The sequence below is a fragment of the Sinocyclocheilus grahami genome, unplaced genomic scaffold, assembly GCF_001515645.1.
Source record: "Sinocyclocheilus grahami isolate Dianchi unplaced genomic scaffold, SAMN03320097.WGS_v1.1 scaffold18.1, whole genome shotgun sequence".
Classification (NCBI taxonomy): Eukaryota; Metazoa; Chordata; class Actinopteri; order Cypriniformes; family Cyprinidae; genus Sinocyclocheilus; species Sinocyclocheilus grahami.
The window spans coordinates 2871333-2943421 of record NW_015505197.1 but is presented as its reverse complement, the minus strand read 5'-3'; the positions used below and the strand labels follow the sequence as shown (position 1 = coordinate 2943421).

At 37.4% G+C, this 72089-nt stretch overlaps 3 protein-coding genes and 2 pseudogenes across 3 annotated transcripts in view; 1 reads left to right on the top strand and 4 right to left on the bottom strand.

The window, feature by feature from the left end:
• Positions 1-16109: 16109 nt before the first annotated feature.
• LOC107553845 (uncharacterized) lies at positions 16110-21894 on the bottom strand (annotated as a pseudogene).
• A 3283-nt stretch (positions 21895-25177) lies between these two features.
• Positions 25178-41476, bottom strand: LOC107553835 (exportin-1-like). The gene is made up of 23 exons (XM_016236155.1): positions 39321-41476; positions 37556-37687; positions 36640-36741; positions 33789-33861; positions 32875-32936; positions 32769-32786; positions 32102-32221; positions 31749-31877; positions 31497-31655; positions 31202-31399; positions 30986-31124; positions 30714-30895; positions 29949-30105; positions 29528-29691; positions 29275-29409; positions 28993-29176; positions 28429-28535; positions 27572-27766; positions 27274-27442; positions 27047-27181; positions 26425-26584; positions 25783-25879; positions 25178-25390 (listed from the first exon to the last, which is right to left on the bottom strand). The coding sequence occupies exons 2-23, from the start codon at positions 37679-37681 to the stop codon at positions 25244-25246; spliced, it is 2958 nt and encodes a 985-aa protein (XP_016091641.1). The 5' UTR covers positions 37682-37687; positions 39321-41476; the 3' UTR covers positions 25178-25243.
• A 3993-nt stretch (positions 41477-45469) lies between these two features.
• Positions 45470-49837, bottom strand: LOC107553831 (uncharacterized protein KIAA1841-like; annotated as a pseudogene).
• A 2332-nt stretch (positions 49838-52169) lies between these two features.
• Positions 52170-56401, bottom strand: LOC107553562 (peroxisomal membrane protein PEX13-like). The gene is made up of 4 exons (XM_016235836.1): positions 56032-56401; positions 54925-55628; positions 53226-53348; positions 52170-52659 (listed from the first exon to the last, which is right to left on the bottom strand). Exons 1-4 carry the CDS (start codon positions 56157-56159, stop codon positions 52301-52303), a joined length of 1314 nt encoding a protein of 437 aa, XP_016091322.1. The 5' UTR covers positions 56160-56401; the 3' UTR covers positions 52170-52300.
• A 2309-nt stretch (positions 56402-58710) lies between these two features.
• The window catches only part of LOC107553553 (PDZ domain-containing protein 8-like), a 39019-nt gene continuing 25640 nt past the window's right edge, over positions 58711-72089 (top strand). Inside the window, exon 1 of the mRNA XM_016235826.1 lies at positions 58711-59860. Within this exon, the coding sequence (XP_016091312.1) occupies positions 58974-59860 (887 nt within the window). The 5' untranslated portion in view covers positions 58711-58973. The remainder of the gene's footprint in view (positions 59861-72089) is intronic.

The following is a 72089-nucleotide window of genomic DNA, read 5'->3' as shown; positions in this document are numbered from 1 at the left end:
TTATTGATTATGTTCTATTTTGTTTTTTTCTGAATGAACAGTTGAGGCTTTGTCTGTGACTTCACACACAACTGTGGATGTAACCCTCCTTACAGAGGTTTCAGGAGAAGCGTGTTCATATAAATCCACCAATCACAACTCTGAGGAAGTATAACCAGCTCTTACATAATTTCTTCCGATAATTCTTGTGGCATTCCTGCTCCACCATAACTTTTCTTTCAGCACGCTGAGTTTTGAATTCAATACCATCCTGTATGGACAGCAAACAAGACCAACCTTCTTTCACATTTATTTTTCTAGTAAATACCATCTGATACCACACTGAAAATGCATTTATACAACTATATGTTTTTTTTATACTTTTATTCAGTAATGATGTATGGATAAAAAGTGTCAGTAAAGACATGTATAATGCTACAAAATATTTATATTTCAAATAAATGCTTTTCTTGTGAACTTTCTATTCATCAAAGATCCACAAAAATATTAAGTAGCGAAACTGCTTTAACATTGATAATAATAAGAAATGTTTCTTGGGCACCAAATCAGCATTAGAATGATTTCTGAAGGATTATGCGACACTGAATACTGGAGTAATGGCTTCTGAAAATTCAGCTTTACCATCTCGGGAATAATTTACATTTCAAAGTATATTAAATTAAATAGAAAACAGTTGTTTTAAATTATAATAATACTTCACAATATTACTGTATTTTTAATCAAAAACATAAAAAAATACATAAACACAAAAAATCATCATGTTCTCAAGTTTGATTTGAGATGAGAGCAAGAACGTCTGACCATCTGTACAATAAGAGTCACATGATCAATGTCACACTACCCAGAAATAGTGCAGAATTTAAAATATCTCTCATTCTAAATTCTAAAACTTTTAGCTTTAAAGCAGATTTTAAATCTCAGATTTTCAGTGGGGTCTCAGATTTTTGGATGCTGCTCTATACGAACATGTGAAATGATGACTGAAGACCAACCCCTCTTTTACCCCTAACATACAGTGGGGAAAAAAAGTATTTAGTCAGCCACCAATTGTGCAAGTTCTCCTAGGAAAGCAATCCTGTCTGCTGCGTCATTTCAGGCTGGTTTGCATGCCAGCCACGGTAGCAGCAACTCTGGATCCATATTTATGCAAAGACTGAACAAATGATAGCATTTGGTATGCGCATGGGTCAGACAGGGATCACAGACTCAGAAACATCCACACCAGTGATCTAGAAAAAAGACCTAGTTTACATTTTGCTCAAATCACTCACACACAGATCACCCATTGCTATGTGAGAAAATGGTTATTAAAAACACAGATAATACTGCGCTGCTTTGCAGATAAATAGTTAAAAAGGCAGATGGTAACAGGTGATAAAAGATTGATATCAAGAACCCTCTGTTAGTGTGGTTAGTTAGAGAAGGTTAGAGAGGATTTTCAAACTTTGCAATTTGTAACAGACCCTCAAAATGCCCACAGCTCTAATCTCATTGAGTCTATTCTCAGAGCCTGTTTCCTGATACACAAATTAAGGCTGTTTCTGGACTAAACAAGTTGTTTTTTTTTCCATTGAAGATGTATCATGTAGAGGGCAATTGAAGGGGTAGTTCACTCAAAGATAAAAATTCTTCCATCATTTACTTTCCTCAGTGGAGCATAAGAGAATATATTTTGAAAAATGTCTTGGGATAAGACATGTTTGTCTTATGGATAATACATCATAAATACCTATAATATAATATAAGTCTGTGGGATCCAGTGTGTTGTTTGGAATTGTCATTGTAAGGACAGAAACAGTTGAAACATTCTTTAAAATAACTTATTTTGTGTTCCACTGAAGAAACAAAGTTGGAAAGTCTGGATTCTTAAATTATAGTTCAGCCCCTCAAATTATTATCTTTTATAGTCAGTTTGGGAATATGAGGCAGATATTCAAGTATGTAAGGTCATGTGAAAGGATATGCTCAAATATTTAGTGTGTGTGTGTGTGTGTGTGTGTGTGTGCAAACATCCTGTTGTTTGGAAACTAAAATGTTGTGGCAACATTATAGATTAAATAAAGTGTTAATGCAGTGTAGGTCAAATAAGGAAAATGTCAAGCCTCTACTGCTCTCTTAGTCATACCACTGAACTTGACATTAGACCATTAGACAATATCAAATATATCCTATGATGCATTAAGCAAAGAAATGGTTTCACACATGATAGTGTGATTAATAAACAGACTATGTTTGTAAATTTTCACAAGAAAAGTTATCTTCATCCACGCACTCTGAGATTAATGACCCTCAACAAAATTCAAGTAAAAAGAAAAAAAGAAGAAAAAAAGCCAACTGATAGGAAAATTAAAAGCACCTTTCCCCTGAAAAATAAATTGATCAGATTGACAAATTATAGGAAATTATATTAAATCATAATGTATTAACAATACAAATAATGCTAATGTATTTCTGTAAAATGCTCTTTTTAACGTGTCTAGGTGCATGATGGTGAGAAAGAGGAGGAGAGAAGCTGTTGGTTTTAGAGAAATATACAATAAAAATAGAGGTTTCTAAACCAATGGAGTCATCAAAACACAGCTTGATTGACAGTGACACTTTCCAATTGAAAAATAAAGGCAAAAAAAAACCACTCCAGAATAAGCTATTATCACCAAATACAAAATATACAGATAACAAAAATCTCTTAACCTTTCCTTAAAAGCATGAACAGTAAACATTATCCACTGATTTCGGCCGAGAGTGTCTAGTAAAGTTTGACATTATATCTAAAAGGAGCTCCGGCGGGACAAAGAATAAATGACAATTAATAGCTATAATTCTGAAAACGTTTCAGTGGTGTGTTGTACACTGTTGTAAATGCATTCGGTCTTGTATATTTAAATAATTCCTGAACAGTCCATCATACGCCTCAATACCATAGGAAGTCAAAACCGACTGCTCAGCTGTGAGTTTTTGTCTGATTTCGGTGAAACTCAGGGGTAGTTTGAAGGAAATTCCCCTGATGTGTCTTCACAGCTTGCGTGCATATTTGAATTTCAAAGTCAACACAAAAAAGACAATGCTTGACGTCTCGAAATGTTATTTTGGTACTTATTCTGTATTTTGCTTTATGATCCACTTGTGCATTATTATGTGCAGTGTGCAAGGTTAAGATGACTGACATTAAGATGTTAATCCATCAAGACTGAGAAGTCTGAGAAGAACAAAATGTGATTTGTTCTGTGGTCTTGAGGCCAGCTCTGCTCAAAGGCTATTAAGTACTGAGCAGCTCAGTGCTGTTTATTTTGCTTGCTTCCATGCTCTCAGTACGAAATGTTTTTGGTTCTATGGAACCCATAACCATAGAGATGGTAAGGAAGAGAGCATTATCATCGCCAGGGGAGAGAGAACCATGGAAACAGAACAAGGGACACTGAGTGTATGTTCTGAACACAAGGCCCCTCCTTTAGTATTTTCAAAGAAAACCTTGTTGTCTCCTTCTCATTACTGTTTTGAAATGATGGCGCATTGCTCCAAGACCTTCTGTCATCTCAGAAGTGTGAAAGGGTTTGTTGTTGTTGTTCTTGTCACATGTTGTTGAGCGCTTGAAGCATGTAAATCTACCCATGCATACAAAACCAAGCCTTTAAACACACAGATCCATGGAGCAAAAGAGAGACTACTGTTTTCCATTTGAGACCATTAGGTCTGCGTCCCCCTGAGGGTTGTCTTTTTAATAGACATTAAGCTGAATATTAGGCTTAATTTTCTGCAGTCTTCATGAAATATAAAAGTCATCATCTAGGCTGTCTGTAGTCATACAGCATGCCACATGCGTGCAAAATGAGGAATGTGGTACCGCTTTAGGTGGCAAAAATTGTTTATGTTGTGGGCTGTTCATTTCATTATGTTCATTTTAAATAAGAACAACATTTATTTGAAATAGAAATCTTTTCAAACATTATGAATGTCTCTACTGTTTAATAAATTTCAGCAATACAATAAAAGTATTAATTGCTTTTTTAAAAATGTAACTTTTTTTAAACAGAGCAGGGTATACAGTAAGTCAGATTACAGACACTTTGACAACAGAATCCTTCTACACACTCTGCCACACCTTTAACTCATTAATCAATAATGCAGTGCTCCAAGTGCATTTGTCTCACAGTTGCCATGGCAACATAGCAACCTCAGCACTGTGGCACCAAAGGGGGAGATGAAAAGATCAGTTAGAAGAAGAAAAAAATCTGATTAAGAGATGGAAACTACTGAATCAAAGAGCCAATTATATTCTAATTTGGCATCAAGACATCATCATATGGTGAAATATCTCCCATCTCTGTAATTCAGTTTGAGCATCTTGCCATGAAGCAGATGCCTCTTATGCAAAGCCAGTTACAATTCACTATCTGTAGAACCACCTGACATTGCTGAAAAGCACAATGGTGAAGTCTGAAGTGATCTGAAGTTCACCCTGACTTGTAACTGAACTGGCTACCAACAGAATCTATGCCGTTCTTTCCTATTTTTCAATTCTTTATTGTTAATTTAGGATATGACCTCGCTCTGACTCAGGATCAGTACCTCATTGTCTTTTGTAACATCAAACCACCAGATCTGCCGGATCTCCATACTGCTGACTATAGAGTAAAAAAAGAGCTTGTCTTTCAGCCCAGTCATTGAATTCAAGTGGGTGTTCTCAGTTCTCTCTGACACAGAGGACCAGCTGTCCTGAAGGGGAATGGTCACCTGTACCTAAAGGATATGCCTTCGCAAAACCAACCTAAAACATCAGAATTTTATCTTCATGTTGGGTACACATTTATATCTGGAATTGCATCTTTATATCATATGGTATCTCCCAACCATTTTAACGTACCTTTATTTCTGTTCATTATTACATGGACCAAGAGAAATGACTAGGTCTGGTTTGGCCCTTCATTCCTAGTGAAGCCAAATCTTAAAGCTACAGCAGACGAGACTTCACGTGTGTTTTCTCTAGCATTACATCAAATATCTCAACATTAAAGTGCATTTATATACATGTTTCTTTTTCATTTGGACTAATTCATTAATGAATCATTTTCATATATAAACTAGTCCGACTGAAATCTTAGCAGTCCGATTTTTGCGAACTGTTGACTACTTGATGCAATTGTAGCTCATCTTTGTAGCATGTACACAACGAAAGACAGATACATGCGAGGAATGCAATAAAAGCTAGGTATCGTACCAATCTGTATCAAATATTCGTTTTGTGTAATGCATATTTGCCATACGGAAACAAATACAACTCCGCATTTAAATGCAAAATACCCACTTGTGCAATCATACGTCATTGATTATTAAGAATATTTCTTAAAGAATTTCTCCAAAACATTATTTGAGATCCGTTACGCACATTAATATCATAGCACTACTCCTTCTTTGCCAATAATTGCCTAATTTATCTAGATTTCACGGATTTAGTAGAACCATCTGAGACCAAGTTGACATATTAAACAGTCCTAAGAATGGCATTAAGTCTCATGAGGTATGAAATTAGGTCATCCAAAAAAATGAGGCTATTCAAATATTTCATAATGAGCAGCAGTACAAGATTCAGATCATGTTTCATGAAGGAGAGTGATCTGATGACTGTCTTATAAATAAACAGAACATCCCACAATCCTAACATCCCAAGTCTACACTATACACAAAGGGATTTCTGCACCAAATTCCCTAAAAAACATAGGACAACAAAAGGATTTCTGATAAGTAAGCTGGTTTTATAGGTGAACAATGAACTTTACACAGCACCTCCCTTCTGTCTTCTGTCTTCCATGTCATCTCCTGCGTGACATGATCTCCATACTGGAAAACGAGAGTGAGCACATAAATATAACTTCCAGCAGACATGTAAACACAAGCCTGGGAAGATTCTAAATTTTCCATAGAGGAGGAGGAAGAAGGAGAAAAGTAGTTTACTCAATGTTTACTTTGTCCAGACTCCTCTCTCCAGCTATTAAAAGCAAAAGTCTTCAGGCCTTGATCTCACTCTCAGCCAGCTGAAAGCTCTTCACAGGCTCTTGACCAGGCTTGACTTGTGTGTGTGTGTGGATTTGTTCTCAAATGCTTGCTACACAAGATACCCAGCAATGCAAGACACTATTTATGGAACTGACAGTGCATACTACACACACACCTGATGGTCAGAGTGCAAACTCACTTCAGTCTCCTCTCAGTAGAATCACAGAGGAATGGAAATTACATAAAAATATAAGTTTAATAGAAGTTTGGTTTGTATTCGTTTCTCAGTATGTACCTCAGAAAATGAAGCAGTGTGGAAATTATCAAGTAGAGAGAGAGAGAGAGAGGAGAAAACAGAAGGTCCTTCTGAGATCTAGAGCACTGATTAAATCTGGAAAATAAAGGAAGTCTGTGTTCTTAGAGTAAACAGACAAAATTACCCAAGAACACAATTATGTGTTTTTTTCATAGCCAACAGCACAAGTAGAACCATGAGAAGAGATTTTTATGAAAATATAATACATTGGAACACTTCTGCGCAGCAAACGAGGCCCAACAGACCACATTTAGATGGCAATCTGAAGGAAGACTTGACTGAGTGTGTGAGAGACGAACAAGATATGACTGAGAACAGAAAGATAAAAATACAACACAAAGAAAGTGTGTGAGACAGAACGATTTGAGATATACCTGGGCTCAAACCCTCTTTCTGTTTCTGTTCTTTGCAGATTCCTTGTACTTCTGGCCTTGATGTGGTTTTGAACAAAACAGGAAGGAGAATTCTGTTGAAGCTCAAGTGTGCAGCATGCGCAGTGTGTGCACTTCTGCGGCTACCGGGGAAAATAAAAGTACTCTCACTGCAAAAAATCAATCAATCAATCAATCAATAACAATGCATTTTAAAGAAAAGTCGCAGACATTTTAGTCCTGTTTTCCAGTACAAATATCAAATCCTCTAAATTAGATATTGTGCAAAATTGTTTATGATAATCGTATGAAAAACAAAAAAAAAATGAAAATAAAATAAAATAAATCTAGTTATCTAAATTATAACTAAATAAGCTTATAGAAATAACAATTAAAATAATCCTGAAAACATGTTATATTATCTTATTTTTTATATTTCAAGTATGTGTTTTAAGGATTTTTAGATATTTTTACTGGCATACAAGACACAAATACTGATGTGTTTTTTTCAGTGCTTTCTGACCCCAAAGATTTATAGCAGAGAGCAAGGATCTTGACTCTCCACTGATGCTCACACTTCCAAGTTAAACATATGCATTCATACATGTTTGGCTGCAGTGGGTGTAAGACTTGTTTACACAAACTGTCCTTTTACAGAACACAGGGCTCTTTCATATCCAGATCAGAACAAGAAAATCACACAGTCTGGTCCAGGGGCACACGTGACGTAACAGTGACGTTCAGTGATTGAAATTAACTTTTTCACTCACCAGCCAATTTGGCTACTAAATTTTTAAGTTACCGGCCATTCATAACTTCTCCTAGCCAAAAAAAACAAACAAACCAGATATAAACCAACAGCTTGAGGCTGTCTACATTGAACGTGACAAAGCAACCACTGCAAATCATTTTGTGTCAGAACTAGGGGTGTGCAATATTGGCAAAAAATTATATCTCAATATTTTCTGGAATTTTATAGATAAAGATAATTAGACCATATTTTGCTGAGTGTGTTATTGTGCTGATATCTTAAGGACTACCGTGGACAGCTGACTCCTAAAGTTTTTGATCTATTTCATATTTTGTGTGGTCAGTTCACAGCAGTGATAGAAATTAATCTTTTCCAATAAGTTTAAATTGATTTTTACCTTTTATGTGCATTTTACCTTTTATAAAGCAATTTGTTCTAAGAGTGTGCATCATCTTTTGAGACAAATTCTTACATTTAATCAGTCAATTATAATGATAATACATTTAGGCTGATACTAAACAAATGAAATCAGTATCAACAAAATTAATCTTTGCAGAAGTTCCATACGAAGTGTAAGTGAGTCATTGCGATTGAACCGAATCATTTAAACGGTTGATTCATTCAGGAACGAAACACCGTCATGCAAAACTGTGGCTTTGTTTGGAGTTATTTTTGTTGGCGAAATAGAGCAAAAGCAGGCATGGTGTCTAAAACGTAAGTCTCTTGATATTAACTTATTGTTTATTGAACTGTTGTACAAAATCAATTCACAAATCACATTTGTAACCATGCTGGTTTTTTATTTAAAACGGCACTCTTCCTGTGATATTGATTAACTATATGAAATGATATAACTATATACATTTTCTGCCCCCTTATCTTGAATTATGTGATCATTCTTAATGCATATTAATAAACTGAATCATGCACTGAAAGAACGCACTCTAAATGCCTATGTGCACTAAGTTAATGTAGTTGCTTATGCGGATGCGTGCACTCTATAGGTGTGTTTTGTTTGGTGTTTGCAATATTCTCGATAATGTAATGAGTTCAGTATTTGGCTTGCACGAACTTCCCCAAGAAATTAATGAGTGAACATAATTTACAAAAAGTAACCCGGCAAATTGGCTAGTGATTTGACAGTGTTACCCACCACAGCTGATTTTTTCAAACCCTGGTGACGTTCCACCCAGGTGATGTTCCACCCAGGTGATGTTGAAGGAGGAGAAGCAGCCACCTCATTATGGTACCGGACTTCAGGATGACTGTGTGTTTGTGAAGTGCTCTTCTGGGTCTACACAAGCCTATCAACACATTCCGTAACTTTCCGTTATTCATAGCTGACCTTGAGTAAGGCATCTAGCAAATCATTGACTAATGTACTCTGGATTGCATGACCTTCAGAGGAAAACTCTCACACATTTGTATGAGAGCACTGGTGTGAGGAACTTGTGATTAAAGTTCACAATGACGCAAGTGTGATTTGACACATGTGGGGAAGTGCAGAAAGAGGAAGGAAGGTGGATGAAACAACTGAAACTGAAGCCATACAATGCTCATTATCACATGGTTTACTTCGTGAAAAGTGCACATGTATTTAAGAGTAATGCTGCAACAAATAGACTGATCAACCATCAGCAATGATCAAATGAATCGAATCGAATTGAATGAGAAGTGAGGCAAACTTCTGCTTATGTCTAATGTAATAACTGACAGATAAAGAAGTATTTTCACAAGGTGCATTTCAACTCTAAACCTAACAGCAATTAAAATCTTCCTTTGGTTCAGTGTTCTTTGTCTCACTTCCACATAGCAAATCACAACATGAGTGTGACTACTTAAGAACAACATCGCCCCCTTGTAGACAATATGAAATATGTGTTCAGCTGCATAAAAGATATTTAGTCTTTTTCTGCATTTAATGCACACAACCTGGCAATCTAGTTTAGAGGGTGTTACAGAGAAAAGACACCTGACTTAGAAATCCTTGTTGTAAATGGCAGGGTGTCAGAATTAGCAGGGGCGGACTTAACCAATAAGCGAGGTAAGCTTAGGGCCCCAGGGAATCAGGGGGCCCAACTGATATTGGCGAAACATATTTGGCAAACGCTCCAGTGTGTATTTGTGTTCTGGAGAGCATCAAATGTTCACTCACCGCTCAAAACGCCGAGTTTTTGTCAAGTGCTGAGTTCTGCAAGCTCGCGAATCCTCTCATTATAAAAACGTGCAGATACGATGTAAAGAAGAGATTCATTGTGCAGTGCAGACAGCTTCATTCCAGATGATCTGTAGTGAATAACAGCTTTTAGTGATTATAGAGGGAGCACACTTTGTGCACTTTCTAGGCTGTATAATCCTGTCCGATTGTCTCAGAACGGAAATATTAACATCAGAGAAGAAAGTATCGTGTTTCGTGTCATGATTTTATTTGTCTTGATGTTTCAGAATGACTTGCTTGTGTGCTCTCATACAAATGCACGAATGCGATGACTGGAGATTTTCAATTAATACAGTATATAACATTTTCGATTTGTTTCTTGGCAAACCCTACCATATGCATTCAGAACACTTGGAATACGGAATGAGTTGCATGGGATAATAGTATGACATAAGAATCCTTTTACTTTTTTTTTTACAAAGATTGAAGAAAGTTCAAATGTAGGAATTAGGTTGTTGTGTGCATGTGTTTGTTATTATTTGTGGTAGCAGATGGGTTGGCAGATTGAAGTGTCAGCTGTATGTTAGCTGTAAGAGCGTGAACACGGGTTGCTGCAATAAACTGATTAACCCTGAACACATACACACAGATTTTGACAGCACAAACAAACACATGCATTCACTAGGCAGACAGTTTTATATGAAGCCACAGAGTAAAACTAGCAATTGTAAGTTAAGGTTTAAAAAAACAAATAGTCACATTGTGAGATATCAAGCCACAATTATGATGCATAAAGTCACAATATTAAGATGCAAAGCCTCAATTATGAAAAAAGGTGCAATTATGAGATATGAAATGGCAATTATGAAAAATAAAGTTGCATTTGTTAGAAAGAACGTCTCAATCATGAGAAATAAACTTGCAATTGCGAGATGTGAAGTCACATTTTAAGACAGTCATAATTGTGAAATTCTTTTTACTGTGACATACAAATCTGCAATTATGAGAAATAAAGATGCAATTGTAAGATATGAAATCGCAATTATGATAAATTAGGTCGCAACCGCGAGAAATTAAGTCTTAATTACAATAAATATACTTACAATTGCAAAATATTAACTGCAAGAAAGTCAATTGTGAGAAATAATGTTTTTACTTGTGAGATACAAAGCTGCAAACATGAGAAATTAAGTTGCAATTGGGAGAAATAAACGGAAAGACTTCAGACCTAACTGCAAGAAACTGTCAAGAGATCATTTTGAATTGTGAGTTATCAAATTGCAATTATGAGAAATTATATTCTATATATTACTTATTTTCTATTTATTTTATGCTGAGGTGGAAATGGGCTTCTGTAGAGTTTTCAATAGTGCTATCATGTTTAATGTCTGTTACTGTGATAGTTGCAACAAAACAAAAGAAATTCTCCAAACACCTTTAGCTGAACCTTTTCACATTCCTGGACTCGTGCTGTTGTTGACCAGAGTTGCCAAGTCAACTTATAATACGCGATTCTGGGCTTCTTTCTTTGTTAAATTGCGTGAAAACAATCCTGGGTCGCGGGGTTGAGGTCTTTTGGACTTATTTAAAAAAAATATGATTGCTTGTTTGGAAAATCTGATAGTAGACATATAATAGAGGAATGAGATGACTTTCTTTTATAAGGTACATTTTTACAATGTTTTTGTAATTAATTATCACAGGCTAATAAAAACAGTTTGAATATATTTTATTAGGCTCTAAATATGTGGCTATGTTACAGCACCCTCTTAAAGCTCTTGCCTTTTTCTTCTTTTCCATCTCTTCAATCTTATTCTGCTCAAAGGTGATTGGAGATGAGTGGATAGTCTGTGCTCCCGCTTTGTTGCAGTTTGCTAATTTTTGTAAAATAAATTCTGTTTTTGCTTTTCAAATAAAAGAGTGGTGTCAGTTTAATAGGTTGCAGGCTCATTTATTGGTAATAAATAATATTGATGATAATAAATAAGCAATTAATATTGGGCTTGTTTTGGGCTTATTTTTGAAGCTGTGGTTGCTTATTTGTCTGGCAAGGGTTGACAACAGTATAATTGACGTTGTTGTTAATCTCTCAATCTAATTTGAGGTTTGGAATGGGACCGTTCACTTAAAATCACATTTGAAGGTGTAAATCAGGGTTTAAAGAATATATGGGACATATGGTGAACAGGCATGGACCTCTAAACCGTGACCCTGTGGGGCTTATCTACAGGGATAAACTGTGGCACATCTGAGTGTGTATGTGGGTGGTGAGAAATCCTAACCTACTGTAGTGTGACAGTCCACACCTATGAGAGGAGCTAGCAAAAGGAAGAAGATAAATACTTATCTGGAGCTATATGAAAGCAAATTCATGAGCTTTGCTGTAATGAAGAATAAAGTACCTGGACCATGACTCCGATACTGCGCACAGAGAGGCTGCAGCCGAGTGAACTTCCGGCTCTGTTTGGAAAGGAGAAGGATTATTCATGCTCCCTGAATGATATTGTTCATCACACAGAGGTAGACATCTGACTTGTACAATGTAAAAGACTAATTCACCTCGTAATTAAGCATTTCCAGATGAATTGATACAGATACTCTGTAATGGAAGAACCACTTGATATTCTTTTTTATACTGCACTGTAACATTTGAGGTCATTTTAGTTCAAATTTACCATTTGAACAGTAGTTTGCTTATGGTTTGCTTGTTTTCGGTTTCTCAGGTGTGTGAGCTGCAGTCTGATTTGAGTCCTCTTTCTGATGTTGACTATGGGAAGCCATGTGCAGCCCCTCATCTGCAGGGATCCACATTCTCCAAACAAGAATACTACACCAAACTAGAGGAGCTGAAGAGAGAACACCTGAGAAACATAGCTGAGCTGGAAAAACTCTACCTGAGCCAGATCAAACCTGGTCAGAGAGAAAGACAGCTCATTACTTGCTGGAGACAAAATGGAGAAGATACAGAGAGGTCTGCGATCGTGGCTAAAAATGAAATAATGACAATGAAAAATTATATTTTCAAACATTCAACTACTTAAAACTAGAAAATTGTTTCCTTTCTTCATTAAATTGTTCCTATTAAACCTCATTAAACACATGGCGTTTGATCCCTGACCTTTGACCTCTTTCGTTAGTGAACCGGTGGAGCTCATCCAGGTTGGGAGCAAGGCATCAGTGGGCTGTCTGAAGAATGGAGTTTCTCATCTGAAATTAAAGGTCAGTGAATGAGTCTGAAGATGAGACCTGAGATGAATGTCCTCAAGGAGTTGTTTTTTAACACTCTCAGAAAACAGACATAACTAGTTGTGTACAAAGTGCACATCAGTCTGAACAAGCTGTTTTTAAGAGCTTGAAAAGCATTTTGTCATTAAAAGTACTTTGTTTACTGAAGGTTGTTATGGTGCACAGATATGGACATTTGGATACATTATAAATATGTGCATTACAAAAACCTTCAAATTAGTCACCAGTCTAAATTTATTCAGCAACATTCAATGGCCTTTAATAGTAACTTATATGAAGAACGGAGACAGTTTCCACTGAAAATACCATTATGAGTCAGCACATGGTTACTTTCAGATGCTTTGTGGTTATGCAGGAGGAGCTGAGAGATTCAAACAGTTCTTGAGTCTAAAGGTCACTAATCAAATAAGCAAATTTGTAACATCATGTGAACCTCTTTTATACGGACGATCAGATGATCTTGCTTCCACTGAAGCACAAGATGCTCTTTGGATCATCCTCAAATCATGCTGAATAATATGATCATCAGGTCAGGTGTTATACAAACTTGTGGAGGTCATGCAGCTCAAGTATTGCTGTTATTAAAGCAAAAGGGGGACAAACCAAATACTGACATTCTTTTTTTATTATTAACAGACGTTAATACTTTTATTAAACTTCATAAAATTTTTGTCATTCAAAATGTTATGCTGATAATGCAATTTGTAAAAAAACAAAAAACAAACACTGAATATAATAAAACTGAGGGGGAAAAAAGACCCCATTGTAAAGGTCCAACTTTGTCACACAACAATATTCAAAGTCTCTGTCCAAGCTAACATGTATTTCTGTTGTAGTGGAAATCTATAAAATCAAAAATATTATGTCAATTTAATATTGTACATGTTTATTTTAAACATTTAAATTTATAAACATAAATAAATTTAAATAATTTTAAGATTTATATGTGCCCTGGAAGTTCACTGAGGCCTCCTAGTTGAGAACTGCTCTAAATTATAATTCTTAATGAAACCCTAAACCATTTTTTTTTATATATATTTATGTATGTATTGCTATTATATTACTGAAATCAATATCACATCACATATTATTTTGAATATTAAGGGGAATGGTAAATCTTTTTGTTGTTCTGATTTAAAAAGCAAAACTGCATTTAATTTTGAATCACGATTTGTACAAAGAGTTGGAGAGAACAGTAGTACAAAAATTGAACTAATTCATTTTTTTAAAGCAGGCTCGCCAGAATTGCTGAGAGGACCAAAGGAAGTTGTCGCACTCTCAGCAGAACTCATCTCACAGTGCAGCCAATCAGGGGATGGACAGCCTGAGACAGAATTCCAAAGTAACCGTTCCCAAACCGTTTCACATGATGCTTCGTGAAGAGGATCGCAAACGACGCAATTTGAAAACCTGCTCTGAGATGGAACTAGAAAACGAGAGACTGGAGAAAGAACTGGACGAGCTGAAAGAATGTAGCAAGAAGCCGGCCCCCGCCTCCACGCATTTGCTTTTCTATGACATAATCAATAAGCACCCAAAAAAGCTCCAGCTACAAAAAATTCAAATCAACCAAATTGATCACGGTCACCATGGAAACCACCACAAATAAGGCTCCCAACGCCAAACTCCTCCTCTTCCACAACAGCCATTTAGCTTCATTGAAAGAGAGCGAAAGAAAAGAGAGAAGAAACTAGCGGATGAGCTAAACAACCTAACTCCCAAAGCAGAACGAAAGGTGTTTAAAGCCAGACCCGTGCTGAGGTCTCTATATAGGCCCAGATCACCAATTTGCCAGATATACGAGGCAATTAATCTGAATCACAGAGGCTCAGCACTGCCTCCTAGCATTCTGGAGGACACGCTGCAGGAGGGAGAGGAGGCCGAGAATGAGTATGATGATGAATTCTCAAGGCCACAGAGCACAGATATATCACGCTGCAGCAGCAAGCTCAGGAAATGGAAGAACAAGGTTGCGCTGCAGGTGGAGGAAGAGATGGAGGGAAAGAGACAGAGACTGGTCCTACATTCATCCCCTACGCAGGACCAGCCTCTGCCACAGCCAAGAACCCCTGAATACCTGCAAGAGTGACTACATCAGCGTTTAAATACTGACACAGATGCAGTAAACCACAGCCTACAATTCAAAATTCACCATCAGTACTATAACTCTATAAATACACGGTGTGATAGAAACAGATATAGGTTTTGGTTTTTCATTGAGTTACTATGGAGAAAAAATATCAAAACAAAAACAATAAATAAACTCATAAAATGTTCATTTAATAGTCTACATGTCTTTTGGTTGAACGCATTTTCAGCTGGATTTTAAATGTATTCCAAATTTAATTCTTGCATTAAATAACTGAAATGATATGATACAAACATGATGACTCTGGGTGTCAAGTTCATTACTTTTGTTAGCAGCACTTGCTTTTTCTTTACGTTAAGTTAAATATATTATCATGTCAGTTTTAAAATGAGAAATAATTCACCCAAAAGCACATTTCAGTCATCATTTCCTCACTGTCATGTTTTTCGAACCTGTGATGACTTTGTTTCTTCTACAGAACATGAACATGTGCTGGTGCTTCTTTTGCAAGCAGTTGCAATAGGGAATGAAGCCTTTAATCTTCAAAAAAAGATGGAAAATCATTAAAGTATCATAAAAACTAGTCCATATGACTCATGCACTATATTCAAACTCTTCTGAAGTCATACGCTAGCTTAGTGTTAGAAACAGACTACGATTTAAGTAATTTATTGATAATCTTTCAATATTTTCTGTTAACTGCAGTGTGATAATTGAATCATAAGAACAATTCATTCATAACAATTTGTCTCATGAACTCTCATCTTCTCTCATGGGCAGATGATTCCAGTATTTCCAATATTTTCAGTGAGTAACAACTTAAATGTTGGTCTGTTACTCACATAAAGCTATTGTATGACTTCAAAGGTTCTATGTACAACTTTTATGATAATTTTACAATGCTTTCAAATTTTATCCATACATTGTACACTCAGAAGAAAATCCATTGGGGCTGTACCCTTTCAAAACTTTCTAGTATGTACACTTTAGGAGCTAACATGTATTTAAAAGTACTGATATGTACCTTTAAGGAATTAATTTATGGGTAAATAAGGTACAAATATCTAGCTTTTAGCTTTTGTACCTTAGGATGTGGCCCCAGTGACAGCATTGTTCACTTTTAGGTGATCTATGCTTTTAACTATGATTCATACAGAATAACTTTTACTCTCCACCTCCCTCGGTCTTTAGTCTATATCCTCAGACCTCAGTCCACACTTCCTGAGTGTATGTCTGACGTATGGTATGGCATCCTGAAGAAACCACTCTCTACTGTACAGAACCAGCATCACGTCCAGTAACAGACTGTGCTCCCTCCTCCTGCAGAAACAACACAGAACCCACTACATAAGCTCTGACAGTCAAATGTAACTCCTATAAACTCATATTCATAAGATACATGCGCATATGTTTGTTTGATCAACAGATGCTCACAACTGCTTATAGAGGTTTTGGGGTTTGTACAGAGGCTTTAGATTGGTTTCAGGATGCTGAAACCCTTCACACTGACTAAAGCAGCATTCACTTCCTGCTGACATGCCAAAAACAACTTCATTAACATTAAAAGGTTATCTACAGCCTAAACACTGAATAATGAATAAGGCTGATGTAGATGCTGTAAGCGTTTTTTCAAATGATGAAAAAGAGAATATATGGATCTCTTGCCTTGTGTGACACCTGCAGGACGCTGCTGAGACGCATGGTGTGAAACAACAATCATCTCAGTATTCGTTGTGACTGCATGTGTGTGTGTGAACTGAAGTGTTTGTGTCTGGACTGCTGCATTCTGTAAAGGGTGCCGAGTTGATCTCCCTCAAAAATGACTTGAGTTTCTGTCTCAAAGCAGCATTTTCCAAGCACACCTGTAGAAACAGTTTACACATGCCAAACACTCATCCTTTGTTTATGATTCCTGTGAATGATTCCTGAAGGATCATGTGACACTGAAGACTGGAGTAATGGCTGCTGAAAATTCAGATTTGCCATCATAGGAATAAATTACACTTTAAAATCCATTGTAATAATATTTCACAATATTATTTTTTTCTGTATTATTCATCAAATAAATGCAGACTTGATGAGAGATTTCTTTCAAAAACATAAACATATCTTACCAACCCCAAACTTTTGATTGGTAGTATATGTCTTAGGTTACCTTTTCATAGGAACTTTTTATGTCTTGTAAGTGTGACATCAGTTCAGCCTGTAAAACGAAATTAAACTGCAGTTCACTCAATCTACCAATAAAGGGCAACACACATCTAATTTCATTCTCCAGTAAAGGTGTGGTATTTTGTTAGTGTTATCTTTATCCTATGCCTTAATATCCAGAGACAACTAGAAACAAGCAATGTGTAGGTTGATTGCCCCAAAAAGGTGTAAAAACCTTTTTAAAAGATTGTTGTTTGTTTAAGTGACACAATATAACAACACTGGCTCAACCAATGGTGTGAGTTTGGGGGCGGGACGATCTGTTTGTCTAGCCAATGCCAGACAGGAGGTAGTATTTATGAAAAAGATCCACTATTTTAGCAATTCTACAACACAGAATTTACACACTTTGCTTTTAAGGTTTGGTAACAGTGTACTGATTCCACGTTATCTCTAGAAAGATAATGATCTTATGAAAAACTCTAATAGAAAAACGTTTGAATAAACAAATAATAAAAATAAAATTATAAAAAAACCTTTTCAGTCTTGAGCTGGCTGAGGGTAAGAGACACACTCTCTCGAAATCGTTCAAGCTCCTCTCTGCTGGTCTGTAGTTCTGCCAACAAATCGGCACACAGACCATCATAAATGTTCAAATGCACTTCTTTGATCAGAATTACCATCGTTCCAAAATATTAATGTAAAAACATAAATGAATGTTAAACTGAATATTTGATTCCACTTCTAGATACCAGAAACACTATTTACTTAATTTATGTCTGTTATATTGCTGTTTGGTTTTTATTTGATTATAGACTGTTTACTATGTTTATTCAATAAGAATAAATTGATAAACGTTGACATTTATAATATTACAAAAGTTTTCTTTTTCAAAAAAAAAAATGCTGTTCTTATTTAAGTTTTAATCCTGAGTAAAAAAATGATCATGCTTCCACAAAAACTCTAAGCAGCACAACTGTTAGAACATAAATAATAAGAAATGTTTCTTGAGCACCAAATCAGCACATTAGAATGATTTCTGAAGGATCATGTGACACTGAAGACTGGAGTAATTGCTGCTGGAAATTTATCCTTGTAATCAAAGGAATAAATATAATTTTAAAATATATTAAAATACAAACAGTTATTTTAAATTGTAATAATAATTAACAACATTATTGTTTTAGTGTAATTTTGATCAAATAAATGCAGCCTTAGTGAGCAATAAGAGCCTTTTTTTAACACTGTAAATCTTATGACCCCAGTGCACAAAATGTATAAAGATGATTTTTAAAAATATATATTTTATATCATACATAAATATTCCAATATAAAATTGTTAATATATTTAACGTTTTCAATATAGAATAAAGTGTGTTCATTAACATATTTTTTGCTAATTTGTATTGAGAATCATTACATTACATACATGTTATTGACAACTGAAATTTAAGTAACCATCATCTTCAATCGGTAGTGTCTTCAGAGTTGTATGATCTGGAAAAGATTCCTCTAAGAAACAAAGTGACATACTGTGACATTATCCAGCACATGCTTTGGTACCTCTGCAGTCTTTAATATTCCTGTCTCTACAGATGTGCTGCTTGTAGATTCTTCATTTCCAGCTTGACCCCTCTACTCTCTCCTGTGTTGCTCTTGTCCTCAACACATTCTCTAGTTCTGCTACTTTTTGACTCAGAGAATCTTTGTCTCTCCTAGCCTGAATGATAATTTTGTCATATTCCTCTCGGATCTTTCGTTCCCGGGAACAGTTAGGACACTCCACAGCGGCTGAAGGAGCTGAAAAAGGTTCAAGAGAGGATGTGGAGAGCCGCTCTACAGAACGGTGCTGTGAAGATAAAAACTCTGATCCCTTTCCAGTTCTTTCTCTGCCTCCAGCATCATGGAGAACTGCCCCAGACAGGGAACAGGATAGGGAGCAGTTCCTACCTCCAAAGCAGTTAAAAGTTCTTGTTTAATGTTTAAAGTGACTACAGATTTTGGTTGAAAAAATTAGCTTGTTACCATCAGCTCTGTTTTTCTCCTCTCCAGGTCGAGATCCGCGGCTGTAATGCCCAGGTGGTTCGGTTTGGCCTGGTTTCTCCAGCTGGGGAAGAAAAGTTGACTTGAGCTGAGTTTAGGTTCAGAGGGACTGACTGAACTCAAAAGAATGGGAAGCAAGCATGTCTGTGACTGAAAATACAGCAAATGAACACAAAAGGGATGAGGATACAAAATCATACCGTGTTAGAAGAAACATGCTGTGAATGATAAAAAAGTTCATTTCTCAAACGCAATACATTTTTCAAACAAAGCCTTAGAAGGTCAAGTGTACAATCTTTCTATTAAGCCTACTACACTGCATGCAGGTCTATCAACTGATATTTAACGAAAAGTTTCTATAGTTAGAATGGAAGCTTGTCAAATTTTAAATGACACTGTTTACAAATAATCATATCTGATATATTCATAAACTGTGATTAGTGTGAACTGAAGCTATACAGGGCTCCAGTCAAAACTTATGACAATGGAGACACTGGCTTTTAAAATTAAACATTTTAGTATGTTAAACAATAACTAATATTAAAAATTATAAAATTTTTGTTTAAACAACTTTAAATACCTAATTATAATTATATTAAAGGGATAGTTCACCCAAAAATGAAAATGTGATGTTTATCTGCTTACCCCCAGGGCATCCAAGATGTAGGTGACTTTGTTTCTTCAGTAGAACACAAACTGAGATTTTTAACTCAAACCGTTGCAGTCTGTCAGTCATATAATGTAATTGAATGGGAATCACGGCTTTGAGAGTCAAAAAACATACACAAACAAAACCAAATTAAACCCTGCATCTCGTGACGATACATTGATGTGTGAAGACACGAAACGGTCGGTCTGTGCAAGAAACTGAACAGAATTTATATCGTTTTTTACCTCTTATTCACGCAATGTCCGAACTGTCCTGAGCGCGTTCGCGTCTTCTTCTTCAGCCAGCACATGAAGCATCTTTTTCTTCTTCTTGCTTTACGGCAGATCGCAGACTTATAAGTGCATTACCGCCACCTATCTCTCAAATGGACCATTGACACTCTATCTACAATCTCAATTAGGAGAGTCAATGGTCACCCATCTCTCTCCATTCATAATGTGATCTATCTGTGAAGACTGTATGCACATTTGTTGAAGTGTGATGCATATTGTATATATTCTGAAAGTGTGTTTTCAGAATGAAAATGTTCCTGTTAAGAGTGTGTATACCTGTTCAAGTGTGTAATGTAACTGAGATGTGTATATGGATCATGAAGGAACAGCCATGGCTCTGGAGGCAAACTGTAGAGAGCTGAGAGTTTCAGATATTGAAGATGTTTGAGATGACACCGTGACCACTAAACACGTCCGGCAGTTCCCTCCTAAACTAAACCAGATATCAAAATAAACATCAAACTCAGAAACAGCCAACGAATTTACACAGATGTTGAAGAAAGTAGAGAAATAATGATGCTGATGTTGATGAGGCTCACCAGTCCCTAAGTGCTCGGGTTAGTTTGGATTCTCTGTATGGCACATGCTGGGATCCTGCAGAGCTGAGGGCAAAAATCACCTAAAAAAGGATTGTGATTTTCTGTATTTTGCATTTTAATATTTTATATAGTAATACTTTTAATAGTAATATATATTATAATACTTTTTATAGTATCATATACTTTAAAATCTCTCACAATTTAATGTGACATGACATCTTCACTTCCCTAAATGGAAAACTATGTAACCCTACAGATCATTTCCTGCATATGCAGCCAAAACATTGATATGATTAAGCTAGGGCCCTTAGACTGATAAATAGTCACAGGAGTACGTCTTGAGGTACTCAAAACAAACTCTGCTCTTCAAAAATGCCCTTAGTCTGACCGGGACAACAGTGATAATAGATAGAACATGCTCTTTTTTGCTGACATGTTTGAGGTATTACTAACATTTCATAGCATAGCGTTTCAGCATCTTGGTCTTTTGCAGGTTTTCATGTTGCATTTAAAGTTCTCCTCACGTCAGGAACCACAGAACTGCGACACTGATGCAACAGTGGGAGAGAAAAAAGAAGAGTGAACATTAAAACTGAAACTCTATTATTTGTAACCCAAACCTGTGTATTTAAAATAGCCTATATATGACAACACTGGAATGTTTTATCAAATGTTCTTGCAAATGACTGTTTGTCAGCACTGATATTCAGAAAAGCAACACAATTACAACAGGTTTTCGTTTCAGTTAATATTGAACAAACTGTTTTGTATTGAACAAACTTAAATTTTGCTCCGACAACAAAAACAGTTACACACAAAGCAATGTCTGTTGTGCCTCTCTGAGCAACACACACATTTTTGAATGAATCAGTGTTTGAACGAATCGACTGATTCAATACTTTAATGACTCATTCATAAAGATGATTCGTTTTTCTTTAGGTAAACATAAAAAATAAAACTTTCTAAAACTTAAAAAAATAGTCCCTTGGTTAAAATAGTGGTCATTATTTTAGAAAAACAATATTTTAATATTATAATAGATCTGACACAGAAACAATTCGGAGTAACATATAAACCATTTCTGATCTTGCCAGAACCACCTAACAAAAAGCAAAAAAATCATGTGAGTTTCATAAATCTTTATTAATTCACAAATATGGTGCTCACCACAAGTATGCCAAGAATGTGTACTTCACACAGAAAATACCTAATATTTCAGTTATGCCAAAAGGAGTCTCCTATGCTATCATCTTACCAGAGTGCTTTTGCTGGCTGTCGAAACTCCCTCTTCAACCATTAAGATGGTCTCACAAACTGTTTTCCGAGCCAGCTCATCTGAAAGCTGTCCAAGAACCCTTATAAAAACAGCAAAAAGAAGAGCTAAAACCAGAAAAGCATCTTAGGGTGGTTTAAGATGTTAGGAGTAATCTACCTAGTATGTTGTTTGCAGTTTTGCAGGCTTTTGAGTTTTAAATAAGCTTTGCTTTTTCAATAATTCGCATGGTCATACTTATATATCAACACAGGATTGTATTTTCAACCATTCCACACTCTTTTACGCCCAGACGTTGCCGAAGCACCAGTCTGGAATGCTTGTGCACAGGGCCGTTTCTAGGCATAGGCGAGCTAGACGGTCGCCTAGGCCGCGACCAGCTGAAGGGGCGCCAATGAGCGCACGTACTGGCACTTTTAGCAGGGTTGTGATAAAGAGTGGCACGGTCACCCTGAAATATGACTGCCGCCCCCACTAGATCCCCCAACATTATTGGACTAGAGTACTGTCAATCTGACGATGCCTGTATGCCACTGGATCAGAGTGCTGTCAGATGCTGCCTGGTTGTTGCATGCGAAGTTTGCATTTGGAGCGCTCGACAACGCCACTAGATCAGTGGGCTCTGTCAGTGCTTTGGCAAGGTAACACTTTTTTTTTGCCATGCAATAAAGCTAAGTTCAAAGGCCAATTTCAAATATTGGTACAGTAAATAAAGTGCACAAAATCAGTATTTTGTTTAGGCAGTATTTGTGGCACATTTGTCCAAAAGGTGTGCGTTTTTTGCGCCAATGCATTGTTAAAGGATCAGCGTGTCATGTAATATTCCCATATAAACTTTAACATCCAATTAAAAAATATTTGTATAGTAAAATTCGCTAATTCACGAGATCAATACATCCTTTATTAGACCGCTTTGTCGAGTTAAATGCATCCTTACGGAGGTGTCGAAATGCTGAATCAATTCATTCGCGTCCAACAGCGGTTAATGGGAGCAGCGTCATAGAGGGCAGAGCGTCACGTTATTTAAAGGGGAAGTTCACACCTTAATGAGTAGCAAAGGATTAAGTAGCTGCACTGGTTACTTTTATGCAACTGATCAAGCTGTTATATGTAGTTTGGGGTAACAAAGGGTTTGACTGAAATAATAATGCAATAACTGACACTTTAAATCAATGTTTCAAGAAACAACAACAACATTTTTTTAAACAAAAAACAGATAAAGACAAAAAAAGTAGCCATTGATAATATCTAAACATGCATCCAAATTCAAATGTAATAAAATAAATGTATGTGTGATTTATGTGTAAATTATGTGCAATGTCTTAGCTACTAGAGATTGCTACATAGGGCTTATACAGCATCTAGTGGCAACACAATGATATTACAGATACTAAATTGTGCAATGTTTATCTTAACAGTCAATTTACAAATAATGCATTCAGATTTGTGGAACTCAATGCACTGAATCTCCACAAATTAGTGTCGTTACTATGACAACCAATTTGAATGTGACAAGCAACTGGTGTCTGAAAAGAATATACATATATGTATATATATATATGTGTATATGTATATATAAATATAATTGGGGGGCAATGGGGATTTCGCCTAGGGCGTCAAATTGGCTAGAAACGGCCCTGCTTGAGTGTGACAACTTATGGCTGTTCCTCTTGACCCCCTGTACCTCTCCTCCAGCAGTGTCCTTTACTGCTTTACAAGGTGCTTGGAGGAGGAATGTGTGCATCATAAAATGGGACACATATCCAATGGGTCAATACACTGTCAGAAATATTGCACAATTTGAGCCTTTACATACAGTGTGTACCAGGGATTGTGTGAAACAAAGAGGGAGAGAGAGGAATGATGGGACACAGCTTAGTGCTGCCATTGCCAGCTGTGTCAGTGTCAAAGGGCAGAGATTCCTGATGCTCTGTGTCTCTGTGTCTTATAGTCTAGTTTATCTGTCACTTCACCCGACATTTATCCTTTTTCTAGAACTAGCTGCAATGGGTAAAAACATAAATCTGTTACAATGTTATAAAGGTATAATCATTATTATTGGATATAAGTATAATCCAATATACGTCTACTTTAGGTGGAAAAACTATAAAAATGTATATCCTTTATTCAGTGGTTCTTAAAATAATTTAAAATTAGACAAAACAAGCATTGAAATAAACTATAACTAACTAAAAATAATAAAAATAGCAAACTTTGTGTAAATTAATACAATCTTAAAACTCTATTGGCATTTTTATCACGAATATACATTTTTGTAGTTATTACAAGCTCTAAAATATTTTATCAGGTAAGAATTTGCAAGTAAAATAAATAAATCCTTATCCTTAATCCATATTCATTATTCACTAAATCATGAATGACTGGGGGGAAATATGTAAATTCGTTGGTTAAAAAGAGTGGGAACTCTAAAGTACATTCGACTCTTAAAACTTCTGGAATTCTGAAATGTAATTATTGTGTCGTTACTAGACAATGGCGTCTCGGCCTTGGAATCAAAAAGGTTGAATTATGTGTATATGTATATATAAATATAATTGGGGGGCAATGGGGATTTCGCCTAGGGCGTCAAATTGGCTAGAAACGGCCCTGCTTGAGTGTGACAACTTATGGCTGTTCCTCTTGACCCCCTGTACCTCTCCTCCAGCAGTGTCCTTTACTGCTTTACAAGGTGCTTGGAGGAGGAATGTGTGCATCATAAAATGGGACACATATCCAATGGGTCAATACACTGTCAGAAATATTGCACAATTTGAGCCTTTACATACAGTGTGTACCAGGGATTGTGTGAAACAAAGAGGGAGAGAGAGGAATGATGGGACACAGCTTAGTGCTGCCATTGCCAGCTGTGTCAGTGTCAAAGGGCAGAGATTCCTGATGCTCTGTGTCTCTGTGTCTTATAGTCTAGTTTATCTGTCACTTCACCCGACATTTATCCTTTTTCTAGAACTAGCTGCAATGGGTAAAAACATAAATCTGTTACAATGTTATAAAGGTATAATCATTATTATTGGATATAAGTATAATCCAATATACGTCTACTTTAGGTGGAAAAACTATAAAAATGTATATCCTTTATTCAGTGGTTCTTAAAATAATTTAAAATGAGACAAAACAAGCATTGAAATAAACTATAACTAACTAAAAATAATAAAAATAGCAAACTTTGTGTAAATTAATACAATCTTAAAACTCTATTGGCATTTTTATCACGAATATACATTTTTGTAGTTATTACAAGCTCTAAAATATTTTATCAGGTAAGAATTTGCAAGTAAAATAAAACACCGCTTTAGTCGTGTTTAGTTTGTTTAGGAGTCAGCGCAGTGTGTGTGCTGTGCATTTGCGTGCCAACTCAGTCGCACATCTCCTCTGGTATTTCGTGAGGGTTGAGGATGCCAGGCACGGACATCTGCAGCTTGTGTTTCTCTTCCTGGGCCTGACGCAGCGACGCCTCCCTCTCCTCCAGGAATAGATCAGAGGTGTCCTCACCCGCAAATTCCTACAGGTACACAGAGAAATGTGTGAGCATTTGTGCGTTCTGCTTGCACTGATCGCTCTGCCAGGGCACTGTCATCTCTGCCATAATCTAATGCTATAATCACTCTCTCTCCATCTCACACACGCCTTCTGTTCTCGTACACTGCAGATGACCCATACAGTTACACCATACTTCACAATCCCTTAAAGGTCAAAGGGACAGCACACACTCTCTCTCACACACATTATCTATTTCCTCTATGTACACACTCTCAACTGCATAAACACTATTACTACTGATATCAAAATATTTGAATATGGCAAAGACAACATTTTGTTCCGTTATTATACTATTAACTATTATTATGGCTCTCAGTGTCCTTGTCATAGTAGGACAGACGGCTTGCAGCTCACCTTGATCTGTACAAGAAAATCCCTCAAGTGTTCTTTGAATGCTGGGATGTCTTGGTTTAAACTGAACAGGCCAGTCACAAATACTTTGACCTGGGCACTACAAAGAGAAAGAGAACAAACATAGTCAGACAGGAAACATTAATAAAACCAGACATAAACAGTCCTAACTATTACAAAAAGACTGTCACTGTGGAACAAAAACCTTTTTAATTAATCTGAGAGCAAGATGTCTATTGAGAGAACAAGCTTATACCTAAGAGATATGTTGTGTAATACTCAACCGAATGCAATAATCATCACACCAACTGCAATTGGTGTATTTATAGGCACTTGAGACATGTTCTTGACCTGCATGTTCTTAAATAAAATAAAAAGTAAAAATAAAAGTCCTTGTGTTAAAACATACAAGAACATACAAAGCTCCCAGTGTTTTTGGAAAGTGTAAGTTACACTTGTTATTAAATTATACAACAAAATATCAAATCATGCAAGTGACGTTTATATTAAAGATATAAAGCCGATGTGATTGTGACATTTTCATGTATTCATGTATCTCCAAAGCTCAAAGACTGGACAGATGCAGTCTCTGGAATGCACCAGCTCTTGTAAAGAATTGGTTAAGGTGCACTGTGGCATACTCACTCTTGTAAGTGTGGAAAAGCTGATTTGAGCAAGTTGGCCACATACTCCTGAATAAACACTTGGTTGTTGACTGGGCTTGAGGGGTTTAGAGCTGCACTGATTTTCCCTTCCTCAACAAGGTTAAACATGTACGCCAGAATAGAAGCATGCATAGTCAAACCTGCAACAAAAATATGCAGTTGCAAAATATGAAGAGGTTGAACAAACAGGAAAAAACGCATTTACAAATTTAATGATATTCAATAAAGTCACAAACAAATAAATGGATTTTATAAAAAAATTAGGTAACACTTTATTTTAATGTGTCCTTGTTACAGATGTTACTTGTACTTACTATTATAATAACAATTAATTATGCATAATTACATGCAAGTAACCCTAAGCCAAACCCTAACCTTATAGTAAGTACATGTAGTTAATTAATATTACTCAGTACTGAAATGCATAATTACACTGTTACAAGGACACTTTAAAATAAAATATATTACAATAAAATAAAAATTTGTTTTAGAAATTACAATTAATTTAAAATAATTTATCAAAATAAAGTCTTCAGTGTTCAGAAAAAAAAACAAAAAGAGTCTTTAAGAGCAAGAGAGCGAAGAGGGAGGCCAGAACTGACCAGCAGTATGTGATGTATCCGTGACGACAGAAAAGATGTGTTGTAGGATGTCACAGAAGTATGTCTGATAGAAGCTCTGCGCTGCCGCTTCTTCCTGAGCCACGTTCTGCAGCAGCGTGTAGAGAATCTGAAGGCCTGCATGACATTTTTCATGGTAGTTGTTGTATGCATGTTTTGATAAATGATTAGGGTAAATATCGCTGCGATAAATGCATTTGTGTTCTCACCGGTGTCTGCCACATTTCTCATAGTGTGTTTAAAAGCCCATATAATAGAGTCAAGCACAAGCTTAAACTGGGCTGGTGGGATTGCCAAGAATGCTGGGAAACAGTGAGAGTTCACCACCTGCAGCAGGTAGAAGAAATGTGTCCGGTGTTCTGGGTACTCTTCAAAATCCTTAAAAAAAAAAAATTAATTTCAAAAGACTCTTCGATAGAACAAACACACAGAATCTGGTTTTAATAATAAATGACAATGGAATATTAAAAATGTATCACAGAATGTTGAGAGATAAGGGCAGCTTACTTTGTTGATCATATTTAATGTGCACTCAAACACTGCATCAAATATCTGTGGGATCTCTCCAGTAATGTGTCCACCCAGTTTGTTTACGATTGTTGCCATGGTACTAAGCACTTCGGGTTCTCTTGCTGCTGGGACATTGCGCTGGTAATCAATGAGCACAGCATCCAACAGCGGAGGAACAAAGTTCTCCCCCACCTGGAGTACGAACAAAATACACACACATGGGCAGACAGGCTTAAAGGATGAGTGGATAAGTGTGTGTTGTGTAAAGACAGCACTAATCTGAACAGGTCCAGACTGACAGATCTGAAGCAGGTATAACAGAATTATCTGCAGAGACACAAATACTGGATCTAACAAACACAAAGACTTGAAACCCGAAAGCCTTGAGCTGCACTTGCTTCCCAGATGAGATGTAATGAGTTGCTTGTGGGTAGTTGTTGCATAATGTCTCAAAATCGAGATTTCAGTTTCAAAATTAGATGAATGTATAAGCAATGTATAAGTGAATATTTTGGATCCTGTTACTTATCCTGTCACAATTTCTAATCAATTTTTCTTGCTGTCACTAGTTAACTTGAGATGTTCTGTGACAAAGATTTAAAAGTAAAAATATGCTGTATGCACAAGTTTTAAATTGTAAAATAAATTCTTCAAATAATGTAAAAAATACTAAATGCTGTTAAAATTATTAAAGTTACTTAAAAATGTATGAGAATGCCATTTAATATTGCAATATTGCAAGATGTCAACTTCTCAAAAGTATTTAATGTCAACTACACATTTAACAGCTTGATTTTCTTTTGTACTTTAAGTACAGAGACTTTGCTTTAATAAATCTGTGATTTGTGTCTCACCATCTGTGGGTCATTGGAGCGGCTGACCCAGCCTGAGATCAGCTTTAGAGTCTCTCTCTTTACTGTGCGCATGCTCCTGATGAGAGGCTGCTTTGTCACCATCTCACCTATATAAAACAGACAACCACAAATCAAATAAACAGACTTGACAGTTCTTGAGTGCAGTCAATTATATAATGTTTAAGCAATACATTGAAGTGTTCAGAGAAAGTCAGACTTTCTCATTAAGAATTTTTTTGGGCAACTATTTAGTTAAACGTCACTCATTCTGTTCTAGATGCAGTGCTATATATAGCTGCCCAGGCAGTCCTGTAATGGACTGCTGTTCACATACGCACATGGCGCTAAGCTCTACAGCAGCCTTTTGTCTTCCTTTGATTACACAAACTCACTTCAGTTTAATGCGGATTTGTCACTCTGAGAAAACCAATGCAGATGCAAATACACACCTAATATACACATGCATAAGGTAATTCTGGAATTAAACTATTTGTCTAAAACATATGCCCATCTGTGATGATAAACTCTGAAACGTACAGAGATTGCCTAAAGAAAAACACGCACCATTAGTTTGGATGGCAGCAGAGATGTTCTCACTGAGGCACTTGTATACATTTAGCATGTCCAGGTAGATCCGGCCCAGCTGAATAACAAAAGGGTGTCCCACGGCTTTACATGCTCTGACGTTGGTCTTCAGGATGCTGCCCAACTGCTTCACTGTCTCCGGGTCCTTCAGGATGTCCACATTCTACAGCAGGATAAAAGCATCCATTTAAGGAAGTCTTAAAAATGGGTTAAAGTTTAAATGAACAAAATTTGCCATTTCTAAATAAATAAATAACACACCTTGGTGGCCTGCTGAATGATGCTGTCCCACACCTGGTTAGGCAACAACATGTACTTCTCTATCAGGTGTTCCTGTACAGCCTGGTCGGTCTGCGCTCCAATCATATAGCCGACAGCTTCGTAAAATGTATGCACCTGAGAACGCACACAAATGGTCACTGCAACATCTCCTCAAAATACATATTTCTAAAGCACAATGTGTCACAATGACACACGCAGCAGGCTAACTGAGATGGATGGGGTTATTTGGTACCTGCTGGGGCTGGAGGTCACAGATGATGGTGTTGATGTTGTTGAGGATCTCATCAATGAAGGGCATCACCTCTCCCACCTGCACCTGCACAAAATGCCTCCTGCACTTCTGAGCAATCTTAATGAAGGTGTCACACGCCATGTCTTGCACTCCATCATGGGTTTCTACGAAGAAAGAACAGTAAAATACTTCTAAGAGAACATGATTACATCAGTTCTTTTATAATCAAGCTAAAATTAGAATCTCAAATGTATATAACCGAGCTGCTCCATAAATGACTAAAATGCAGCACTGCGGTCTATGTGTAATCAAATGTGACATCAAATCTGCTTCTATTTAAAGATCGATCCAAAGATATCACAGCTGTATACAGATGCAAATCCCTGATTCTATTCTAAGGCTCAAAGACTTTGCTACTCACCATGCATGAACTCAAACAATTTGTTGACAACAGTCTTCAGGAATTTCCAGTGTGCACGTAGGAATCGTGGATACTGGCCAACTATGTACATGATGTTGGAGGCAATGATGGCCTTGTTATCCTTGCCTCTCTTCTGCTCACATAGACCCAGCAGGTCCTGTAAAACACATGGACACATTATTATAGTTCTAATATAACATTATAAGACTTTGGATCTTTGCATTTTAAGATTTCTGCACCTTAATGACAGTGACAAGGAACCGCTTTTCATCCTCTTCATGCATGGCTCCACTGATGGAACCAATGGCCCAGCACAATGTGTTCAGGTTCTTCCAGGACCACTCAGTACCGTTCACCTGATTATGAAGCTTTTCTGTCATAATACGCTCGGTATCGGCATAGTCCAGATGGGTAAGATAGACTGCAGAGAGAAAAAATAAGAGAAATTTGATAAACACAGTTTAGTGTCCAAAACCTCTGCATTCATAATATAAAGGAGCAGAGCTCTCACCAAGAGTCTCCCTCATGTTCTTGTAGAGGTTAATGGAGTCTGTATCCTTCATGAACTCTCGAACCACCTCGCCCAGGAATCGTGGATACTGGCCAACTATGTACATGATGTTGGAGGCAATGATGGCCTTGTTATCCTTGCCTCTCTTCTGCTCACATAGACCCAGCAGGTCCTGTAGAACACATGGACACATTATTATAGTTCTAATATAACATTATAAGACTTTGGATCTTTGCATTGTAAGATTTCTGCACCTTAATGACAGTGACAAGGAACCGCTTTTCATCCTCTTCATGCATGGCTCCACTGATGGAACCAATGGCCCAGCACAATGTGTTCAGGTTCTTCCAGGACCACTCAGTACCGTTCACCTGATTATGAAGCTTTTCTGTCATAATACGCTCGGTATCGGCATAGTCCAGATGGGTAAGATAGACTGCAGAGAGAAAAAATAAGAGAAATATGATAAACACAGTTTAGTGTCCAAAACCTCTGCATTCATAATATAAAGGAGCAGAGCTCTCACCAAGAGTCTCCCTCATGTTCTTGTAGAGGTTAATGGAGTCTGTATCCTTCATGAACTCTCGAACCACCTCGCCCTGATCATTCTCCACCACCAGCACTTCCTCTGGCTTGGCCATGCGGCTCACCATCAACAAACGCACCTGCAGGTCAATAACACAAACATCCTTATAGTTCTTAAATTGTCATTTCTTGTCGAGTATTATGTTTGTGAGCCAACCTTAGACAGCACAGGCAGGTAGAGTTGTCTGCGGGGAGGTACATCGAAGTGTTGGCTCCCTGAGAGGAGAGGAGAAGTGGATGTTGAGAAAGGACTCTCTCTGTAAAGCTCAGCTGCTAGGTGGTTCCAGTACTCCAAACAGATCTTAAAGATCTCTGTCTCCTCCACCTCTGACACTAGCAACATGTAATGTAGAGCCTAAACAGAGAAACAAACAGGGCCTTAACACAATAGCATCAATGACTGAGGCAGATTCTCCATAACTATCTGAAGTTTAGTCCGCGAGTGTGTGTACCTCCATAAGCGTCTCTCTGAGGTTCAGTCTCTTTTCTATCAGCTGTCCGTGCTCTTTGAGGAAGGTGCAGAGGAACAGGCTGAGGTTCTGAATGAAGTTTTGCTCATCATCTTTACCATTTGCATACGCCAATCGAATGTTGGTGTTCAAAGGAAGCATCTTCAACACACAAATTAGAAAGAACATCAGACTGGCCCAAAAGCAACTGGTATATAGGAATTGTACTTTGATCTGCACTAGAGAGGAGGTTACCTGTTTGAGCTGCATCATGGTCAGAGTGAAGAGACTGACGAACTGCTCCTCGTACTGGCTGACACTGACTCCTGCTATCTCAGTCAAGCACTTCAGAGTCACGTTGCGAAACATCGGCACATTCAAAAACTACAGATCAACCCAACAGAGGAGAGGGGCCAACAATTAGCCACTGCTTTGTAAGTGTGAAATAAAATCTTTGCAGTTGTTATTGCACGACTATGTAACCGTACTATTTCATTGTATAAATCCATTTATTACACTACTGTCTGAAAGAAAAAGCAAAAGCATTCTACTATATTCGTAGTTTTTCACAAAGTCTCTAAGAGTAAGAAAATCTCAAGATACATTACCTTGTACACTAGAGTACTGATGAGTTTAGTTTCAAAGATATAGCCCAAGGGAATCCAGTTGAGAAACCTCAGCAGAGTCTCTAATGTAGCATGCACGAGTGGGGCATTCTGGGAATTTTCCTGAGAATTGTATGGAAAGAAAAAAAAAACCTTTAGGCCAGTAAAACTCATTGAGTCATTAACATGGATTGTTGTGTATACAAATCAGCATTTGAAGTTAATCATTCAGTCACAAACTAGACCAGCTGGAATATGTATCGAGTAAGTGTGTGTATGTTTAAGAGAGAAAGTCTCTGTACATCTTAACACAGTGGTTCTCAAACTTTTTTACACCAAGTACCACCTCAGAAAATATTTGGCTCTCCAAGTACCACCATAATGACCAACATTAAAATACAGTAGTGTAGTAGGCCTTACTATTCAGTTACAGTTATGCAGTTAAAAAAAACAGGGCAGTTTTATTCCTAATAAGAATATTTATTATTGTCAGCCACTTTAAACATGGTAAATACAGTTTGAACATTAAAACTGTGCTTACATCCAGGTAAATAAAATGAAATGTTTTTCTAAGCATTATTTTTCATAATATTATGGTAGTCCTGCAATTCCATCTGGTAAGGACATAAATATACGGAGACAAAAAATATTACATTCTCTATTGTTTTCCAATGTACACTTTCTCTTTCTGAAAAGAGGCAGAGTATAGCATAAAACAGAAAGCCGGACAGAAACCACAGGAAGACGATAAACAAAATAAGTGCAAGTTCACTGACCTCAACATTGGCTGCATCTGATGATGTCTTGATAATGAGGCCCACGACATACTTTTTAATGCCTGAAATAAAGCAGAGCAGTGAAGAGCCTCAATGCATACAGTAAGGCAGCATAAAACCCCATGAGCTCCCCATCTGGATGAAAGCAGCTAGTCTCAGAGGAATTGTTACTGTCTGTTCATCTGCATCAGCATATTAAAGATTTGCTGCCTTTTTCACATTCAAAGAAACAAAAACAACTTGAAATGAAAATTTAAGTGTTAAATGTTTTAAAGTGAATGATGCAATGAAATGTCTGTTGACTGAATATCAAATACTGCTTAATTTAACAAATTTTTATAAAAATATTTGAACCTGAGAAATTAAAATTTAATTATGAAATTAATGTTATACCATACTATTTGCATTATTTTCTTTAAATAATACCTCGCTTATTCATTTGGCTGGGTGCAGACTGACAGCTCATACAGAGACATGTTTTGGATGTTGTTGAGACATCAATATTGGTTAAGCTGTACGGCACAGAAAGTGTTGATTTATTAGCTATTATAAAAGCTTACATCATGTTTTTCATGTCATGCAATCTTTCAAAGAACAGATTCTGTTTTTCCCCCCCTAAACAGATGAACACTAAGCTGAGCAGACGACCTTCCATGCATTTTTAAAAGGGGAATTCAGCTCAACTTGGCAATTGCACACTTGATTCTAATGAATGTGTTGGCCTGCTAGAAATGTTTTGTAGAGTCAAGTCCATCGCAGAGTGAAATGTTTGCTTCTACATTTCAATGATCCCTTCACTGCATATCCAAATCCAGCCTTTGAGCTGCTTATGACTTAAGAACTGATTTAGACTGAGCTATGAATTACTTGTTCATCTCAATGTGGTGAGGGGAATTCTTGTGAGTCAGTCTTACCTTCACACTGGTTTCTGGGAAGAATCTTCCATCTTGTTTTAATAACTGTTTCCAGAATCTGCAGAGCATAGTACTGTAATGCCAAGAGAACAAATCAAGAGTTAATGAGCCAAACATTGACCAGCCAATCTACCAGAGCTGTAAAGTTACACAACAACAAAAAATTGCTCTTAACTTTGACTGCCTAATATATTTTCACACATTCTTTGGTTTATTCCAAATGAATTCAGATTGGAAACAAACATGCAGATTTGACTTTAGTAAGAATTTTATTATAAACTCAAAAAGAGAACCAAAAAAATTATAATAAATCCATAATCAATGTTTGTATGGGATTCTGTAGAAGTTTTGCTGTTTCTGGCCATGTCACACCAGAATGTGAAAGACAGGAAAGGAGACATTAATGGCAAACAGCTAATGGTTTGATTCTGTGCCTGGCCACAACAAAGCAAGCAGCTCGGGGGAGCGAAGCAACAACTGTGTATGAAAACAAACCAAACCGAAGGATTCTTTTAAGAGTCAATAGCCACTCTCAAGGCTTTAATCATCAGTGATGTTTTCCTGTTGGTCAAATAAAGACCACACCCCTTTCTGTCTTTATGTGACACTACTGTTTCCACCAGTAACTGGTGAGGGTCTCAGGAACAGCAAGACCAGCCACAGGATTGGTTCTATAGACTGCCTTAAGATGTTTTATATACTGCTTTTAAAAGGGTATTCATGGTGCATTAGTGTTCTTGTTATGGTCACTAGTATTATTTGGATTAACAGCATTTCAACTGTAGGGATTAATGAGAAAAGAGGAAAAATGTGATGCTAAAAGTTAACGTGTTAAAGTAAAACAGGGAATACAGGTCACATACTGAGTGAGGATATTAAAGGTGAGGCCTGGAGAAGTAGGTTACTTGCATAAGGACACATTTAACCCTGTAAAAAATCCCCAGGATCCGTTCACCTTTGATTTTATATAGATTAACACATTTACATTTTTTTTATAAATAAAGGCAAAACAGAAAAACATTGCAACACTACGCAAGGCATCAAGTCTTTATAGCTCACATGTGATGTTGCAATATTTCTTGGTGTACGATCGAGACAGGAAAATAGGGTAGGCTAGTGTAGAGGAGAAATGCTTGGGGTAAAAAAAGGGAATCACAGCACACAGAGACACTGATGATCCCTACAGTGGAAATAACTGTTACTATCCATAACTGAGGTTAAAAAAACCAGGATCCGTTCACCTTTGATTTTATATAGATTAACACATTTACATTTTTTTATAAATAAAGGCAAAACAGAAAAACATTGCAACACTACGCAAGGCATCAAGTCTTTATAGCTCACATGTGATGTTGCAATATTTCTTGGTGTACGATCGAGACAGGAAAATAGGGTAGGCTAGTGTAGAGGAGAAATGCTTGGGGTAAAAAAAGGGAATCACAGCACACAGAGACACTGATGATCCCTACAGTGGAAATAACTGTTACTATCCATAACTGAGGTTAAAAAAGGGGGTAAACTGTCTGCCTATCTCCCTGCCGTCTCTGAGCTCCATATGAGGCATGTGCAGTGTGAATGGAGGCACAGCAGAATTGAGAGTAAGGGAATGAAAAGGTAGACCTTGTGGAGGCCTGCCGCCAAAGCCTAGCTGTGTCAAGGTGCACAGGAAGACACACCCCTTTTCGTCCTATTACAAGCAATCAACATAATGGAACATTGTGATTAATATCAAATATGAACAACTTCAATTAATTGTCTTTTGTTAGCTTTTTCTCCTACAAAAAGGCTGTAAATACATTAAGCAAAAGCCAAATGTTCACAAGCGCTTTAATGCGCTCTTTCTGTATTTTGCTTGATGAATTTAGACAAATTCAAATTTACCTGCTCTGTATATTTTCCTGTCTGTTCTTCTAGAGCCCACTTTTGGGCCATTATCATTTTGATATTACAGATACTGTTGATAAACCAACTCAATTAGTATTGACCAGAGTGTTAAGAGCAATCGTAAAAGGCAAGCAGACGGCAAACTGGGTCAGCAGTACTTTGAGGAAGTCTGTTAACACACTGAGGAAGACAATTCATCCCAAATAACACTAAATGATTTACATTCAGTCTACACCCTACAAAGTGAACAAATACACTACGTTGATATTAGGGCTGTGCAATTAATCGCATGTGATTGTCATGCGCATCTCGTCAGTAAAGCCGGTTCCGCGATTGGTAGTAAATCGGCATCACCTGCTTTCAGATGGTGCGGCATTTAATACACAGAGCCGTAGTTCACTAACAAGCTAGGCGATATCGCGTTCATAATCGAATGCAATTCATCTGCGATTAAGAACGCGATATTGCCTAATTGTCAGTGAACTACGGCTCTGCGTAGTGAATGCCACTCAATCGGAAAGCAGGTGATGGAGATTTACTACTAATCACGGGACCGGCTAGATAGAAATCCATGGATAAGAACTTAGATCACATGGATCAGATGTTTTATATATCTTGACTCTAAACAGTCAGTCATTAACACACCTCTGGCTGCTGTACAGATGGAGATGCTGAGGTATTTCACTGTCAACTGAGGATCCTCACACGCCAACTTTAACTATGCTTTGCTTGACCAGGAGAGGATTTAAGGAGAGGTGTAGGAAAATGTGATCTCACATGTGTACAGAGGAATCTGTTTTTGACATGATGCTAGGCAACCCCAATACACTTAAGGAATGGGGTATTGCTGGTTTGAAGGAAAAGAAAACAAAATTGTGTTCCTGTATAATGTGTGAAAAGAGATCAGATCTTCCTCAAAGTATAGAGACCATGATCCTCCACCGGAGAGACTTGTGACTCGGCTTACTTTGGTGTTCATATTCTGAGAGAACTCCAGAATAGTGTCAACACGTGTCCACGCATCTGGGTGCTCCTTCAAATGAGTCAGCACCTCCTGGGCCATTCTTTGCTAAAACAGAGAATAATTTGTCTTAACTTACACTATAAAACAACAACAACAAAAAAAGTGGCTATGTATTAATGATGACAATGCTTACACTAGTGTATGAATACACATATACATACAAGAGAAAGAGTTCTTGTTATTATCAATGTTAAAAAGAGTGCTGCTTGTGCTGCTTAATATTTTTCAGGGTTTCTGCAGGATTTTTAAGCTCAAATTTAAGACCTTTTTAAGACATGCACAAATAAAGTTAATACCATATGAGCGGGCTAGGGCAATGTCTATAGTACCATATTAAACTGCAGGGTAAAAACGTGGGTCGATTTTTGCATTGGTCTGAACTCTGAACAAAACAACGGTTTTATTGAAAATGCTCATTCATTCTCTTACAGCAGGTGGAGCGTTTGGTAGAAATATAACTGTTTCCCCAGTAGCTGCAGTACACAAAGCAGCGCAGCACCGGACTTTGAACGTGCAGTGCTCGTTTATTTAATGAAATCATAGCCTTTTGAAGTTTAATCGTCACATTCAGCCATATCGCAATTCTGGTCTTTCCGTCCCCAAATTTAAGACCTCTTGAAATCATAATTAAGACTTTCTTGTACAATTTAAGACTTTTTAAGGCCTTAAATTTGATACAACTAAATTTAAGACTTCTTAAGACTTTAAGACCCGTGGAAACCCTGATTTTTGTATCAACAGTGATACTTTTTTTTCAGTATTCTGTGAAGTTGAAATCTTTTGTAACGTCTTATTTATTGTCACTTTTGATGAATGTAATTGGTCTTTGTGTTTTTTTTTTTGTAAAAGTCTTACTTACCTGTGGCCCAACCCCATGGTACAGACAGTTGACCACATTATCCAGCAGGTTGATATCCAGTTTCTGGTTAAAGTCCAGCAGCTGTCTGGCTGCATGGTCGGCTAACATTGTCATAATTGCTGGCATAGAGCTCTGTGGGGGACAGGGAGGAAACATCCAGCAGGGGCAAAGTCAAGTGAAATGAACATTTGGGTACACAAATCCAAACAGCTGACCATTACCCCCCTCCCTCGACCCTCGATCCAAAAAGCCTTATATGACCTGGCCTGCCAACTCACCAATGCCTGCTGGAGCATTTAATCCTCAATAACAATGGTATAGGTGGGTGGCGCGATAAAGGTAACATGCTTGCAGAATGAATATCCTAATATGTCCGAGAAACAAGGACCACTCACTGGGCTCGTCATTATTCTCTGAATGAGACCACGTGCTAGGCAGCCCTCTCGCTGACGTCATTCTGTTTACATATAACACAAGAGACGTACCGAGCTATCTGACTTATGAACTGTTTTTTCTACTCGTATCGAACTTTTATAAGACTTCAATAACGTTTACACACAGTTTGAATGACACTCGAAAGGCCAATGTTCAAGTTAATTCAATTTGCACCACGGAGCCAAACTATTGCGTAACGAGGTAAGCATTACGGCCAAGAACCCAGACAAAAAAAGTTTGGCATTGGAGGAAATTTCAAGAATTTGCTTGGACACGACACAGTAAAGCTTTGTGAGACCACGAGTCTCTCAGGCCTAAATAAAGCGACGATGCCATAACTAGTCCTCGGTACTGCGCAACCTGCTGATTTACCCGCCTTTTCCACACCTCACCTGGTTTGATTCAGTAAGCAATGGCCACAATAGGATCTGTATCCCAACACAGAGCTACTTATCAGCTGATTTCATGCACACGTCTTCAAAACACAACTGGGTTGGACTAAGATCCACGCGGAGGAGCGCAACAACTTTCACTACTGATGCGATCGCTGTTCTCTACAGCAGTTGTTTGGCCACGTTTATGCGTTAAAATTCCTAATAATGCATCGCTTAACTTACTGTGGCAACAATTACGCATGCACGCTATCATACTAATGCGCTTAAATGGACAGCAAATGCTTTAGTGCGCAACTGACATTAAAAACGTTCCAGCGAGCGCCTCGTCCGTAACAAACACCGGTGTTTCTCTGGCGGTCTACACCCGTCTCAGATGACTTCAACGAGGGTGACTTTGCAAGGATCTCCCTCCCTGACTCCGGAGCAACCCCTCCCACCAACACCATGCTCTGCACCCTACACCTGAACGCTCTGCAGGCTTTACTAGCAGTAAACCAGGTAAGAAATAGACCGCGTGTATTTTTATTTGCCGTAAATACTTCAAATGAATGCTACAGCTCTGCAATTGTCCTGAATGCATTTTACAGTTGAAATTTGCTTGCTGAAACAACTGGGACCGCGCTAATGGTTGGCGCCTAGTAGCTCGTTTTGTATTTGTGACTGTTTTGATGTTACGTGAGATATAACGATTGTTAAAACGAACAAAAACCCAGATACATTATTTAGTCCAGCGTGACACCAGTGCTGAACACGAGCCATCGCGCAACATCCCTCGTAAACCCTCAGCAGCAAAGCCATTTCACTTTCTCTCGACCTTAACCTCCATACGTGCAGTTTCTAGGCATTTCTACACAATCTCACAGCATTATCATTCTCCACAAAGCACAAACCAACCCAAGCACTCTAGCTGTAAATTTCACCCCATATTTACCTACCTAAAGTCCAAGCCTTTGAGAGAAAGAAGGTGGGCTTGTCTGCCAGAGTTGCTAAAATTATGTTTATTTGATCCAGTATCGTTGGTGCCTGGTTTTTTAACACGCTTTCTGGCAAAAGAGCTTTAGAATGAGCCGTTGACTGGCCAGCCACACTATTCCTCTGTGAAGACTACACAAGCTAGTAGCTTGATTTAAGGACCACTAGGATGTGAATTCCGCACCAACAATCACGGCGAGTTCAGTATTTTCTCAGTCCGGTTCATGTTGCGAAACAAAGTTAACCTTAATTAAGAAGTGTGCTCTGTACTGAAGTATATTTTGCACCAGGGCGGTATTAGAGACTGAGCCTGTGTCTCTTCTTCTCACAAGCAACAAACTCGTAACCGGTTGAAACCGGTTCAGACTGGGAGATTCCATCTCGGTTTAGTTTTCAGCCGGTGGCGCCGCGAAAAGTTTGGATTAACGTCACGCCCATGGAGGTGTGCCATTGGCCGCAGCGTTGCTAAGCGCGTCCTTGCTCGCGATCCATTGGATGGCGCGCACGTCAATCAATCTCAACCCTTTCGAGTGCCCACGCGACTGCTCCGCCCGTTTAGAGAAAAAGAAGGCAAACTGCGTGCAGAACGGACTTGTAATTTGAGATAATATTATGATCGCGTATTATTTGTTTGTTGCTTTTTTAGGGAAATGCAAGTTTCGAATTATGTATTTTGCGCGACTCTTCCGAAAAACGCCCACTTTTTAAAAATTCCGTGTGCTTTAAATATACAGTTTTTTGATATCCAACAACAGCGATCGCTTGGTAATTGTGTACATGTTCGGAAAATTAATTTCACGGTGGACTGAAGGCGATTGAGGGCATCGAGTCCGTGAGGCGGATGTTGGAGCCTGTACTTGTGCTGATTGTAAGCTGGTAATTTTCCACGAGCCACGAAGGGGAGTGGTTGTTCAGAGTCAGGGTATGATACGCATGGCATGGATCAGAGCCTGATACAATTGGCTTGTGATGGTCTCCGTAAACTTAACTATCGCGAAGCTAACTCCAATATGGCAGTGATATATGATAAACACATCGAATCACTCAATAAACATAATAAACCGGCAGTGTGGCACTTCTCAGGGACATCAAACGCTCCCATGTTCCCTGTCTCCTCTCCATTTGCAAGTCACGTGACGCAACGCAACTTAAACGTCAGTTGATGGAAAAATACTGGATTTTGTGTAGTGTCTGTACTGAACAAAGAATGAGGAAAAAGAATACATTGCCCTGAAATCAAGGAGTCATTTATGCTTATGCATTTTTCATAAAACTTACATTTCATAAGGTCATGGTGTGCACTACATGTTGAATATCTGACACAGTATTTCCCTATAGTCAGCATGTGGCTCATTCTACACACCTTTTAAAATGGTTAACAAAATAAGCAGTGTTACAGCAGTTTAGACCAGTAATTTAAATAAATTATATGCTCAGCCTTAACCAACAAACTGATCTCACTTCCAGTGAAGGTGATCCTTTAATCCAAACGCCGGTCTTGAGGTTTATTCTCGAACAGACACTACCATTGCATTTTGTGATTTTAATGGGTCCAGACATAATTTGATAATCAGCTGTTGTTGTGTGAATCAGATCCATATTTACTCCTTTTTTAATCTTTTATTACATGTAGGTCCCACGCCACTGTAAACTTTGGAAGCTGAGATAAGTGAGATGAGGAGTAAATAAATTGTAGGTGTTCATGTTTACCTGACTGCGAGTAAAGTCAGTGCCACAACTGAAGTTTCTAGAATACAGTTCAACCTGCTTTCCAGGAATCACAGGCAAAATTCTCTGAATGCCCAAATTTTTTTTCCGAAAAACAAGATCAATGTTGAATACTGTACTGCAGGTTTTATGATAAAATAATTAGTATTTAATGAACAGAGAGTGGGTGCGTCTTCATATCTTTTAGATAATACTTCACAAATTGTTTCCTGACCAGTATGAGCTGAATAATGTGTTTTTGTTTTGTTAAAATGTTTTTGCACAGGTCATAATTTGAGAGACATGTTTGTGAGAGTTGAAACCCCCATATTAAACATTGGAACTGCTTTAAAACGGCAATCAGAAATGTGCTCTTATTTTAGGCTATGACTTCACTTTGTGTAACAGAAAACTCGACATTGTCCTTTCTTTGTTGTCTGTTTTGAATTATTTTGAGAGATACAATAAACCATTGAAACTTATCTGGACGTCTGGCTTTGTTTATTGCATTGTCCGGATCATGCATATTTACTAAGGGACCGAATGTATATTTGTTGACACTTGCAAAACCTTACGTTTCCTCTATTAAAGTATGTCATTAATCAACAAATTCAGAGGGTCTGAAAGTTAATAGGGTCACAGGGATGGCCGAAAGAGGTCATCTTGCTGAAGTGAGCAGTAGGAGGGGTAGAGGAGAGAAGCAGTGCACGTGCATTGTGGCACATACATGTGAAATGAGGTGGGCTGCTCAGTTCAGGATTGGGCTGTCTTAAAGGGATAGTTCACCCTAAAATTAAAATTTGATGTTTATCTGCTTACCCCCAGGGCATCCAAAATGTAGGTTACTTAGTTTCTTCAGTAGAACACAAACAGAGATTTTTAACTCCAGCCGTTGCAGTCTATCAGTCGTATAATGCATGGCAATGGTAACAAAATCTATGAGAGTAAAAAAAACATGCACAGACAAATCCAAATTAAACCCTGCGGCTCGTGACGACACATTGATGTCCTAAGACACGAAATGATCAGTTTGTGCGAGAAACCGAACAGTATTTCTATCATATTTTACCTCTAATACACCACTATGTCCAACTGCTTTGAGTGCGCGCACGGCATCCGGTGCGTGAGGTGTGTATAATTACTAGTTATAAATACAATTATAGAGCTCTAATTCAGTTCTTACTAGTAACAATTATGATTATAGAGCTCTCTAATTCAGTTCTTACTAGTAAAAATGCAATTACAGAGCTCTCTAATTAAATTCTTACAAGTAAGAAATCTAGTTACAGAGCTCTACAATTGTATTCTTACTAGTAAAAACTTGTATTCATTAGATGCAAAACAGATTTGCGACTACACCCATTTGCCCATACACATCAAAATAAAAATGTGTTTTAAAATGTATTTATTTCTTTCTCTCTTTTTTTTTTTTTTTTGGTCAGACATTAGGGGGGAAAAAATTCAATTGCGACATTATTTATTATAAGCTAAAACGGCTTGCCATACTGACCTTCTTGAGAGAGGTGAACTTTATGACAACACAGACAATGAGGGAGGCCTCACTGCACAATAAGTTTGGCTTCAAGTGGATAATGTTAGATACAAACAGCTCCCTCTAGCGACAATAGTACAAACCAAAATACTAGTAATAAATTATATTACCTTGATCTAGAAATGATTTTGTGGCTTTCCTCTATGCATGTGATTGATAACTAACCGGTGAAGTAATGTTTATAATTTCAACAAATAGTTTATAGTGACAATGTGATATATTTAGCTTTAAAGAAATACACCATTTTATGTGTATTTTAGGAATAGGGAGATGTACATTTCATCCAAAATGGTTAGCATAGTGCTTTCGTTCTTTAAAGAAAACAAATCCATGCCATTCTATACAATTGCACAACACCAGTGCCAACAAAGCATTTGTTACAAATAAATAACAATAGACAAAAGAGCATTGAATGATGAGGAGGATATGACCTTTGACCAAGTACTGAGGGAATGAGGGCAGCTACTGTCCGTCCACCTTTACCCTCGCTCTGCTGAATCGCTGCTCTTTCTGTTCCTTAACCAATCTGATTAGCTCAGATTCCTGTCACCTCTAGAATTTTTATTACAGCTTGACATTTTCCATCTGGATGCTTAAAAGTAAATTAAGAATCTCCATGACACACTGAAAATGTGCACAACTATGATGATAATAATAAAGAATGTTTCTTGAGCACCAAATCAGCATATCAGAATGGTTTCTGAAGGATAACGTGACACTGAAGACTCAAGTAATGTAAAAATTCACCTATACATCACAGGAATAAATGACTGTATTTTCAATCAAATAAATGCAGCCTTGTAGACTCATAAACATTTTAACGTTCCAAACTTTTGAACGGTAGTGTACATATAACTTGTTTTTTTTAAAGTGTTGAAAACATGGATGGAAATAAACTGGTAGTTTAATAATAAAATGGCAAGTAAAGAAAATCCAGCAATAATTGTTTTGAGTCAGAGTATTATTTAGAACTGCTTGGTCTGCTTCCTCAGAACTGTCAACTTTTCAGAGTAAGAGAGAGACGACTCTTGGAAAGAGAGATATCTGTTGAATGGTGGGGGTTATGATGGATCTATTTCCCACCAGCAGAGGGAATTAACACATGATCGTTTGTGTTCTTGGCTGGCAGGTGGCCTAGTACTGCAACCCAACCTGCCCGAGCTCAATCAAAAACCAACTGTCACCAAAAAAAGGCAGACCAGCTCATCAAAGCTCCACCGCCTCCCCCCACACATGCAGAACATTCTACTTCCTTTCCTGTTGTCATGGTGACAGTTGTGCTGGAAATCCTCCTCAATGATATGGCTGACTGATCACTAATACCTTGCTTTTTTTAAACGCATGCCCCCGGTTTCACAGACAAGGCTTAAGCATCGTCTCAGTCTAAAATGCATGTCTGGGATGTTTTAACTGAAAGAAACTTATTGATTCTCAAGATGCTCACCAGTAATGTTTTTTTCAAAGGTACATTTTTAAAAGATACTTAAATGTCCTAATTGAACTGTGGCCTAATCCTGGCTTAACCTAAGTCCTGTCTGTGAAACCAGACCATGAAGTAATTGTGTGAAAAAGGACTGTGTATTTACAGACTTAAATTTTCCAAATCAAAGGCCAAGAAATAACTCATTTGTAACTTGTAACTTAAAATAATTCTACAGCAGTAAAAAAAAAGACACAGGTTTATTTAAAATGATTTTTATTCTACTGATTCTGTATTCTACCCCACGTCACATTGGTCCAAATGGCACAGTTGTGATAGTTTCAGTGCAACATAATCATGGACCTCATAGGTATTAGTCGTCAGCATGACTCTTTATCCAGTGGCTTCTTTGTGTATTATACAGGTTTGAGTCATTGCATTAAGACGACTTAAAGTGCAGGGTCAGTACCACAGAGATGAGCTTTGTCTGGTCACCTGAGTCCACTAGAATGAAGCAGGGACATTACAACACACTGCAGCTGGGATAAATCCTGAGCTAGACATGAGATGAGATAAAGGAAAAAGGTGCAAAATAAACTTAAATGGTACTAGTGGAACACAGATTTTTTTTAGTGGGTGCAACCAATTCATTAGCAACCAAAAGCATGTATTGTTTACAGTGCAACTGATTTTATTAGGTCCATTGTTTATATTCTATAGCTACAGTTATGACATCAGTGAACACACCAGCAATCCATTCTTCTCCCGGGATTGTGATGGAAAAGACTCTAATGCGATTCCTGCTGTAACTGGACGGAGTTTGGAGGAGGGGGTGAGGAGTGGAGCAAAGGATGGACGAAGAGAGTGATTGGTTCTTCTGCCTCGTCAAACCTCGTTTACTCCTCCGTTTCAAAAACTCATCCACTTATTTCCACATTTTCTCTAATGTCTCATTCGGAAGTGTAGAAATCCCTTTTTAATCACATGAGAAAGCATTACAATACAGTGATTAAAAGAATCTACAACTGAGATTAATAACAGTCTTTGGAATTAGATCAATTAAAACTGCAAACAAGTACATTAAATAAAAACAGTAAAGCAATACTACAGTATATAAACTGTAGACTTTGGTCTTCAATGAAAGCTATTGTATTGTAAAGTGATAGTTCACCCCGAAATTTAAATGCTGTCATCATTTACCCACCCTCATGTCATTTCAAACTTATGAATTATTTCTTTGGTAAAACACCAAAGAACAAAAAAAGATTTTTTCAACTGTTTTTGTCAGTACAACTAAAGGGGGTTCAAAACAACATAATCTTTTGATTTCCAAAGAAGAAAGAACAACATGGGAGTTTTTCATTTTTGGGTGAACTATCCCTTAAAATTTGCCACATAATTCTTCTACAGAAAACAGCAAGTCTTGGAATCACTCACATGAACGGGGTTGAGTCTCGAGATGGTGCCTTTAAAACAACAGGATAGGACAAATGAATAGAGAAAAGTGACATACACAAGCACAGATGAATTTGTGAAATGCGCAAATGAATATGTTAAACTCACCTTTTCTCCAGATTTCTCCTTACGCTGGAAACTGGGGGAAGACACTTGTCTTTTCAAAGGTTTTCCAGATTTTCTTGCCTTCTTTGCAGCTATTTACACAAAGTCACAAACCCAGCTTTAAGGTCAGTCTCGTTGAAATTGTATCTGACTGCCACCTTTTGACCGTAATGAGGTACTGCATATCAAAGATTATCTGGTGATTTTTTACCAGTGTGTAACATTTTAATCCACCTTGTTTTTTTGATGTGTCTTCTTCATCCCCGATCTCATCCTCTGTGACCTCTGACCCTGTAGTGTACTCCTCATCTTCAGACAGCGGAGACTGCTGCCACTGCAAAAGGTCAAAGCAACATCTGAGATGTGTTTTTCAGTGTAGGTATATATTAGGGTCAACTTTATTATCCCTATTATTTATTATTAATTGTTTCACAGCCAGCAATAAACCATACAAGCAACAAAACAAGCACACACACCATCACAACAATGGATTAGAGCATAAAACATGACACTAGGCAAAGCATCACGCTAATCAAACATGGCATGCAACAGAGAACCAATCATGTTTTTTTCTGAAGAAAGTTACTATAGTCTGACCTCTCTGGCACACACATAGCCTCTCTGTGTAGAAGCAGGTCATTGAGTATTCTGGTCTGGGTTGAGTTTACATTGTGATCGCCGCAGTCACCACCATCTGCCGCACTCACAATGTGGTCTCTTATTTTACAGCCCTACACAGACATACACAGGCATTCATGGTGCAAAGTCAGACAAGTTCAAAGGTCATCTGAGTTTAAGAAAACATATTCTAATGCAATAACATAAACCTTGGGCATGGAGGAGGGATCAAATCTTAGGACTTTCTGGTTGCAGCAGGGGTAAAGACCAATGCCGTGCCATCTATGATCTGCCCCAATGCCAGGATACACAACCGCTTCTGGGTGGTACTTACATTGGCCCAAATCTGTACACAGGAATGCCTGCCGAGAACATATAACATGCACTTTTTTATTGGCATATATACATAATGTATGTCCATGATTAAAGGAATAGTTTGCTGAAAATGTACTAACTTCAGGCCATCCAGGATATAGATGAGATGAACAGATCTGGAGAAATCACACAGCTTTTCTCTTCACGGGACATTAATTGATGGCCTGGAGTCATGTAGATGACTTGTGGATTATTGTGATGTTTTTATCAGCTGTTTGAACTCATTTTAACGGCAGTCATTCACAACAGATGATCCATTGGTGAGCAAGTGATGTAATTTCTCCAAATCTGTTCTGATGAAGAAACAAACTCATCTACATCTTGGATGGCCTGAGGGTGAGTACATTTTCAGCAAATTTTTATTTTTGTGTGAATTATTCCTTTAAATATCCCTGTCCTAAAGTCTTAAATTATTATTTGTGAAGTACACATTTATTTACCTGTTTGCAGCGTGAGCAGGTAAGGAAGTTGATGGTGCCCCAGATCCTCCAGTAGACCAGTACCCAGGACTTCAACTCTTCATAAAGCCCATTCACATACTCATGTACCTCCCAGGCCTTATGTCTACAGACACACCAATTACCAACATGTCATTATATATGTGACCCTGGACCACAAAACCAGTCATAAGGGTCAATTTTTCAAAATTGAGATTTATACAATCATCTGAAAGCAGAATAAATAAGCTTTCCATTGATGTATGGTTTGTTATGATAGGACAATATATGGCCGAGATACAACTATTTGGAAATCTGGGATCTGAGGGTGCAAAAAAATCCAAATATTGAGAAAATTGCATTTAAAGTTGTCCAAATTAAGTTCTTAGCTATGCATATTACTGAACAAAAATTAAGTTTTGATGAATTTACAGTAGGAAATTTACAAAATATCTTCATGGATCATGATCTTTACTTAATGTCCTAATGATTTTTTGCATAAAAGAAAAATCTATAATTCTGACCCATACAATGTATTTTTGGCTATTGCTACAAATATACCCCAGCGACTTAAAACTGGTTTTGTGGTCCAGGGTCACATATGTGTTTGTTCATTGAAAGAATTCAATGAAAGTGTGTTTTAAATCATTTGTGTGTATGTGATTCAAATATATAACCTGGTATGATTGAATACAATGTTTCCCCGGGCATCTATGTTGATTTTGTTTGGATCACAAGGGATTTTTCTCTCAGTTTCTTTGGTTAAAAGCTTAAGGCAAAGTCCACATCTGTGGAAAGAACCACAACGTTAAATTACTACACTGAAATCCACTTTAATAAACCAGAAGAATCATTTATAATACTTCCAGTGCATGTCTATACAATAAATCATGCTAATACAGTATTACAGCTTGCACTGCAATGCAAAAGACTCTCACCTGTACAGAGTAGATGAGTTACCAGGGGAATCGTGATTCTGATAACCATGATCAAATAATCTCTCAATCTTCTTCTGAAACAGTTTACTGGTAAGAAGGTACAAATGATCACAAACAGAACTGCAGAATACTTATATGTATTTTATATGACCATTATATTGTATTAAAAATCATATTATCTGTACACTACCATTCAAAAGTTTGGGTTCAGTAAGATTTTTTTAAAGAAATTAATGATTTTTTAAGCAAGGATGAATTGAATTGATCAAAGGCAACAGTAAAAAGACTTATCTTCTTATATTCTGAAAATGCAGCGTGCAAGTTATTTTAAACTGTAGTAATATTTCACAATATTACAGCTTTAACTGTATTTTTGATGAAACAAACGGAAATAAATTCAGCCTTGGTGAGCACAAGAGACTGTTATAGCCAGTAAATATCCAGCACCTTTAGATAATTCTGTTTCCGATTCATGTGTGTGCTGTTCTCACCTTTTGAATTTGTCTCTTTTGTCCTTGAGGTCATCTGCCTCATTGTGGCTGAACAGATCAGCAATGCATCCAGCCAGATTGTTATTGATGCAGTTCATATTGCATGGCGTTGCTATGATGGCACTCATATGTTTGTGACAATACTGGATACACTCCACAACCTTCAGATCCACGAAACACATGATAATCAAACACCTGAAGCCCATTTAACAACTGGACGAATAACTTCTGATGAGATCAACCAACATGCATTCTGAACACTGCTCAGACAAGTTTTTGGATAATAATACTCATTTGAATATTGATAATGTTCCCCAAGCACATGAAGCTATCAAAATTCACCAGATCCTTCCTGAAAATTACTGTTCTACATCTCATTAGTGCTTGTTCAGGCAGTGCACAGAGTCGTCCAGAAGAACAACACAAATGATGAAACAGCCATCATGCAATTAAGGTGCACTACTACCTAAAGGTCACCCAGCTCAGAGCACACTTGCTACATTACCCAAAACATTGTCACCCCTCACAACACTTACTAAAGTTTCCATCTTCAAGAACTCGGAGGAGATCAGGATTGAGATGACATTGCTGGGCTCTGCAACCAAACACCACATAACATAACCGACAACATCACAAACAGCGAAACATCAAACTCACAGCCAATGCATAACCGTTTACAACCACATGAAACACCATCCACCACTTACAAATGCCATTCAGCCAGGTCAGAGAACACAGGTTACACAACACCTCTGATGGTGTCTTTGAATATAGAAATTAAAAACACAACAGTAAACACAAACAGAACATCTGAAACAGTTCCCAAAATACAATTACCCAGTTTGGGTTTGTCCATGTATATTCCATGCCAATGTTCAGTGTTGTGACTCTTGACGTAGTTCATGAGCCAGTCGAAGATCTGGACGTCACAGTGGACAGAAATGTCCACCTCGTCCCAGCGCTGTGGGTCCACAGAAAGATACTCTTCAAAGTAACGCATCTCTTTTACCAGGAGGTTCCTCGGACATACAAAGTCCTGCTTCAGGTTCTTTGCCTCATCACAAACGTGAATTACCATGTTGGGGCTATGTGAAAGAAAAAAAAAGAAAAAAAAAAAGACTTTAGTAGAAGATGATTAATTGATGGCCTGACTGGTATGAATGTGCCTCACATTTTATTCTCTTCCGTTTTCTCAATCTTCTTGGCAGGATCTGCTATCTCACTGTCAGAAGCTCCTTGACCAGTAGGGATCACAGTGAGGCCTGAATATATATCAACAGTCCGAGCAGGAAGAAAACTATCATCTATTGTAGAAAAACGTCTATATTTTAAGAATAACCTGAATAATTCGCATCGACTAGCTCTCTACCGTCCCTTTGCATGGAATATCAGAGAAACAAGGGGCAATCTGAGGGAATGACAGCTGTCGAATTTGATATCTGGTAAAGTGAGCTTATGACCTCAGATACAACAAAAACTTACAGTGCTAAGAAAATACACCTTTCTCATCTACGACTATTCAGTGTGTGCAGCTTTAAAGATGCGTAGCTAGCATAATAAATAACAGATCGTGGCATTCCTTACGTTTTTTGTCGCATCAACCTCTGAAATGCTAAGCTAATACACACAATCACATCGTCAGTTTACCCTGTTGCAGATTTATGCGTTGTTTCCTCTGGTAACAATGCTCTTCTTTCATACCAGCTGAGCGGTGCTGATAACGGGCTGGGTATGAGGAACATCAACATGAGCTGGGTATGAGATGCTGTGGCTTGCTATGATTTTATCCGGGGAAACCAGTGAAGCTCACGTCGACACAGCATATACAAATAATAATAAAAACAAATGCTCAGGGTGAAATTCGCAGATTTGGTGGGCATGACTACCCACGTCGGCCTCCCTCCTCTTGCTGAAGCGGCTCTTGTTAAAATGCCAGAGATGGCAGAGAGAGTGATGCGGCGTATGCCATGATGATGATGCTCTCGCTGCAGTGTCCCTGATTGAGCGGCTCGTCCCTCCTTCTGCTGAGATTTGACAGGATGCCAAAGCTCGATGACCCGAGACTGAAAAAGGAAACTGACAAAAAGGCGACCCGTGGCAAAGGATTAACTCCACCTCGCTTGCTGCTCTGCCGCTGTGTTGCGCTCTCTATTTCCGGTGCCGCAGTGCAGCAGGTGCGCGCCGGAGTCCCCGTTGCTAGGCGACAGCCCCAACATTCCATTTGATTGATGGGATTCTGTTTTTAATATGGGGCCCGAACAAACCCAAATGCATTTAGTCGCTATAATCAAGTCAACGAAATTGCTGAAAGAAGTAGCACTGTAGATACGCTGACAAGACTAAACGCTGATTTTTAGACAGAGATAGTGTGCAACCATGGATTTAACTTGTATATACTACCGTTCAGAAGTTTGGGGTTAGCAAGAAATTAATACTTTTATTCAGCAAGAACGCATTACATTCATAAAAAGTGACAGTAAAGCCATTTGTAATGTTACAAAAGTTTTCTATTTAAAATAAATGCTGTACTTTTGAACTTGCTATTCATCAAAGAATCATGAAAAATGTGTCTCTGTTTCCACAAAAATAATATAAGTAACTTTACAGGATCATGCGACACTGAAGACTGGAGCAATGGCTGCTAAAAAAAAAACCCAGCTGTTCCATAACAATAAATTACATTTTCAAAAGATATTAAAATAGAAATCAGTAACTTAAATTGTAGTAGTATTTCATATTACTATACTTTTAAAACTCATTGCATTAAAGTGGGTGCTCGGACAAAAATAACAAAGTAGAAAAAAAGAGAGAGATAACTTCGGGACACCACAGCTCCAAAAATATCGACATTTTATTGACAGACTCTCACAAAGGGGATGTTTTCAGTTATCTTCATCTGCTGACTTTATCTTTTTTGTACTACATTTTAAAATAAATTAATGCATAATACTTTTTAAAAAAATACTTGCTGACCCCAAACTTTTTAATGGTAGAGTAACTGTTAGCAGATTTGCAGTGTAACACATTTTTATTACTTATCTTTATTTATTTATTTATAAATGCACGTAAATTTCTTACCCAGTTACATGTCAATTAGTAATTTTCTGTAATTTTGGAAATGCTGGAACTTTACTATACAATTGAAAATGACAGGAGATACATTTTTTACATTTTTTTAGTAAGTATTTACTAGCAAAATAATTGCTTGTATTCACATAATTGCACACCGTGTTAGTGATATGAAAACACAGAAAAATTCACAAACTAATTCTTGATACAACTTAAAATATTAAATATTCACATTGCAGAAAGATGAACAGTAATCTAAAACTCTTACATTAGGAGAAATTCGTGATAAACACTGCATTATAACTTTAGACTGATATGACACCTCATAATTTAAACTAATCAGATGCATTAACTGTGTATGCTTGAATGACCCACATATTTGTAACATTTTATGTTTGATGTGAGCATATCAATAACTGAATCCATTTTTCCTAATAATTATTCAAAATAAATCAATGGGTCTTATTAACACAATCTTACAAACTATAATGCTGAAATACCCAATATTTTTGTTGAAGAATGAAAATGTGAACAAATATTGGTAATTGCTTTGAGCCTAACAGTCTACTGAAATTTACAGAATGATGCAGTTCATACGATAAATGAAAATGACCTCCCCTCCACAACACTATTTTTCATTTGTTCCTCTCCTTTTTTTTTTTAGGTGTTGGACTAAGTTACATAGAGTGTGATATATTCTAATGAAGGATAAACTTTTTCTCCTAGCTCCCAACAAGAGACACACACACACAAACCTCCCTGCACATACAAATTACTCATAAGTCCATCTTTTCTGTGGTTATCACTACAGTATCACTGTTTTTGTTTGTAGAAGGTTGCACCTCCAGGGTAGCATGAAGGCCTTGTGTTTCACTGTAAACAGAATCCAAAAGCTCATCTGGATCTGATGTGGTAGGGACTGCCTGCCTGGAGTTGGGAACAGAAGCTGTAGCCAGAGCAGTTTGAGGTGCTGGAAGGTTCTGTGCAGCCTGCTGGGCCTGTGCCATCCTCTCTAATTCTGCATGTTTTCTGCCTCTCCTCCGGCCCAACACTTTGACATAGTTGGCAGGTACGAGGCCAGTGGTCTGCCCATCCACACTGGCTAACAGCCAGCCACGCACCCTGGGCTGTTGTTCTGAAAATAAGAGTGAAATACACTGAATACAAGCTTTAAGTCAGTGTTTATAATACCTAGGGACTAGGGCTGTGCAATTAATCGCATTGCGATTGTCATGCGCATCTCGTCAGTAAAGCCGGTTCCGTGATTAGTAGTAAATCTCCATCACCTGCTTTCAGATTGAGCGGCATTTACTACGCAGAGCCGTAGTTCACTGACAATTAGGCAATATCGTGTTCATAATCGCAGATTAATCGCATTCGATTATGAACGCGATATCGTCTAGCTTGTCAGTGAACTACGGCTCTGTGTATTAAATGCCGCACCATCTGAAAGCAGGTGATGGCGATTTACTACCAATCGCGGAACCGGCTTTACTGACGAGATGCGCATGACAATCGCATACGAATAATTGCATAGCCCTACCTAGGACAAAACGTACATTGTTTTAATATGCTTGACATCAGTGAAATTTTAAATGTTACATTGCTTAATATGAGAATAGTTGCCACACTAGCTAGAGTTTTTATGCATGTAAAAGTGTTTAAGTACTCTTCTGTTCAGAATGTTTCTTGTTCTTTTACCTTTAGGGGCAAGATTAAGCATGTCTCCAGCCTGTAGAGAGATCTCTTCCTCAGATGCAGCTGTGAAGTCATACTCAGCTCGTGCTACCACATGGTCATCCTCCCCACTTGCCCAGTTAGTGGCTATAAACCAGAACACAGACACATGCTTCAGAACTTAAACCCAGCGCAAACATACAGATGCAGCTACATATTCTGACACTTACAAAAAAACAAACAAACTACATACAAATACATTTAGGTCATCCAATAATTTATATAGGCTGCTGGTGAAGTTGTGCATTTCTGAATAATAAAATTACTTAACTCTGCAATAAATTCAGTGCCCGAAGCACTGCTTCAGAAGTGTGAAGCTTCTTTCAGCATTGTTTGTGGTACAACACACACTACTGTTCTAAAGTTTGTTTTTGAAATTTATTATAATATTTTGCATTTATTTGATCAAAAGTACAGTAATATTGAAAATAAATCTTTTCTATTTTAATATTTAAAAATATTAATGTTGAAAACAGTTGTGCTGCTTAATATTATTGTGGAAACGGTGATATATTTTATAGAATAGAAAGCTAATTTATTATTTAACTAATTAATTTATCCTAATTATTTGTAACATTAGAAATGTCTTCACTGTCATAATAAATGCATCGTTGCTTGATAAAAGTATTAATTTCTTAAAAAAAAAAAAATCTTACTGACCCCAATTTTTTGAATGGTAGTGTAAATCATTCTCATAATTGGTCCTATAGTCCCACATTAAAACCAAAATATAAATGGCAGTCATATACAGTGGGTACGGAAAGTATTCAGACCCCCTTAAATTTTTCACTCTTTGTTATATTGCAGCCATTTGCTAAAATCATGGCTGCACAATTAATCGAATTTCTAATTGTGATTACAATTATGAATGCCACAATTACGTAATCGTTCAAAGCGGCAATTAATTGTTCAAAGTCCACTTATGTTATTCTGCGTGCTTAAGATGCGTTTTTTCTTTGTACATGTTATCTTAAGGGTTTTTCCACTGTTTTAAAAAGGAGAAAATACTGTAGCAGGCAGAACAAGATGGCTGTTCACTATGCGTGAAATATAGAAAGAAAATCCTAATATTGAATTTTATATTAATGTGTTTTCAGAAAAGTGTGCCTTCTTTTCATCTTGCCTCCGTATAATGCATTTAAATTAGTGTTAATACGCGCAGCCCTGCTCTGTTTACAGCGGTAATGCTTAAGATGCGTTTTTTCTTTCTACATGTTATCTTAAGGGTTTTTCCACTGTTTTAATTTTAGTATAACATTATAATACCATTTAAAGAAGAAACCAATCCGATGTATAGTTGACACTTGAGGCTTAATACTATTGAAAAGCACTAGTTTTTCAGTTAGAGTGTTTTCAGCTTGTTTATTTTCATATAGAAATATGGCATGCAGTTGCATCAAACAATGGTATAAACATCATTCAATGTAAATTGTGATATTCCTAATTAATAATCACAATTACAATTTCAAGGGAATAATCAACAATTATGATTTTTGTCATAATCGTGCAGCCCTAATATGCAGCCATTGTCACAAACAAAATAATAAAGCAAAGGCCTCCTTGGCTTTTTAAGAAGCCTCATGTCAGACCAATAAATAGTGAAAAGAGTGTGTGACGTTTAAGATGAGAACAGACAGAACAGGAAGGGAGAAAAATGTCTCACCATTTTCCTCAGGACCCTCAGCAGACCGCAAAAGCTTCCAGATCAAATATGGCCCTCCAAGAACTACAGCAAAAAACAAGAAAATGGGCCATGATTTGACAGAATTCGCTCTGGGGTCATCAATCCCTGTGTCTCTGGATCCTGAAGCGGCGCTGTCCGCCCACAAGTCATCCACCTCTGAATCCTGACGCAATCCTAGCAGCCTCTGCAGCCTGCGATATAGGTATCCAAGGGTCCTAACCAGAGCGAAGGCAGACAGCACTTTTGTGAAATGTATGCGCAAGCGGGAGAAGTGATTGGCCACATCCAGAACAGCACGGAAGCTGTTGTAGACAGCAGAGAATGTAGCATCCATCATCATGCTGACTGACGAGAAGGCTTGGACAATGCTCTCAATGGACTGAAATGCTCCGCGGCTGCTCTCCTCCGCCTGCTGGACAAAGTGGCTGGGTGGGATGTCGTCCGTTGGGTTATAACGGTTATAACCCTGGCTGCCTCCAACTCCATAACCACTGTAGCTGTAGGGGCTGTAGCCCCCATAGATGGAGCTCCCATAAGGGCTGTATGAGGAAGGAAATGAGCTGTATGTAGGGCGGTATGCTTGCTGGACGGGTCTTGGAGGGATGGGTGGTACCACACGTGTTAGAACTGGAGGACCAGACATTGATGGCCCACTTTGTGATGCTGATCCAAAGTCAGTTGAGCTAGACATAATAATAATTTAAAAAAAAAACAGAGTCAAATGAAACACCATATATAATAAGACCAATAATAATAACACCGTTGAAAGTTGCCAAATAAATTTATATTTAAAAGTAAAAGACAGAACACAGCATGGGTATGTAGGAGTGAACTTTGACACTCGCACGAGCCAAGCATTAAGTTTGCGTAACTTATTAGCACAACTAAAAGTGTCAATACAACCCAGTATCGCATGAACACAAAACTTATGAACATACTTATTCATTTGATAACTAAATACCGATTTGACAAGTAAATATATTGTGAATAAATAAGAGTTCGATAGCTAACAGGCTTGCTAGCGTTCCTACACTTCGTCTTTTGGACGTAACCTTACTGGCCAAAATAATACGAGTTTTTACGAACCGATAGTTTAGTGGTGCAGTCATGGTTCCAGGGATTCGCCTTTCCCATGGTTTTGGTGGAGGGTGAGCCATTATTTTACGTTTCAGACCAAAGTCGAGCTGCACAGAGCAACAAACAAACGGGCCCATACGCCAGACAAAGCAATCGCTCCTTCACATCGTTCTGTCTTGCGACACGAGACTAAAGCAATCTATCACTGAATCGATTGCAATGTACTTTTTCCTATTCTTGCTGTCTTGTTGTAATCTCAAACAATTTAACATACAATAACGTATATGAGGTGTCGTTAATGAATTCAATATGTAGGTGATCTGCCGCTAAAATGATTCAAACCGGACTCATACTCGTCTGACGCTGCACATCAAGCAAAATCACTGACTAATCGCACCCAAACCCACCCTTTTTTACATGGAAATCGTGACCGTGTTATAGATTTGACATTGCTCTAGTCTAAGCACACGACGCTATGCGTGAATAAATCAATAAACATAGTTTATATTTCGAATTCTGTCACTGTAAAAGACTCTTGTCAGAAGTGGGATGTGAACCCACGCCTTCATTCGGAGATCAGTAGCCTCATTATCTGAGAACGTCGAAACCCTTGAATCTAGACTGCTCGGCCATTTTTGACAGTACGATTGATTCGATATATATGGTAATCCAAAAATATTTCATCATTAGCCTACGCTATGATGTAGGGATTTTTAGATATTTAATACATTTTTTTAAAATAATTTGTAAAAAATAATAGAAAATTTGTAAACATAATTTGTAGATTTACTTCGTAGGGCTACTCAAGACATTGCTTAAGTCGTACTTAAAAAATAAGCGTAGCCTATAAAGCATTTTTGTTTCCAGTCTCTAAAACGCTGTTGTAAGAAGTGGGATTTGAACCCACACCTCCATTTGGAGAATAGAAGCCTTAGTTCCTGAGAAGGTAGAAACCCTTGAGCCAGAATTATTTTGAAACTGATATTTTAAAAGCTTCCTGTTGCTTTCAGTCATAGTATTTAGAAAAAGTAGGCCTATATTAGGTATTTTTTATTTCAAATGTCTAAAACCACTTTGTCAGAAGTGGGATTAGAAACCACACCTGCAATGAGAGAACAGAAGCTTCTTCATCTGAAAAGGACGAAATTGGGCGTCTTGACACCTCTGCCATTTGGCAGTGCAGAAAAGCACTCTGGAAACTTTGTTGTTTTATTACCTAGCTGAATGCAATAAGGATTTTTAAAAATTATACATAAAATTCTTAGTCATTAAAGCCTAAAAAAGCCTATTTTCAGACCCAGACTTTCAATATCAAACTGTAAAAATATATGATAATCTAAAAAAGTAACATAAACAACCCCTTTCAGTATTTATTGTATAAAAATAATTGTTATAAATTGTGCAATTCTTTATCAATATACAGATGTTAACTTAAACATATACACATGTTAACTTAAACATCTTACAAATTAAACCACAGTACATCACATGATAGTAAATGCACGACAATTATTTAACGCCTGTTGCATTAGAGGCAATCTATGTCCTTAAATGCATGATTGCTTGCTTGGTAGTTTTGTGCAGCACTATCTTTGATAGTCCACAAGATGGAGCTGGAGCAATGTTCACCTCGGTTTGAATTTGGTTTATTGTAATCTATTATAAATGTGTCTCTGAACTGCAATAGATCAGATCTCTAGCAGCAGTGAAACATGAGTTGATAAAGATCAAACAGGATTTGTGAGAGGGTATTTGCTGCCAGCCAACATGGGGATTAATTGTTTCAATCAAGTTAATGGCTGCACACCCAGTGGTTAAATAAACATATGCATTGCTGGTGGCTGAGAACTAAACAGTCCTCAGAAGCAGCTCCCTGGCTCAGTATGAGAAAACGTCTTTTTAAACAGATTAGGCTCGGTTAAGTTTTGAGAAAGCAGCTGTTTAGGTCATATGCCTCTGCATATCTCTGTTCAAAATGTTAGGCCTACTTGCAAATCTAAATACAGCATGTGCATTGTACGAAATATGACTGTCTGGCAAGATTACATTTCTCTGCAGATAGGGTCTATTTTTTCAAAGACAATATTAATAAATACATTTTTTATATTATGCAGCGATAATGCATCATAAAACTGTCATTTCACAACGTATTATCTCATGTATTAACACTCATCAGCCCATTAGTCTCAAAGGGGCTGGTTATTTATTTATTTATCATAAGCAACACAATGCAAAATGTTCAATCCTATGCAACCTTTTAACTGGGTAAATTATGCAACCAGTAAATATAAATGATGATGATGATAATAATAATAATAATAAAGGTTCCAGAGAGGAAATAATAACCTCTAAAAAGTGTAGTAGAAAATGATGCTGCTTCACTGATCTTTACAACAATGCTAAACACTTCACATTCATTTAATAAATAAAAAAAATATTTTGGAGCCAGATTGTTTGATTTAACTTCCTATATAACAATTATATATGTTTTTTTTCTCATGGTCTTTGCATTATATCATCATTTCCATTCAGCTGGAAAACTACATTTAGTTCCCTCTTTATGATATTTGCCAGTTCAAAAATCTTTATTGCATATAGGCTATGTTATGGAAACATAACATTGTCACAATAACAAAACAAAAAAAACACATGAATAATCAATATTCGGCTTAAAACGTTCCAGTGCGTTTCCTGTGACAATTTATATGCTTTATTTGTCGCGATCACAGCCATTCGGTCGCTGCCCGGCAGATGCCGTCATGACGCAGGACTTCCAGCGCGTTGACGCGAGGTTACGTTCCACCAATCAGTGGCAGGTTCCAAAGCCCAGGAAAGGAGCAGATGATATGGCAGCTTTGTGAGCGGCCAGGTGGAACTAGCTTTTGTTTAATCGGGCTGACAGCGGAACATGTGTACACTTTAACCCGCAGGACGCAGCGGGGGATCCGAAGATGATATACCTGATATTAATTTCTGCCTTCTCCGGGGCCATCGTCACGCTCCTTCTGCAGCTCTTACTGTTGTACCGGAGGAGCCCCGAGCCTATCGCTAGGACAGTTCAGTATGTCAAAGCAGTTCCTGATTCTGCACTGAAGGATTACTTTAGCAACCAACAAGCCGAATCGACGCAGCAACAATCCGATATCACATCGTATGTCTCCAAACAACCAGAGGCCGCTTCCCCGAAACAGCAAGAGACCACCGTCCCCGGCAGCAGCCCCAAACAGCAGCCGTCCTCGCCACCGCCTTCGCTGAGCGACCCTCGGCACACCTCCAAAGCAGAGACATGCGATTTCCTCAATGCCATATTTCTGTTCTTATTCCGCGAGCTCCGAGACACCCCAGTCATCAGGCACTGGATCACCAAAAAGATCAAGGTAGAGTTTGAGGAGCTCCTCCAGACCAAGACCGCCGGGCGTCTGCTGGAGGGGCTCAGTCTGCGGGATATCTCTCTGGGCAACTCGGTGCCCGTCTTCAAAACAGCCAGACTCATGAAGACAGTGGCTCTCAATGAAGACAACATGCCAGAGGAGCTCAATTTCGAGGTTGACTTAGAATATAACGGCGGCTTTCATCTGGCCATTGATGTCGATTTAGTATTCGGGAAATCGGCTTATCTGTTTGTGAAGATGACCCGGGTGGCGGGCCGCCTGAAGCTGCAGTTCACCCGCACGCCTTTCACGCACTGGTCCTTCTCCTTCCTGGAGGACCCGCTCATAGACTTCGAGGTGAAGTCTCAGTTTGAGGGCCGTCCTCTGCCCCAGCTCACCTCCATCATAGTCAATCAGCTCAAGAGAATTATCAAGAAGAAGCACACCTTACCAAATTACAAAATAAGGTAATGTCTCAGTGTCTTACTGCTGTCACATGCTTACTGCAATACTTCTGTCCCTTGCCTTTGGCATGTCAGTGTAGTTCATCTGGGGTCTCGGGTCTGGAGTGAATGTCCTCAACTTTGGCAGAGTTTGGGGGCTTGAAGATGAATGATTGCAGTTGATCCCAAAAATCCATTCCCTGCAGGGTTATTTTTCAGCTGCTGTGTAGAGATATTGTTTAATGCCAATACCTGTTATTATTATTATTATTATGTTGTTAAATAGTATGTCCGACCAATTTTTTATTATTTAAAATATTAATTATTTATCCTGATCTTTGACACAATAAAACTGATCAATTATAAAAAAATAAATAATAAAAATAAATAACCTTTTTAGAAAGCAGCAGCAACTAATACTGCAGCTACTAATAATATAATCATTTTTTAAATAAAATTATTTTTAAATAAACTAAAAACAAATTATTATTATTATTATTGTAATAACAACAATATTTTATAATATTTTTAAAAATATAAATATAATAATGTTATAAAATAATATTTTGTAGTAACTATAATTATTTGTATTATTTATGTCATAATGTTTGTCATTTTTTTGCCATCTTGACGGTTACAATTTTTTGTGTGTGTGTGTAATTAAGCAACAAATTTTTACTGCAGAATAAAAGACGTTTATGAAAGACCTTTTAAACAACACTTTTACTTTTAGTCATTTAGCAGACGCTTTTATCCAAAGCGACTTACAAATAAGAAAAAGTAATTACACACAAAATACACACATTTATGAAAATAAAATTAATTAAATAAAAATGACAAATGCATACAACAACATTGCAAAACTAAAACATTTAAATGAAAACAAAAAAATAAAGCTAAAAACAATTCAAAAATATTAAAAGAACAAAAGGCGGCCAAGCAAAGCGCACGACACTGACAAGGTACGAGACCAAACGCCATTTGTCAACACATTAAATAATTTGCTGTTGTTGTATATTTCTATTGAGAGACCTCCCAAATGGTGGCAATTAATATTAGACCCGTTATTAAGTTGAAAAGTGTAATGTTCATCGTCTGTTTGATTACGTCTTTAATTGATTTTTCCGTACGTTTCTGCCATATGTACATTAACTGACAGTCACCACTGATAAGCTACCACTATATATATTGTAGAAACTTAATTTTCTGTAAAGTTGCTTTGCAACGATTTGTATCGTGAAAAGCACTATACAAATAAACTTGAATTGAATTAATTATCTGTAAAAGATATATCTCTCAAGCTATTTTCTGAGCTTTGCTTTTATTGTACACAAAGAGTCTCAAGAGGTTGTGAAACCGGTAGTGTGTGTTCATATCTGAAAAGGGTTGTGAAAAGTGAACAGACAGAAGTACTGTGGCACTAGACTATTGGTAGAGTCGTGTATCGAGAACAGCAAGTGTGCTTCATTTTCCCCGGGTGAAACTGGAAATGGAGGCCACCTTCCCCATTCAATCACGATTCCCTTTACTGTGCTCATATTCCTGACCTTTAAAAGTGAAGACAACTCCGAGGGTTTTGTTACTTCCTGTTTTTAGCCGAGAAAACAAAATAAGGTCTGTGACTAAGGCTTTCAACCAAGCTATGGATTGATTGCATGCAGGATTCATCCACCTACACCTCACTACTCTCTATTACTCAGCATTACTTGGCACACCTAAAACGTTTGGTTGCCAATAAACATTAAGATATCTCAGAGTGTGTGTGCTTTGACTGGATTTCTCAGGTGTTGTATGTTCTTTAGGTTTAACATTGTGCACAGAATGGTCTGATGCACAGTCGTTTTTTGGCTCATCAGTCAAATTGCTCGTCTTTCTGTTGACAGTGTACACTACAGTCAATATGAACATAATGTGCAAATCACAAAGTCAAACACAGCACTGAGCACCACACTGTGATTTTATCCATCAAGTTAATTGTAGTGTCAGTGGAAGGGGCTAGATTAATTTAATCTTCGTCAGTTCGAATGGTGCAATTTGAACTTTGACCCAACACAGCTGGGATTGTGAGAGTAGTGAATTAGATCACTGCGCTCTCTGTTAAACGTCACACTGAACTATTGACTAGAGTGTCTCAATACAAGAGCATGATTAGTACGATTAGTAAATTTCTTTTCATAACACATAGGCCCAAAGAAGGTATCCAGTGGCGGATGAAGGTCTCTTGCGTGTTCGGTCTTTTCAGCGCGCAGAGTTATTCAATTTAGGTTTAACTCAATCTGACTCCATTTTAGTATGACTTCCAATTTAGGTTGAAAGGCACATTGGTTATTTGTCGGTCTCTGATTATTCTTACATTCGATTATTCTAATTAACTCTTTACTTTGTATTTTACTCGTTCACTAGGAATCTATGTAGTTTTTAGGATGCCTCACGCCGGCCGCTATGCGTGGGCTCCACGATCACAAAACTCGCCATTCTAATCCTTATTCAGAGGTTTGTGGCTAATGTTTAGCCCCCTACAGCTACCCATGTAATATTCCGACATTAATCAGCGGTTCTTCTAGACCACCTTTGTCTAGACCCCAACAGCTGATAGCTTCGTACAACTTAATTAATTCTGAAATCATATACATGGTTAACCATATCATATTCTGACATTAATCAGCGGTTCTTCTAGACCACCTTTGTGTAGACCCCGACAGCTGATAGCTTCGTACAACTTAATTAACACTCAAAATATTAATCAGCGGTTCTAAGTTAGAATAAATCAAGTGTAACAATTTATTATCAGTCAGGTAAATATGTATTATGCCAATTATCTCCACAGCCAATTCAACGATATCAAATCAATACAAGACATCAAATTCTCAAAGACGAATCTAAGAGTAAAATGCATACCTGAGATTAAATGTATTAGATGTATTAGAAAAATACATAGTACAGAGTGTGTGGAGATACTCTATACTACGGGCTGTCTGACTACAGATTCGCCCTGACCCTTTTGCTGTAATCCTTTAAATACAAAACCAAGAAAAGACATCCTCCAAGTGGAGGCGTGTAATTTACATTAACCCAGGTCCCATGGGTGGTCTACACCTTAATGGGAACAAAAGGTAATTTGCATGTAATGACCCTCTACAGTAATCAAAGTATCTTTTAACTCTTAGGATCTGGATTATCTTTTGGTAAGATTACGACCATTGTACCACTCGCCCTGAAACTATTCAAATGAAACCAAACATGACTGTAAATCTTATTTGCATTCATATAGAACATTATATTCTTGACCATTCTGAGTGAGCTGGGTGAAGAGAAGGATGGGTGAGGGGAAGGAAGGGGATGAGGAGGAACCAATGCATATGTGAGAGAGGCGTTTCCTGCACCACCCCTCTGTGGGGTGTCTTGAAGATGCCAGTGTATTGTTTGTTTCTCAGGAGATCAAAGTGTCTGAGTTTCTTTTATCCTTACAAGAGCTAAAGAGTTTTAGTCATCACAGCGCGCACATACACAGCCGGCAGCAAACTTACTGAAGCTAAACGCTTTACATTACTCAAAGGGAAAGAACTTCTCAATGATGTGAGACATTAAATGATACACTCATTTTTCAGTATTGGCATTTTTCCAAAAGTCGGAATCACTTCATTGGTATTTGAGATGAGATATTTTTCCTCTTTATGTAAGTGGATGGGTGCAGCACAGAATTCATGCACTAGTCATGTTTTACCACCTCAGAGTTTAATGGTGTTTGCTTTAGGGCTGAAATGAAAAGTACTTACTGTTTTATTTGTGACGCGGGAGGTGACGTTAAGGCGCTGACGATATTCTCTATTAAACAAGTGCGTCAGTGGGAACTTTGTTTAAAAGGCAGACAGTGTGGCCCAGGGACAAAACAAGCAGGCAGGCCACAATCCGTTTCAGTCATCCCTGTGTGGGATGAAAGTGTCACAGTCAGATGGAGGAGGTGTTCAGAACAGGACAATTGTATGTGTGTGGACAAAACTGCCGGAGACTTGAATTACGTAGTGAGATTGAAATGCTTTTAAAATACTATGGCAATAAATATGGCATGACAAATCAATAGATTTGCTGTCTGTATTTTAGATAGCCGTTTTGTGGGTCACCAGGATGAAGAAAGAGTTTGACTTAGTGATTATAGTGGTGCTTCTGGTAAAAGTTGAAATGATTAATGGCTCGGATGAGATAACTTTTATTTTTTAGGGTTTTGTTTTTTGGAATACTACCTATATTGCTGTTTTCTATTTGAATATATTTTAAAATGTAATTTAATCCTGTGATGGCAAAGCTTAATTTTTTCAGCATCCATTATTACATTCTTCAGTGTCAAATGATCCTTCAGAAATTATTCAAATATGCTTATTTGCTGCTTAAGAAACATTTCTTATCAATGTTGAAAACAGTTCTGCTGCTTAATAGTTTTGTGGAAACTGATTTCCCCCCCCAAGATTCTTTGATGAATAGAAGGTTCAAAAGAACAGCATTTATATGAAAATTATTAAATTACATTATTAATGTCTTTACTGTCTTCAATTCAACTTATCATTTCTGAATAGAAATATCAATATCTAAAATCATCGACACAGCTTTTAAATTACAGCATTTATGTATGTATTTATTCCTTTATTAATTTATTCAAATGTTTTATTTATTTTTTCAATGTCTTTCTCTTTTGAGAAAAATTATTGATGACTTTGTTTTCAATATAAGTAAAATGCAAAATAGAAGAATGTTCACTCTCTGATGTTTGGACCATTGCACATTTTACATAAACATTCAGTGAATCAACGTAAAGGACATTTTCATGCAAGGAAATACACCTTCTGTTATTGTGTAGAGGATGGTCTATTACGCTGATCCAGCTCCTTTGTCCAAATGTAGATCTTAAGAGTCTCACTCTTTAAGGGGTCATATGATGCTATTTTAAAGATCATTATTTGGTGTAACAGAATATGTTGACATGCTTTAATGTTCAAAAAACACATTCTTTTTCAAATACTGTACATTATTGTAGTTCCTCTATGCCCCGCCTCTCTCAAACGCTTCGTTTTCTGCAAAGCCCCTCCTTCTGACAAGCACAGTCTGCTCCGAGTGGCCAGCTGACCCAGTGCATTGTGATTGGCTGAACACCACAAGCACACGTCGGAAATGTAACGCCCCTTTCCATAAACGTGAGCTTCAGCTTTCAACATAAATGTAAAGACAGTACATAATGTCCTTAGTTTTACCATCAGTTCAAGCCCGAAATGGGAACAGAGTCGCGTGACAGACACAGTGATGATGCTCATATGTATTTGCAGTACACAAGCTGCGATTAAGAAAGCTGACTCCACTGTCTCTCTCTCACGCACACACACAGACACACCACGCGATACTCTACAATGTGCAAAACTCTGCATTTGAACAGTCAATAGCAAATACTTAAACTATTAAGAAAACATACTTACAGTAGCTGATTCAGAATAAGCGCCAGATTGTCATAGCAAAGTCGGAATTGACCCATTTTTTTTTTTTAGAAATAGCCTTTGCACAGCCAGCCTTGTAGGGTGCGAAGTTTGTAGCCTTGAAAGTTGAAAGCTAACCTCTCCTAGGTTCACAAAACTGTCGTCCATAAAATGTGTTGCACAAATTCGATTATCTGGGACTGGGTTGTGCAGTTCTGTTGTAAATAAATCTTAACCAATGATTCCTCATTGCATCTACTTTTGGAAGGCCAAATAAAGTGCTTTTGCTTTCGCACAGAAACACACATCGTCTCCCTGACATGGCTGCATCAACACTACTACGGTTCCTGAAACCACGCCTTCTTACTTTGCATGAACATTTGGGCAGCATTACGCAAATATTTCCACATCATGACGTAGAGATGTGGGGGCGTGTTTGAATGAGGCCTTTTAGCCCGGTCTGAATCAGCCTTCTCTTTTCGATAGAATAAATCCTTTTGTGGGAGACTTTGAGCTTTGTAACTCTACAGATCTTATGCATGCACAAATAGCTACATAACACACTAAAGAAAAGGAAAAATAGAAATAGCATTATATGACCTCTTTAACTCTGTTTAAAATGAAATTGCCATCTGCGGTGACATGAAAGGTCTATCGTCTCCCTGACATGGCTGCATCAACACTACTACGGTTCCTGAAACCACGCCTTCTTACTTTGCACGAACATTTGGGCAGCATTACGCAAATATTTCCACATCATGACGTAGAGATGTGGGGGTGTGTTTGAATGAGGCCTTTTAGCCCAGTCTGAATCAGCCTTCTCTTTTCGATAGAATAAATCCTTTTGTGGGAGACTTTGAGCTTTGTAACTCTACAGATCTTATGCATGCACAAATAGCTACATAACACACTAAAGAAAAGGAAAAATAGAAATAGCATTATATGACCTCTTTAACTCTGTTTAAAATGAAATTGCCATCTGCGGTGACATGAAAGGTCTATAATATTGGGAGATATATCAGATACAATGTGTGTAAAGAACAGCATTAGTTTATAACCCACAGTGGCTTACTGTTAAATGATGAGTAATACCTGAAGTAATATAGTCTAAACTAACTATAGAAAGGTTTATTACAAACTATTCAGTGTACAGGAGTCCTGACTCTGTACCTGTGGGGGTATTTAAAAACATGGATGGGCTCCATGTCACAGATGGCCAAAACTTGAGAGTCAGAAATGTGCATTTTTTTTTTTCTTCATGTGCATTACAGGGGTGTAAAAATGACATTATGACTTGAAAGCTGGCAGCATCATTATTTTATTGATTGGTAGGTCTTTAAGTAAAATCTGTTGACTTTAGCAATCTTAGTTTCATTATATCCTAATGGTGACAGTTCAAAAATGGCAAAAAGCACTTCTTGTGTTTTTTTGCCTCAAGTTTGCATGTCTGTATTAAAGATCTTTATATCTTATAGATATAAAGGATCTTAATATCCTTTTAGATTCTGACAAACCTTCCTATTGGTTTCTTCATTTTAAATGCCCTTGATGGTTCAATCCCAGAGATATGGAGATCTTAATACGGCTCCATGAGTAAACTGGACAATTGTACACATTTTCAATGGTCAAAAACCAAATGTGGGTCATTTTGCATACAGCTGATACTTATTTCTTTTAAAGAGGAATATCCGAAGAACAAATAATGTTGAAACTAGAAATGTATCTCGTGATTTTCTATCAGCATAGAGCATGCCTACTTCAGTGCCATAAATATTATTTTTCCAAAGTTTGCATGCCTGGAGCTCTAAAAGTATTTCAAGATATATTAATATCCTTCTAGATCCTCATTCTTAGTAAACATTCTTTTGAAATCTTAATTTTCAAGATTTCAAATATGCAGTATTGTAACTACACATTACCGCATTGACTTAAACCATATAGGGCCTTAAAAATGAAGACTCAAAAAGAAGTTTCATAAGAACAAGAATCTAAAACGACATTAAGATATCTTTAACACTTCTTGAATTAAAGACTTGTAAACTTGGAGAGTTGTGTTGTATTCAATTGTTTTGTTAGAGGGAAACAAGATACATTACTAGTTTCTCTATTATTTGTTCTTCAGACATTCCTCTTTAAACACGCTAACTGTCAGCTGTTTAAGGAAAGTTACCTACATTTGGTTTTTGACCATTGAAAATGTTTTAAAGGCACTTTGTTTTAGAATGTACAACTGTTTAGTGACTGAAATATTGCGGCGGGTGCTTTCTATGAATTGCTAATGGCCAAAACTTGCATTTTGTTCACATATCTTTGTTTTATTCTTTTGAGAGGTGATTAAATATTTTTACAGATAGAAAATTGACAGGCTTGTGCTGCAGTTCTATGGATGTTTTGTCCGCCAGGTCTTTGAGCCAGTCACGTGACTGAAAACTATGAATTGACTTTGTATTGTGGGAAGCTGCCTCCTTGTCATTTCTGACTTATAACAAAAAAACAGAGCAATGTCTAAAAGCTGATGTGTGTCGAGGTGTACAGCAAACAAGCTAAAAAACCCAGAACTACGTTTTTATAAGCTGTCGACCCCAAAAAATGAGCGTTTAAGGACACAAAAGTAGAGCGTAACATGTCATATTACTCTGAGAACTACGCCCACTGGAGGGAAACGTAATCGGTGACAGGAAACATTCATTATTTTAAACCATGTCGAAGGATTATTTCAGCACCCTATGTGAACCTGTCAGGAGGAGATATATTGAGAAACTAAATTTTATTGGTCTAATGTCAGTGCCCCTTTTCCTTACCTTCCTTTTGTTTGGAGAAATGATCGACAGCTTATAAAAACGAAGTTCTGTGTTTTTTTTTAAAGCTTGTTTGCTGTACACCTCGTCACATAGCAGCTTTTAGACATTGTTCTGTTTTTTGTTGTAAGTCAGAAATGACAAGGAGGCGGCTTCAATACAAAGTCATGCCGGTGGGCATGGTTTTCTGATTATGACACGTGTCGCTCTGTCTCTATGGAAAAGTTCAAAGCATAAAGGGAAGATATATTAATGCGTTGTGTATTATATCTGTGTGATCGTTTGATCCTTTTTAAGACTTTTTAACAGTGTGTGCATGAAGAACTATTCATAGTGCTCTCTACTCCAGTGTTGTGATCTAACAAACATCCAGTAGAAAGTAACATGACTTAGAATCTGCAATAAACTCCAGCAAGATAAAGTCTTTTTATGCAAAACCACTGATCTTTATCTACAGAACAAGTATAATAACAGGAATATTGAAACATCTTGGAGAGAGTTTCATCGTCTTGACTGTCGTAACTGAACGCGACATGCAGTTTGAATGGACTGACAGCTGTAGCGGAGAGAAGAGTTTACATCAACTTGAATTTAACAACATATTCATCTGTACCTCACATTAAACTATGGAACAGCTTCTGAAGACTTGCAATATAGTGCATGAAAACTTTATGGTGTTTTATAATGTTTTTGTGCCTTTCATGAAATTCGTGGGGCTTAAGAATAACACAGAATAGTATTTGCGTAATATCGGATTTGGATCAGGCTCGTCTGACCGATACCCAATCCTGCAGAAAATGGCAGTATTGTAGCCGATCAGTATTGGCTACAATACTGCCATTTTCTGCCAGATTATCGGACCGGCACACCTCTACAGAAAATGTGAACAATTTACCAGTTTACTCATGGAGCCACATTAGGATCTCCATATCTCTGGGATTGAACCATCGATCGAGGGCCTTTTAAAATGAAGATACCAAAAGGAAAGTTTAAGAACCAGAATCTAAAAGGATATTAAGATAATCTTTAATACTTCTTGTAGGGATGCACGATATATCGGCCACCATATCGGTATCGGCCGATAAATGCTCATTTTTTCTGTTATCGGTATCGGCCTGATAAGAAAATTTGGCCGATATCTTAAAGCCGATAAATAATGCATTATTTCCTTCAGAGACACTTCAGAGCTTTTCTTCATAGATTTGTGTAAATTAGGGTTGCGTATAAAAATTCTGGTTTATGCATAGAATCTAATAATTATTTTAATGTTGTGACTCATAATCAATAAATAGCCTGTACTATTTTGTCTAAATTAAAAAAAAAAAATCACTAAAAACTACAAGCAAATTTAGCCATCACAGCATTATAATGTGCAGTATAAAAATGAACGTTCATTTTGAGATTTGCTAAAGGTTACATTGGTTTTCATTATTAAAGGTTTTTTTTATATTAAAGGAGTGTTTGAAGGTAATCTAAGGGTTAAATTAGCATGCAAAAATAAATAATATAAAAAATTATTGATATAGCCAAAAGTCAGTATGGTACTGATATTGTGCATTCCTAATGTAAATTATGTTTTATGACAAAGTTTGTAATGGTTCTTAAATGCCCTCTCCTGATAACTATTATATCGTCATTTTTGGCTGTTATCAAATAAAACATTCATTGTGTAGTTACGCTGCAGTGCTTACACGTGCAGTGTAAAACAGGCAAATGTTTTTGCAGTCAGCTCGCAGAACACACACTATAAGCTCCTAGCGCTTTCACCCGATTGGCAAAGTCATACGTTTCTTCCTGCTGCACATAAAAGCAAAGCTGATTTGGTTTGTCCTCAGTGACCTGGCTGTGGTGAATATGAGATATTTAGAGAGGTGCTGGTGATATGAGTGGGTTTTAATCCAGTCAGCAGCACATCTCCAGTCAAAGACACGGCAGATGTGTTTGTGTGGCTTACATCAACTTTTATTGCACGCATCTCTTATTGTATAACTCCTATAGACTGTTATTACTCTACCAGTGACTGTTAGACGATGATTAAGGCATGTATGAGAACTATAAAACCTAATTTGCTGACATTTAGATTCATGGTCTATCAAAAAATATATTAGTTGCATTATGAAAATTGATTATGCATCATAATTATGCATTGTTAATTATGTTAAATGACTGAAGACAGTCATATGCTTATATAATCTAACTGAATAAATTGAGGTATGCGTGTGAATATTTGCGTGTGTCTGCTTAAAATGTGCGTGTGTGTATGTTTGTAGTTAACCAAGGAATTTCCTGTGGTTTCTGAAATATTTTGCAGCTATGGCAGAAATCTGAAATCTGTTATCTAATGCAATTATTGTGCCATTTGATTAATGACTTAAAATGGGAAAAGGTTTTTTTTTTTTTACTGCTTACACTTAACACCTCAAGAATACAGAGTAAGATAGATGGTGATCAGGATAAGGCCTTCACAGTCGATAGTCGTTTGCTGGGCTTTTTTCCCTTAGAGCTGCTTACCGCAAGTATTCTCACACTTCTGCTGGAAACCCTTGAAAGTACTTTAAACAGCGAAGTGTTTTGGCATACAGGTTAAGCGTTCTTCAATTCAGTTCAGTGAAGTTCATCCCCATGAAGAATGTCTTCTGTATGCTATAGTGAAAAGTACACAGGATGCTATTGTAAAGATAAGACAAGGGTAACAATCTTCCTACTAATTTTCCCATAGCAAGAGAGCCATAAAGTTTCCTCAGAATGAGTTAGTGTTTTAAAGGAATAGTTTACCAAAAACATTTGTCATGTCATCATTCTCTCATCATTTACTCAGTCATTTCATTCCAGGCCAGTATGATTTTTTTTTCTGTGCAACACAAAAGGAGATATTAAAAAAAAAAAAAAAAAAAAAAATTTTCAAGCTGCTCTCTTCCATACAATGAAATTATATAGTGATATAGATACCATACAAGAAAAGTATCATAATTTTGTGGTCCATACAACTACGTTCAACTATGCTTGAGGTGTTATTCACTGAAAATCTCTTATTGTTAACTAAAACTTAAAAAAAATTTTTAATTGGAATAAAGCTGAAATAAAGTAAAATAAAATATAAATATTTGATGAAAATTATGTGTGGAAAAAAAAGTTGCCTTGGCAACTGACTAAAATTTAAATGTTTAAGCTGAAGTACTAAAATTACTTAAAAACTGAAATAAAAATAAATTTAAGCTGGAAAAAAACTGGTAAGAATGACAAACTCATGTAAAATGACTAAAACAAAAATTATAAAATGAAAACATAAAAATAAACATTAATTCATAATATCAATAAATACTATAATAGTTTATAAATAATACTAAAATAACATTGGATAAGCTGTGTCAAGACCATGCCACCCCAAGTTTGACATCAGTTGTGCCAAAACATCATTGGCTGTTAAATGTCTAGTAATTACAGAAGTGTTGATGAGATTTGAGAATAAATGATGACAGAATTTTTATTTTGGGGTGCATTATTATACTAAAGAGTTGTTGGTTTATGGAGTAATTTTCCCATGATGAATTTCCTTCAGCTAACGATACCAGGAACCACACAGAGACTGCTTTATTCATTGACTAGAACAGTCGATTGACATAAGTCGAAATAGATAATTACTGTTGTTAATATACACTGGTGTATGTGTGTGCATGTAACTGCTTACAGTTGGTGTAGACTGCAAGGTCCAGACTTGAGGCATTACATGTTTCTGTGAGGTGAGTGAGTGTTGTATTTTTAATGCTGCAGGCTGGCTATGCTGCTGTAACGGTGTTGGTGGTAAGTGATAGGGCTGCGCTCCATGCCCTGTGTGTGCTCTGGAACAAACTGAAGTCATGTCCTGCAATTAAGCAGCTGGGAAATGGAGCGGGAGGAAGGGGCACAATGAGAGTGTTACTAGACCAGGATCTTGTTCCTAGAGCTTTGCATCATGAGGTGTCTGAACAGGAAGGAAGTAGAATCACTGAACTGCCC

What these genes read in the sequence shown, in the direction of transcription:
- LOC107553835 (XM_016236155.1), bottom strand. Translation starts at nt 37,681, where the DNA reads ATGCCAGCAATTATGACAATGTTAGCCGACCATGCAGCCAGACAGCTG. An exon ending in ACCATGGGGTTGGGCCACAG is followed by an intron (nt 36,742 to 37,555) that starts GTAAGTAAGACT and finishes TCTCTGTTTTAG; the next exon opens with CAAAGAATGGCCCAGGAGGT. An exon ending in GGATACATCACATACTGCTG is followed by an intron (nt 26,585 to 27,046) that starts GTCAGTTCTGGC and finishes TTTTTGTTGCAG; the next exon opens with GTTTGACTATGCATGCTTCT.
- LOC107553562 (XM_016235836.1), bottom strand. Translation starts at nt 56,159, where the DNA reads ATGGGCCCGTTTGTTTGTTGCTCTGTGCAGCTCGACTTTGGTCTGAAA. An exon ending in ACTGCACCACTAAACTATCG is followed by an intron (nt 55,629 to 56,031) that starts GTTCGTAAAAAC and finishes TATTATGTCTAG; the next exon opens with CTCAACTGACTTTGGATCAG. An exon ending in GCTTAATCTTGCCCCTAAAG is followed by an intron (nt 52,660 to 53,225) that starts GTAAAAGAACAA and finishes TCTTATTTTCAG; the next exon opens with AACAACAGCCCAGGGTGCGT.